We start from the raw sequence: 71,818 nt of genomic DNA on the forward strand, positions 1-71,818 counted from the left end.
CATCTTTCTTCACTATCGCTGGTACTGTCCCCCTCCCTGTTGAGAGCACACTTACTCCCCCTCTCCCTCTGACCCCCATGTACACACAGGAAGTGTGGACAGAACCAATCGGCCTAGAGAGGGTCAGGCCCGTGGGGAGGAAACTCACATTTCTTAGGCCTGAGGACTTTGCCAAGATCTCCAGAAGCAGCCGACTTGGGTACAGGGCGGGTGCTTTCCTGTGGGAAAATTTGAGGCGTTTCCACTAATAGCCGGATAATTGGGCCCAGTGAGGTCCACTGCACATATGATGTCATTCTGTCTCTCTGGCCTTTGGGTCTTAGGGACCCTCTGGGAAAGTGGTGGGGGATGAAGGTCTAGAGGGCAGAGGCTCTGGAAGGGACCATAGTTAAAAACAGAAACAAGTTTCGGGTGGGTGTGGACTGTAGCCAAGGAAGCAATTGAAGCAGGCTAGCCCAGGGAATAGAGTAGACATAGAGTTATGATGGGGGCAGGGGCCAGGGCCAGAGGAGGAGCTAGGCAAGGAGCTTGGAAGGATGAATGGGTGATGGATGGGGAGTGAACAGATTGCATTCAAGATTCCTGGGAGCCACTGAGCCCGTGTGTGTATGTGTGTGTGTGTATGTGTGTGTGTTTGTATATGTGTATGTATGCATGTGTATGTATGTGTGTGTGCATGTGCTTGTGTATGTGTGTGTATGCATGTGTGTGCATGTGTATATATGTGCATGTGTATGCATAGGTGTGTGTGCATGTGTATATATGAGCATGTGTGTATGTCCATGTGTGTGTATGCATATGCATGTGTGTATATGTACGTGTGTGCGTGCATGTGCATTTGTGTGTGTGTGAATGCTTGTATGCGTGCCCATGCTCATGAGCTCTGTGACCCTGGTCAGTTGTCATTCATGATTCATGTCAATTTGGGCTACTATCTTGATCTTTCTAAGACTGCATACACCAGACACTGGTCAACTTCCAGCCCATCCTGGCTAACAAAATCCTGCTTCAATGGGGGTGACAATACAGGCATCTGTGGCGTCTGTGTGCCTAGCTTCTCTCACAGATGAGGGTTGCTTAGCCAACACAGCCGTAGGTCCCTCCTAAGGAAAATGACGATGGTCTCTTTGAGGCCCTGGGGTACCTAGCCTGGGTCTGCTTCATGAACAGTGCCCTGACACAGCTGACTTCTGCCATGTTCTAAGTCTGCCTCTGGCATGGCCACCCGCAGTTTCTCCCACCCCCCACAGGGCTTTCTTTGCTGCCTCAGATTCTATAAACCCTCCACCCACTCCTCAGCCTCCAAGCCGTTCTTCCCAGGACCCTGCAATTAATCATGACTCCCCGTCCCTCACCCCCTACTGTGGGCTCTGGAGCCAGCTGTTTGGACTCAGATCTCAGCCCACCACTTCCAGCCCTGTGTGACTTTTCTCTGCAGTTGTTCCTTAGTATAGGCAGGAGAGGTTTCCAAGCCCCCCACGGATGCTAAAAATCCACCAAGTCTTCTATAAAGCAGCATAGTGTTTGCATGTAGCCTATAGTTTAAGCCATCTCTAGATGGGTCACAGCACCCACGGAGGAGATGTGAATGCGACTATTCTTAGACTGGCATTTGTGCCAGCGGTGACTTTTCAAAAGTCCCTCCATGCCTTGTACAGATGCACATGGACTTAAATATTTTTGATCCAGGTTGGTTGTATCTGCAGAGGCAGGGTTGACATATGTGGAGGGCTGGCAGTGTAGAAGAGTAGGGACAGACACCTCCTGCCATTAATGCCTGAGTGTGTGTGAGGGCATTGGTAAGGCTTAGCGCAGAGCCTGGAGCTATTGAATTACCAGTCCTTCGAGGGCAACAACCTGGTATGGCTCCTTATCTTCGCAAGCAGTCAGTCCTCTCTGGTTCCTGGCCTCTCGCAAGCCTCTGTGGTTTCATGCTTGTCTGTCCTTGGCTTGGGATGCCCTCTGTTTCCTGACACCCATCTTCAGCCACCTGCTTCCTCTTGGTAGTTGGAAAATGATTTATTTTGTCCCCTTTCTAGGAAGCCACCCCTGGCTCAGCCCTCAGCCCTGGGCTCATACAGCCTCTGCGCCTGCCCTGTCACTGTGATCGCCCATTTCTCATAGCCCCTGTCTGAGCTCCTTAGGGCCCCACACAGTATCCTTGCCCTCTCCACCCCTCAGAGACTTGAGGTGTCCCCCGGGCCACAGCTGGCAGACTGATGTAGAATGACCCAGGCATCACGCCCACCGTGTGCTGTGTGGGATCCTAAGCTCCTGCTGTGACTGCTGGGAAGGCTGCTTGAATGTATCACCTTAGCTGAGCCACTGAGCCCAATTTATCCCATAGAGTCTAGATGTCACCATAGGCATATTCTAGAGGCCACTAACTCATAGGAGATGCCATCCTTAATCTCATGGGAGTACACACAGCTGAAACCTTGAAAGCAAAGACTGACGCCTCCCTCCCAAGTTTGGGACACTCCAAAGGACACCAAAGGACAGTAGCTCTCCATTTTATGGTTACTCTCAGATTCAGAATATGAGAAGATTCCTTAAGTGAATTCCTCTTATTTCTCTGTTTCCCTGGAGAAATCGAGAGTCTTCTAAGGGCCAAGGAGATCATGTTTCACTGTCAGGGTTAGGTAGGGCTCAGCAGAAGGGCCAAGGCGACAGTCCAAGTAGCCTCAACTGAATTGACCCCCCTGACCCTGCCGATGCTATGACCCAACACTGAGTACCTCCTCAGACTTCCTGAGCCAAGAGAGATGATCATCGAGGCAACCGCTTCCCAAGGAGCTGGCGAACAGAGACGCACAGAGAAAGGGATGGGGCAGCCCTTACAGAGCAGCAGCTGGAGAGCTCGTCCTCTGTGGTTACATGGTCATTGCCATTTGGAAACTAGAGCATCCGTGATCACCCACACAAGACCCTCACAAAATCCGGTCCTTTGACAGTCCCTCATGGAAGGGAGAAGGACTCACCGGGCTCTCACCCCCACCTCTGGTAAACCAGCTGTAAAGATCTGCTGTGGGCAAAGACTCTTCTTAGAGGCATACGTAGGTGCTGTAGGCTGCCCATATTCTTGTGAGTGACCCCAGTTAAATTCAGCAGCCCATTAAACAAGACTTGGATGGAATTGTTTCTGGATCTCTTGTTGGTATCTATCTGGGATGAGCAGACACTTGTTCATGTGTCCCCAGAAAGGTCACAGAACACAAGCTCTTTTTTCTACTTCCTGGCTGATCACATAGCCTGGTCTTATGACCTCAAATTCCAATAGTAGTGGACTGGTTAGATACATGATAGACAGTGACAAACCAGGACCAAAGTCAAGAGATTTGCTAGTGGGCTGAAGAGATGGCTCAGTGGTTAAGAGCACTGTCTACTCTTCTAGAAGTCCTGAGTTCAATTTCCAGCAACCACATGGTTGCTCACAACCATTTGTAGTGGGATCCGATGCGCTCTTCTGGTGTGTCTGAAGATAGCTACAGTGCACTCACATATAATAAAATAAATAAATCTTTTTTTAAAAAAGAGATCTATTGGTAACTAGATTAGGAAAGTTTCCGAGGCACATGTATAAAGAAGGGCAGGCTGGTACAATGTCTGCTGCTTTTGTATAAGAAAAGAGGGATTTAAGAATACATTCTAGGACTCAGGATATAGTTCAGTGGTAAAGCACATGCTTATGGTCTATCCCCTACACACACACCACACACACACACACACCTTAGTTACTTTTCTATTCTTGTGAGAAGACACCACGATCATGACAACTTTTATAAAAGAAAGCATTTAATTGGGAGCTTGCTTACAGTTTCTGAGGTTCAGTCCATGAACATCATGGGGGTAAAAGCAGACAGGCACAGTGCAGGAGCAGTAGCTGGAAACTTTATATCCTGACCCAAAGGCAGCAGGCAGAGAAAGTGAGTAGTGTGTGTGTGTGTGTGTGTGTGTGTGAGAGAGAGAGAGAGAGAGAGAGAGAGAGAGAGAGTGAGAGAGAGATGAACAGAGATAAAGACATACCCATACACAGAGAGATAGAAGGACAGAGAGACAGAGACATGAGAGACAGAGAGACTGACTGGACCTGCCATGGCCTTTTGAAACCTCAAGCCCCCTCTTAGTGACACACTTCCTCCCACAAGGCTACACCTCCTAATCATTCCCAAGCAGGGCCACTAACTTGTACCTAAGCATTCAGCGTAGATGAGTCTATGAGGGCCATTCTTATTACACACACACACACACACACACACACACACACGCGCGCGCGCGCGCGCGCGCGCGCGCGCGCTCTCTGCATGTCATAGTTTTTGGTTTTTGTTTTATGTTTTTTAATCAGCCTGACACATACCCAGCCATACCTGGGCAGAGGGAATCTGGAGGAATTACCGCCATCACCCTGTACTGCAGGCACATCTGTGGGGCATAGTTTTGGTTGCTGTGAGAGGGTCCATTCAATCCTATGAATTGGGGGTCTATGCTATCCCCAGCTAGGCGGTCCTGGGCTGTCTTTAAAAGGTAGCAAACCAATTCATGAAATTCTTAGGCAAATGGATGGAGCTAGAGAACATCATACTAAGTGAGGTAACCCAGACTCAAAAGGTGAATCATGGTATGCACTCACTAATAAGTGGTTATTAACCTAGAAAACTGGAATACCCAAAACATAATCCACACATCAAATGAGATACAAGAAGAAAGGAGGAGTGGCCCCTGGTTCTGGAAAGACTCAGTGAAACAGTATTCGGCAAAACCAGAACGGGGAAGTGGGAAGGGGTGGGAGGGAGGACAGGGGAAGAGAAGGGGGCTTATGGGACTATCAGGGAGTGGGGGGGCTAGAAAAGGGAAAATCATTTGAAATGTAAATAAATTATATAAAAAAAAAAGGTAGCAAACCAGGGGATGTAAGCAGGTTAGCATTTCCATGCGACCCCTGCTTCAGTTTCTTCTGAATTCAGCCTTGAGCTCCTGCTCTTGCTTCTCCTGATGATGGACTTGTAAGCAGAAAAACCCAACCCAACCCAAACCAAACCCTTCCCATCCCAGCCTGGCCCTGCTCACGATGTTTATCGCAGCGACAGAAGGCAAATGGGACTCCCTGCCCCCTTAGCTGAAAAATTAGAGATTATGGTCAATTTTTACACAGTGAAATAATTCAGAGAGATCCGTGTACCTTGGGGCCATTTCTCCTCAACAGCAACATTTTGCAAAACAAATCTTTTGGCTCTTTGGGTGTGAAGGATGAACACAGTGACAGGCACCAGTGTGTTGAAGGGGAGATGTGGGGAGCTCTGGTGGCCCAAGGCTTCCTCTCTGTTGCCTTCATTCTCTCCAAGAGCCAGTGCCATTACCTAGAACACTCTATCATAGTGGAATAAGTTTGAAGACTCGTGCCCACTCCTTCAGCAGCCATGACTACCGACATGGGTGGTGCTATCCTGAGAGAGCCAGCTGCCCAACAAGGTCTTCATAGCATATGGTGGTGGTGCCCACCATGTGACTAGTTCTCACTAATGTGATGTGGACCCAGAGGCTAAGTAGTGGGTGGCCATTTTCCTTTCTCCCAGTCTGCTATTTGGATGTTGCTACAATGACCCTGAGGCCACACAATGGTGGAGAAAAGCTGAGATCCGTCTCCAAGAGAAAGCACCACTGAGAAGACTTACGAACCAGGTGCAGGAGCATTGGATTTTGCAGGAAGGAGAGAGAAGCACGCAGCACACACAGAAGAGGGAGACAGCATTGTACCACCGTCCTGTTAGTCATCATCACGCTGAATCAAACATCATAGCTCATTTCTCACTGTTTTTCCATGGACTGTTCCACCCCACCTTTGAAATTGCCTGCTGGAATGGTACAAAGTAGTCCCCCGACATCGTGCGCATAAACAAAGAAGGAAGCTTTCGTTTGTGCGGAAGCAAGAAGCCCTGGGTCATTGGTCCAGGCAGGCAGCTGCGCCTGGCTGATGCAGGGGGTGCTTGGAGTGTCTGTAGGCACGGGCTAGAACACACCAGTCTTTCTTCGGGCTATGTGGTGAATAGAGGAAGTGTCAGGGCTCCAAGCTCAAGAGCGCCAAGCCCTCCACCTGCCAAGAGACAGCTCTCTGTTCTCCAGGCCCAGCTGCACCCAGCCGCACCCACCCACCCACCCGGTCTCCATTTTCCCTTTTTCCATTTCCTTAGTAGGGATCAGGAGCAGGGTGTTTAAGGGCCCTGTACTTGGCTTTGGTCAGCCAGGGCTGGGTGTGTCCGAGCAAGGCTAGCAGGAACAGAACAAGCAGGCACAGAGGGATGGATGCTGGATCTCAGGGCCTTCCAGGAAGCTACCAGAGATGCAAACCTCTGTCAGCCCCACCCCCAGAGGTAGGCAAAGTTCTGTGTTAGAACCTCTAAGAGACTGTGTGTGTGTGTGTGTGTGTGTGTGTGAGAGAGAGAGAGAGAGAGAGAGAGAGTCCATTCAGAGAACCATTATTGTGCAGAGGCACTGAGCAGGCTTTCTGCTGTCACTTCCTCTCAGACAGGCTCCCTCACCCTTTGGAGCCTCTACCTTCCTGCCTTGAAGATGATGGAGGATCAGCTTTCCTGGGTCTGGGGTACGCCGACTCTGTAGGGCTAAAGTCTGGAATCCATAGGGCCTTTCTGACTCACAGCTTCAGCACCAGATTTCCTTAGCAACAGTGATGATGCTGGCAGGCCCAGCTGGCTCCCTTCCAGGGAGTGGGCAAGGCCTGAGGGTGCTGGGTACCACCCTCTTTTGGAGAGGAGAGGAGAATTCAGGGAGCCAGGGCTTTCTCTTGGAAGAGCCAGATCTACTTTCCCATGTCAGAGGAGGAGCGTGGGTGGGTGGATCCTGGAACTCCCAGACTCTTTCCTGGAAGGGGCAGGCTTGGCAATCAGGGACTCACTCCTTGGAGACCAGCCTCACAGCTGTCAGGAGAAAACAGCTGTGTGGCTTCCCCTCAGAGGGGAGAGACTTCAGTCCTGTGGGAAGCAGGGCAAGGTGTGAGGGAAAACAGGAACTCCAGACAACTTCTCCAGCCAGGATGAAGTGGGCTCCTCCACGGGGGCTGCAATGCTTGCTGACTGTGGAGCCGTGGGCACTGGCCCATGCCATCTCTCTTGGCCTTACTTATATCATGCTTTACATGTGGACAGTGATGCCCACGCCACAGGGATAGAATGAGAGGAAAAGATAGAGTGTCCCAGGGAAATCTCACGGGACCTCACTCACCCTAATTTCTTCTACAGTATAAACAGTTATTGCGCCGTATTGTTTTTAAAAGACCGTAATTATTTTTTATTGCTACAATAATTTAAAAATACTTGCAGTGGCTCTCTCTGCAGCCACAGCACTCATGTATCCAGAGGGCCTATGTCTAGACTCTCGACCCTCCGTTCCCCCCCCCCCCGAGGATTCCCACTCTATGCCTGTCTCTGCTACAAACCCTGTATGCCCCCCCCCGGAACCCCACCAGGTGCAGACTCCCCTTTATTTTCCAGCCCCAGGAACACCCACAGGAGCAGAGCCACCGCAGCAGAGACACCGGCTCGCCCGCCTTCCTTCTATGGTGGCGGCTGCTCTGTTCCTCATCGCCACACGTCAGTCTGTTGTCCTTCAGTCCCTAATTCATGGGCTCAGCCATCTGTGCATCAGAGGCATCCAGAAAAATAACCACGTCTGTGCCAAACCTGAGCAGGCTGCTTCTTGCTGTTGTTCCTAAAGGGCCCCAGGCCACTGCCTCCTCTGCATTTGCACTGAAGAGATAGGAGTCGGATAAAGGAGGAGCAATCAACAACAGGTACAAACCCCCTCCATGTGCAGAACGATGTAGAGTCAGGTTCTGATTCATGGGGGTCCTGGACGCCTGCAAATGCTGGTGTGTGCCTGCTATAGGATGCCCAAGTAAGGTCCAGCCCTGGGTCTCCTTAACTCTTAGCATCCCAGCAGCCTTTGCTAGGACACACCCATCAAGGACCCGCTGAGAAGAACCTCAGCAGAAGACCTCACTCAAATTCCACCCACAGTTGTAAAAGAAAAGTCTGGTTAGCCTTGTATCAGGTGGTGTATCCACATATCCTCCTTCAGCTTGGGACTGTCCGTCAGCCTGTCCTTACCTGTCCTGACCTCGGCATTTGGGGACACACAGTCTGGTTACCTTGTTCTGTGTCACTCCATTTGGTCTACTATAAAGTTCCTAACTGCCAGCCTATCACTATTATTATCATTATTAATTATTGTCGTTGTTGTTATTTTGCTTGCCTGTGGTATTGGAGATAGAACCCAGAGCCTTTCAGAGGCTAGCTTAGTGCTCTATGACTGAGCTTCACTTGAGCGCCCAAAGCAATAAAGAAGGGAAGGCTGTAAGCATGGTGGCTCTGTAGGAAGAGGTGGATGCTCTCCTGAGCCTGACACCTGAGTTTGATTCCTGGAAGCCATGTGACTGAAGGAGAGAAACGATGCACACCGGCTCCCCCTCCCCCCTGACTTCCACATGCTGGCTGTGGCGTACGTGCCATCTCACCCAGTGTTACAACAAACAGCATTTAATAAATGTTTTTTTGTTGTTTAAAGAAAGCTTACTCCAGGCTGCTCAGACCCTTCCCCATTGGGCCTGACATCCCTGCTATCTCCATCGTAGCCCCCATGCCCTGGCCCCGGCTCTCCTCCCTGGAGCCTACGGGAACTCCGGAGGCCCCCTGTGTTCTTGTTTGCGCTGTCTGTTAGCCCATGTTGCACCCCTTTTGTGAATCTTCCTTAATTCACATGGCATAGAATTTGTTCCAGACCACAATGCATGATGGGAAAGAAAGGCCTGGTGCTCCTTCCTAGCTGTGTGACATCGGACAGGCTACTTGATATCTCTGACTCTTTAAAACATATATGATATGATATGATATGTAACTCTATGTCCTCATCTGAAAGAGGTCAGATGAGGAAGAGCCATAGGGGAGTAGATGCTTTTAGGCCCCCGAGTCTGCAGTCACTGGTTACGGCATCCCCAAGATGGACAGCAGTGGGCCGTGCAGGGAAGGCCTTGGCCGGGTTGGATTTTCCATATGGAACGTTATTCCCATGGCTTGATTCTGTCTCCACCACAGATGGAATCAAAGCTGAGCTGGAATCACCCAATGGCTAGATGAGGCCCTGGGCATCAGGAACAGGTAATGAGTGTTAAGGCTGATGCCTCCTGAGGCAGTGGGGGACTTCCTAGGATGGGTGTCCCCTGAAAAGGCAGTATGGAAAGTGGTCCCATTGGTCCAGAACAGGTTACTTGGCCTTGGGAGTGGACCAGGGTACTAGCTGTTGACAGGCTGCTGGTCAGTCTCTCCACTGTGATGATGCCTGAGAGGAAAGCTCATGGGAGGACTTACCTCTAGCTCATGGTCTTTGAGGCTTCAGTCCACACTCCCCTTTCTACAGACTGTAGCTTCTGATAGGAACAGCCTGGTCACAGGAGCAAGTGGCCAAGTCTGCTTACCTTGTAGAGGACAGTGGGTCAGAGTAAGTGTGGGATAAGAAGTCATCCCAGAGACATACCTCCTGAAGACTCCAGAGTTCCCTGAAGAGTGCCACTAGCTGGGGACAAAGCAATCTGTACAATAGTCTTTGGGGAACACTTCCTATCTAGAACTTGAGGGTCTCTCTGGGTATCTTACTGCTGGTGCTCATGGACCTTGGGGAGGGGCAATAGATGTTACAATCTCCAAATAGATGGGGTGGAGACACCATCACTGGCTATGGGCACCGGATGCCTCTCTCCAGCCCCTTAGAACATTGCCCAAAAACCACAGGTAAGATGTTGGGCTCCTGTGGTGGTTTGAATATGCTTGACCCAGTGAGAGGCACTATTAGGAGGTGTGGCCTTGTTGGAGTAGGTGTGGTCTTGTTGGAGGAAGTGTGTTACTCTGGGGGTGGTCAATAAGACCCTCCTCCAATCACATGGGAGCCAGTCTTCTCCTAGTGGTCCTCAGATAAAGATGTAGAACTCTCAGCTCCTCCTGCACCTGCTTGGATGCTGCCAGTTCCATGTTCATAATGGATTGACCCTCTGAACATGTAAGCCAGCCCCAATTAAATGTTGTCCTTATAAGAATTGCCTTGGTCATGGTGTCTGTTCACAGCAGTAAAACCATAACTAACACAGCTTCTCTTTGGAATGTTCTGAATACTGTATTTGCCTGCCTCTAAATTCACTTTCCATTACTCCATACACTTCCCTAAAGAACTTGGCATCCTTTTTTTTTTTTTAAGATTTATTTATTATATGTAAGTACACTGTAGCTGTCTTCAAACACCCCAGAAGAGGCCATCAGATCTCATTAGAGATGGTTGTGAGCCACCATGTGGTTGCTGGGATTTGATCCTAGGACCTCTGGAAGAGCAGTCAGTGCTCTTAACCACTGAGCCATCTCTCCAGCCCAGAACTTGGCATCCTTAATATTGTAAAAAGATCAAAGTAAATTAATGGGACTCTCCACCAAAATTCCAATGCTATCCTTCACAGAAATAGAAACAAAATAAAACACACACACACTCACAAGCAACTTAAACTACATATGGAAGCACAAAAGACTCCACAACCAAAGCAATCCAGAACAAACAAAATAACAACAAAACAATGCGGGAGATATCACCATACCAGATTTTAAGTTCTATTACACAGTCATAGTAACAAAACCAGAATAATTCTGGCACAGAAATAGACTCATAGATCAGTGGAATAGAATAGAAGGCCCAGATATAACCCAATGCGGTGACAGCCACCTGATTTTCAACAAAGATGCCAAAAATACACATTGGAGAAAAAGCAGCCTCCTCAACAAATGGAACTGGGAAGGCTGGGGAGGGGACGAGAGTATCTAAATGCAGAAGAAGGAAACTAGGTCCCTGCAGGCCCCCTGCACAAGAGTCGGCATCAGAGCTGGGAGGTGGCTCCATGGTTAAGAGCATTTCATGTTCTTCCAGAGACCTGAGTTCGGTTACCAACATCTACGGCTTGCAACTATCTATAACTCCAGCCCAAGAGGATCTGACATCCCCCCTGGCCTTCACAGAATGCACGGCATACATTCACACACACACACACACACACACACACACACACTCACACTCACACTCACACACACTCACACACACTCACACACACTCTCTCACACATAATCTATCTCTTAATTCATATACACACATGCTCATACACATTCTCTCTTTATCTCTCTCATACACACACACATATAAACACACTCACACATACTCATACACAGTCACATGCACACTCAAACACACATTCTCCTTATTCATATACTTACACATCTCACACACACAGAGACACAAGCATATACACACACACTCATGCATACTCATACAGTCACATACACACTCACACATACACACTCTCTCTCACCCCCTCCACAGACACAAGCACACACACATTCACACATACTCATGCATAATCACATATACACACACACATTCTCCTTATTCATATACTCACACATCTCACACATCACATACACACATACACACTCATATACACGTTCTCTCTCACACACACACACACACTCACATACAGAATCACACACAGATACAGACATGCACACACACACACACACACATCAAACTTTAAATGCATCAAAGATCTTGAGGTAGAGTCTAGAGTAGGCAGAGACAGAGGGACTTGCTGGCTGAATAGGACTTAAGTCATTCAAGAAATAAGAAACACTCAACAAATGGGACCTCATGAAATTGAAAAGCTTTTGAACAGCAAAGGAAGCAGTTAACTGAATGAAGAAACAGCCCATGGAATGGGAGACCATCTTTGCACGGTGGCACACAGCTGTCAGCCCCGGCACTGGTGAGGTAGAAGCAGGGGGAATCAGAAGATGAAGGACATTTTCTGCTTCATAGCAAGTTTGAGGCTAGCCTGGGCTATATAAAACCCTGTTTCAAAGACGGAACAATAGAGCAAACACCAACAACAAAAGCCTGAAAATAAAACACCCCACACTGCGATTCATTGTACCCCAGCCAGAATGTCAGTGTCCGAGAAACAAGCAGCAGCAGATACTGGCGGTGCTATGAGCAGGGAGAGCCCGGTTCGGGTGTGGACTAGTCAAGTCACTGCGCAAGTCAGTATGGGGGTGTCCCAAAGCACATCGGCCTTATGGCCCAGCTGGGGATTTACGGGAAGGATTCCGAGTCCACAGGTCACAGAGGCACTGCATGTCGTGTTTACTGAGGTGCTGTTCACAACGGAGCCACCCTAGTCTCTGACTGCAGAGGACAGAATAGGGAAAAGGCAGATATATGCAAAAGGTTGTTTTAGCCTAAAGAGTGAGGTTATGTTGTATGTGGGGAAAGCTGGTTATGTTTTCTTCTTATCATTCTTAGATTTTATACGAGTATGTAAAAACACAGAAAGTAGAATTGAAACTCTCTAGAGGGCAGAAGGACTGGTGGGAAGGGGGCAGAGCAAAAAGAGAGGTCAGGGATGTAGGCTGCCAGGAACTGGAGATGCTCAACAGATAATACATGCTTATAAGACTCAAAGTAATAACAATAAAAAGGGAGTTGGCATCCTTATCCAGAGTCTAGCGTTCAATGACCCAGTCTTTGCTCTGGCCCAGGAATTCCGCAAACCACTCTGAGTCCACTGAAGGCACCATGGACACCAGTTCATGTCCCCAGAGTGACCTGATGCCCAGGCAAAGGTTTATCCCCACCCAAATACATCCTGGGTCTTTGCAGCACCTCCGAGCAAAGGCCACGGGCAGGATGGAGCAGGGGCCAGCCTGACAAGCTTGGCTGCCTGGACTTTCCTCTCTCAGGGAAAAGCTGCACGTGTGAGCCGTGTGAGCCCGGGAGAGAGGGCCAGCACGGGCTCCCTCCCACAGTGTGGCTCCCTCCTGCAATGCCAGCTCAGGGGCTGCTAATGAGTTCTCCAGGGGAGGTCACTTGATAGCAGGGAAAAGAAAGCTGCTCCAGGAACAGACTCTAGAGCCAGGTGGGAGGCAGAAGTGGGGGCTGTCAGGGCAAACCTCACAATGGAAGGGAGCAGTTTCCTCTGAGGGGCTGAAGATGTGACCTACTTCCTGTTACAAGACTGCAGTTTCAGCACTTGGAAGGGAAGCTCAGGTGAGTCTCTGTGTCTCCTAAGACAGTGGGGGAAAGGAAAGCCCAGGCTGTTTTCACTGTGCACAGGGTTCTCCAGGACAAAGCAGTATAGCCCCTCTTCCCTGCAGCCCCCACCGCGTGCCAGGGAACCGCAGGGAGACCACCAAGCACCCTGCCCCCGCTGGAGGCTTATGAATTGGCCACTGGGCTGTTCGGGCTGAGAAAAGGGTCACGTGTGTTCCATGATGACCACGCCACAACCCTAAGGCCGCTCTGCGTACCCAGTGCTCAGAAGTGTTCAGTTTTCCACTGTGGGATGTGGGCATGTGCAATCAACTCTCGGCTCAGAGTCCTCTGACCACAGCGCTAGTATCTGCTAGCTGCCGTTTCTAAGCCCCTCACAGCCGAGTGAAGGAGGCAGGGCACGGATTAGTCTCATCATTCCAAGCTGGAGAACAACGGACCCAGTGTCTCAGAGCTGCTGAGGGGCCAGAAGGACTTCCTACACTACTCTGAAGATCAGATTTAAGTGTGTATGTGTGTTCATAGGTATATATGTGTGTGTATATGTCTGTGTCTCTGTGGATGTGTAACTGTATGTGTATGTATATGTATGTGTCTTGTAAGTGTCTACACATCTGTAGGATATGTATACATGTATGTGTCTGTTTACATATGTATATATTTGTATGTGAATGTCTGTGTATATATGTTTGTGTGTGTATATATATATATATATGTGTGTGAGTGTGTATGTGTGTAGGTATCTGTAGGTATATATATGTGTGTGTGCGTATGTATGTTCTGTATACATATGTATATATGTGTGTCTGTATTTATATATATATGTATATGTATGTGTGTGTCTGTAATCATATGTATTACATGTATATGTGTGTATGTCTATATGTGTTATATGAATATATAACATAATACATGTAATACATATGTATATCTGTATGTGTCTGTATGTATGCATGTGTGTGAAGGCAGGTATGTCACACAGCAATTACTCCATAATTAGGAATGGTTTGTTTTGTTACTGTTGCCTTGCCAACCCTGCTCCCAGCACCCTCAGGCTCTGATTCCACTGCATCATGAAATTCTCATCCAGTTTCTCTCCCAGAGAGAGCTAACCTTTGGACACGGGCCTTTCTAAAAGAGGTGCTAAGAGAGAAGTCAAAGAAAGGTGGTGATTCTGGACAGAGTTCCAGCTCCCCGAACCAAACCACAAACCTCCAGAGCGTCATGAGTCATCCCGTTTCTTGGTTTATGAAAAAGGCCTTCTCAGCCGGGCGTGGTGTTGCACGTCTGTCATCCCAGCACTTGGGAGGCAGAGGCAGGCGGATTTCTGAGTTTGAGGCCAGCCTGGTGGTCTACAGAGTGAGTTCCAGGACAGCCAGGGCTGCACAGAGAAACCCTGACTCAAAAAACCAAAAAAAAAAAAAAAAAAAAAAAAAAAAAAAAAAAAAAAAGAAAAAAAAGAAAGAAAGAAAGAAAGAAAGAAAAAAAGAAAAAAAAGAAAAAAGAAAAAAAGAAAAAGGCCTTCTCTATGTAGCCCAGGCTGGCCCTGAACTTGTGATCCTTCTGTCTCAGCCTTCCAAGTGCTGAGATCACAGGTATACCCTATTGTGCCTGGTCTCTGGGCTCTTAATGTTGCTTTTACAAAACACGGTTGTCACTAGTGAGTAATGCCCACATCGTAGTTATTTCTAGAAATGGGTTCAGACTGTAATTTCTCTGGTGCATCCAGATGTGTAGTGTAGAAGGCCCTGCACCTTTTCTATAGACATCGTTAGATCCTGTAAGGCACAGGGGGCATTACCGAGCAGCCTTGGTTCCCTCACGTGCAGTGCCCGCTCTACCATGTCCTTGTGTGACGTGGGGCAAGCCCCTCTTCACGCCAAGTGCCAACAACCCTGTGCACTGACTGGCTGTGAAGCCAGCCTGAGACTGCACAGGGACATTGTGCCGGGACCAAGCAGCTGTATCAGACGATGGAAAAACACTTTAGAGCATCACAGCACTAACGAGGGTAGAGAACTGCCTGACTACTGAAGCTCAAGAACTCAGGGAGGAACACAGGCAGCTGTCTCCTTGTGCCCAAGGTCTTACTAATCCAGAGACAAAGCTGTGGTTTGGAGTCTCAGGCAAAACACACACACACACACACACACACACACACACACACACACACCTTTAGCTTAGGGCTTGTCAAAAGTGGGAGCCAATCTACACTCCTTCCTAGGGGTCTCTCTTTAAGCAGGGGTCCCACATGGCTGCACTGAAGCTTTGGGGAGCCTTAAGGAAAACAGAGGGGCCAAAACTGACACCAGAGAAGGGCGGGGTGGGGCGGGGCTTACTTATGAAGGCAGAATGGTAAACACACGACTTGGGACCTCCCAGAAGCCTGGCAGGCAAGAAAAGAGTAGGGGGAACATTTAGTGTTAAGAGAATAAATCTCCACCAGTGAAGAACCATATACCCTAAGAAACCACACTCCAAAAGAGAAGGGAAAAAGACGGAAGAAACGCAGACTCATCTTCAGAAAAATGCTAAAAGGGCTTTGGCAGAGTTCAGCAGCTCAGGCCCAAGTAAGAAACGAGCACAGGACAATGAATGAGTGAAAATAAAATTTACAGTGGGGCTGTCCTCATTTGTACTTGATCTATTGTTGAACTATGATCATAATAGGATGACAATAGACAATAATAGGGGTTACACCCTCAGTCACACACATGCATGAACAGTTGCCTTCATCACACACATGCATGAACAGCTGCCTTCATCACACACATGTATGTTCAGGCATCCTCAGTTACAAACACATGAAAATACATTCACCCTCATTCACACACATGCACATGCATGCACCCTCAGCCACACACATGCACATGCATGTACTTTCACACACACACACATGTGTATGCATGCACCCTCAGCCACATACATGCACATGCATGTACTTTCAGACACACACATGCTTATCAAGAGCAGAAGTCCATCCATGACAAGGGCAGAGAGGACCCAGAAACAATGTGTTATTAAGTAACTCACTATCCAGAGACAGTGTGTTGCCAACTGAATGTGGACCTGAATTAGTCATAAGTGCTCATTGAAAACTGCAAGTCAGTCTCTCAGAGAGGGACACAAAGAAAACAAAACAAACAAACAAACTACAACATCATACAAGATGTTTAACTAAGATTGCAAGAAAGGGGCTGAGATGCTCAGGCCCCGCACAGATCCAAGCAGGACAGGGAGCCAGGTAGAGATGGGGAAGAGCTCCCATTCACCAACCAAGAAGCCATCTCTAGTTAACACCCTCTCACGAAGGAAAATTAGTTTCTCCAACGGAATCTCACTGGATATACAAACCACACTTAAGTATAGGTCCCATGCCCAGCAGTAGATGGCCATCACAAAACCAATTTGGAGGTATTTTTGGAGAATTTCTGGTTTCATATTGCTTGGTTTGGGCTTTAAAAAAAAAAACCTTACTGGTCATTTGCTTGTGTATTATAGTTTTATTTTTGTTTTGTTTTGTTTTGTTTTGTTTTTGCGGGTTTTGTTTGCCTGTGACCATGTGAGTATATATACATTTCTCAACGCTCTGTCTTTCTTCTTTTTGTTTGTTAGTGTGCTCATTCTTTTTTTATCCTTGATTGTCTTTTTTACTAACCTGTTTGTTTGGAGAGAGAAGGGGGGAGGGAGGGAGGGAGGAATTGGAAGAATGGGGGAAATGTGGAGGCTCTGGAGGGAGATGAAGGAGGGGATACCATGATCAGAATGTGCTGTATGAAAATAGCTTTGTTCAATACAACATAGAATAAAGGGGCCGGGGAGGTGGTTCTGGAGCACAAGGAGCTGGATTGAGTCACTCCCAGCATCCACTTGGCAAGAGCTGAATATAATGGTTCATGTTGGACTGCCTAGCGCTTTGGCAGGGCGGGAGGCACAGACAGGTGGATCCCAGGGCACACTGGGCAGCCATCTCAGCTTACTCGGGGAGTTCCAGTGAGAGACTCTCAAAACAAACAGACAGACAGACCAACACAAAGGAAGATGGGCAGACAGAGAGGTATTGGCAGCTCCTGAGACACTGGAGGAACTACACCAGAAGGCATGGTCTGGTCTCTACATGCAGGAGCACAGATGGGAACATGTACCAACACACATGACCACAAGTCATGGCTTTATCACAGCACCATAAAATGAAACTAAGACATTTCAGAAGACCCGAATAGACAGTTCACCAAAGACGATGTAGAGACGGCAAGCGAGCGTGGGAAAACCCAGAAGGAAAGAACAAGATGAGATGCCACACCACATCTGTTAGAGAGGCCAAAATCCCAAGCCTGACCTTACCAAATGCTGGCTAAGCCGGACCAGCAAGAACTCTTCACAGCTGCTAGCAATGCAAAATCATAATGCCACATTTAGAAACAGTTTGGGGATTTCATACAGAAGGAAATGTAGCTAACTGTACGACTGAACACTCACACGTCCTAGTATTTATTTGCATGAATTAAAAACTCCCGTGGGCCTCCACAACTGAATACAGATGTTCACGGCAGCTTTATTTATAGTTTCTGAAAGCAGGAGGCTGCCAAGGTATCCTTGAGTAAGTTGGTGGTCATGTAGACCGCTGCACACTCAGACCATTAGAGGTTATTTGGTACTAAAAAAGGATCCGTTGTCTAGTTTGCTTTTCTATGGCTGTGATAAACACCATGGCCAAAACCAGGTTGGTGAAGAAAGGGTTTGTTTCATCTTGCAGCTTATAGTCTGTCACCGAGGAAAGCCAAGGCAGCCTGAAGTAGAGACCATGGAAGGGACACTGCTTATTGGCTTGCTCACGAGTTGGTGCTCTGCTACCTTTCTTAAATGCCCCAGGCCCAGGACTGGTACCACTCACAGTGGGCTGAGCCTTTCTGTATCTGTTAGTAATCAACAAAATGCCCCATAGATATTCCCACAAGCACAGGCAAATTTGATGGAGACAGTTCCTGGGGCGGGGGGTGTTCCCATTCCCCAGGTGTGCCAGGCGACAACTAAGGTTAGCTGTCACAGCAATCGAGCTCAGACAAGACACCAAGGATTCCCAATGTGTGGTGGCAATCGTATGACATCCTGGAAAGTTCAAAGCTACAGAGACAGGAAAAGATGAGTGACATCCAGGGTATGACAGGAGCAGGGGTAGGGTCGGTAAATAGAGCACAGGTTAGTAAGAGAGAGCTTGAACGATTCCATCTGATACCACTGCGTGCACACCGATGCACAGCCGTCTATCTAGAGACATGCTCACCCAGGATAAAGCAAAGTGTTAATCACCTCCTGTAATTGATAATGCTTCCCTAATGTAGCCCATTGCACTCATCACAGGAGTGTGGGCTGCTCACCGGTGGAAGTGGAGCACGTGGGTACCTGTGGGTTTTTGTTTGTTTGTTTGACATTTCTCCATTTTATTCCCACAAGGCAGCTATGGTGCAGCTCGAGTCTGGGGCCATAGGCCTCTGGACCTTTCTCCAACTGGGATGCAGGCCAGGTCCTCAGGATTGCCCCCCCAGAGGGCTGGTTTTCAGGAAAACCGTCATGAGTGCAGGGGTGGAAGGCTACAGGGGTCACAGGGCATGGGGGGGGCTTGTGTAGGGGCACACACTTAGAGGGCTAGAGATAGCATGGCAGGTCCTTCTCTCTCACCTGGGGCTCCTCCACGGGACCATAGTGCTTCACCACCCAGCCGTTCTTATCAATGAGAAACTTGATAAAGTTCCCTTTGGTGGCATTTCCCAGCATGCCCCTGCCCTTGGGCTGGACTTTCATCCTTTTCCACAGTGGGTGGGCATCGTTCCCATTTACACAGAGCTTGCTGTGCATGTCAAAGTTGACATTGTAGCCTGCTGCAAACTCCTTGATTTCTTGATTACTTCCTGGCTCCTGGACTTATCCAGGCAAACCATGTGTCTGTTGATGTCCTTGGCTGAGAACTCGCGCATGGGTGTGCACAGCGCCAATCATCCCGGGGTGCAGTCTGGGTGCCCCCTACCCTAGCTAACCAATCCCAGGACTCCCAATCTCCACCCTGGGTACAGTGACCCAACTGGTACCTGTGTCCTTAATGCTTCTTTTATTGTGACACCAACACTGCTCTATCTGGGGAGTTTACCCTTTTGAAAGAAGGAAAAAGTAAGGACGAATTTTACAGCATGGATGAACCTCAAGCTCATTATGTGACACGAGAACGGCCAATCACAACAGTCTGTGTTGACACAAACCCATTCATTTGGAGGACAAAAAGCTACAGAAAACAGGGGGTGTGGTTTAGTATTGTGATGGGAGCTGGGGGGCGGGGTTCAGGAGAGTGACAGCTACTGAACGCAGTCTCTCCTTGTTGTCCTAACTATGAAATAAAATAAGCTGTGAGTTAAAATCTATCTTGTGTAGAACGCTTGAGTTGCAATTTGGTTGAACTAAAGCTTCGGTACTAGCAAACTGAGAAAGAAGTAAAACAAAGAGTGGCTAAGAAAGTGGGAAATATTAAGTAACAATAGAAATGATATATTAGGTAATGACGAAAGGGGATACCATATGAAATGTAAATAAAGCAAATATCTAAAATAATAATAATAATAATAAAGAAATGATATATTATAGAACCCTAAAACAGGTGTGGTTAAAATATAAAACAATTATCAAAGGCAAAAGAGGGACACTTGGTGTTAAAATTGTCTACAGTCTTTCTATTGCTGGGAGGTCAATGAAGGAACGAATGAAGTACATTTTTACAAGAAGGCCATTTGGGTTCCCATCAAGAAGGCCCCAGGCTGGACATGGTGGAGTGAACCTATGTCCCAGCTGCCCAGGAGGGCAAGGCAGGGAATGAGGTCAAGGCCAGCCTGAAAATTCTGTGAGGTCATTTTTCCCTTTTTATGCAGGACTTTTAAAAAGTCAGCATTTCCAGTCATGTACCTGTAATGCAGTCCTTGGAAGGCATAGGCAGGAGGATTGCTGTAAATTTGAAGCCAGCTTGGTCTTGATAGTGACTTTTAGGCCAGGCAGTTATACATAGTAAGACTGTCTCAAAACAGAAGTAAGAACAAAGAAAGTCAAGGTATTAGAGAAAAAAGAAACAGGTTTGTTAGAGGGGAAAAAATCCCTATAAATCACTATATTAAATTATATTAAAAGCAAATTGATAAAATAATTCTATTTAAAGGTTTTAAAACTGTCAAGTTGGGAATAAAAACAAAACCTAGCCGTATCTATTAATGAAGGTTACTTGGAAAACATAAGAATACAGAGTGGTTGGAAATTATTTTTTAATTGAAAGAGATACCAACGAAAATGCTGACCGAGAGAAAACTGCTGCTGCTCCGTTGATTTCCTGTGAGGCAGAAGAAAAGGATGCAGGAGAGCCTGTGAGATCATCGTGGCAGCCCACCCACACAGGCTTTAAGGGTGCTACATACTCTCTGTAGCATCCCCACAGGATGCGGATGAGTTACTGTAACTGTTCACAGCCCTTTGGATGAGCTCACATATGCTGAATGAAAATGAAATGAAACAAGACACAGAAGGATATACAAAGTATCACTCCATTCACAGAAGCATCCCAAACCAGCAGAATTCATTCTTTAGGCTTGGCGGGGGCTTTATACCATGACGTCATCAATGATCCTGAAACCCAGACTCTGTGATCATCCTCCCCTGGAAGGACCCATTCATCTTCTCTGTTCAGTGTTTTTCAAGCAAAACCTCCAGATGACTTTGAGTGGGCTCTGCTCTAAGTGGGCATAGGCCTGCCCACGTAAGTGGGGCACGGAAAGGAAGAAAAAGAACTGCTGGGCTGGAGAGATGGTTCAGTGGTTAAGAGCACTGGCCACTCTTCCTAAGGTCCTGAGTTCAAGTCCCAGAAACCACATAGTAAATGAGATCTGACACCCTCTTCTGGTGTGTCTAAAGACAGCTACAGTGTACTTACATATAATAATAAATAAATCTTAAAAAAAAAAAAAAAAAAGAACTGCAGAGAGCAAGGGAAAGAAGCCTGAGAGGCCACCGCGGTTCAAGACTTTATTGACCACACTTTGAGAGGGCAGAAGGTTCCAGGTGACAGGAAAATGAAGACAGGGCTAGGAAGGAAGGAACAAAGGCTTCCTTACCTCTTCTGGCCTTTACACTGTGCCCCCAGCATGCCAGTCCTGGTGGCTTTTCTGAGTCATCCTTTGGGCTGTGGTGGCCATATTTTCTGTAGTATCACAGTTACTATACCCCCACGCAAGCTGGCTGGCACGTGGCCAGCATGAAGCTGTGGGGCTGAGACATTGTGGAGGAGGGTTTCCTCAAGTGCCTAGGACAAGGTACAGGCCTTCAGTCTGTTTCTGTGATTGGGATAGTTGGGTGTGGGGGTTTAGCAGAACCAGGGATTCCCCAAGGTGGCTTCAGTTCAGGCCTGTCCCCTGCCCTCCAGTATACTGGCTGCCCATCTCAGACCATTTGTCTAGTGACAGTTACTGCTGCATAACACAGCGAGGGTGGGGCTGCTTTGGATGTGTTGTTTGGCGCTTTGATTCATGCAGAGTAAGGAGTATAGCTGCTGCTCTCCAGATCCCCCACCCTCCCCTCTTCCTTCCCTTCTGCCCTCCCCCAGTATCTTCTTCCCTTGTGCCACATCTACCCATGGTCTCCACTAGGGATCTGAGTTGTAAACAACATGGATAATTCTTGACTTTTTTTTTTCTATACAGGGTTTTTCTGTATAGTCCCGCTTGTCCTGGAACTCTCTTTGTAAACCAGGCTGGTCTTGAACTCACAGATATCCACCTGCCTTTGTCTCCCGATTGCTTGGATTACAGGTGTGTACCACTACACCTGGCTAATTCTTGACTTTCTTACCAGAAAAGAGGGTATCGAAAGGGCACTGGGTTGGCTGCTTATAGTTTGGACTGGAGGATGCTGGTGACCAAGAGCTCAGCCAGGTCATCCCCAGGGCATGGCCTGATTGGAACACTACTGTAGCTGCCACAGCAAACTGGACTCTCAACCCCACATCTCAGCACTCAAGGTCCTCAATGCCTCAGCTCTAGTGATGACATGAATTTGGATGACATGAATTCTCTCTATCTGTTATTCAGCTTGTGTCTCAGGTACAGTCCTATGACAGGCTATGGGATCTAGGGAAACATGTCAGTCGGCATCAGTAGACAGGTGAGGTTTATCACGTGTCACAGCAACCATCTCTCCAAGCCCAGGCAAGGGGCTAAGACACTGTCAGACAGCAGTCACCATGGTACAATCTCCAGTGCTGGCTATTGGGGGCAAGAGAAGAGCTGGGCGCAGCTCTGAGACTAGAAGATGAGATTCACGGTCCACTGCAGGGCAGGGATCACAGTGAGCACAGAGGAGACAGTGAATTTGGCTTTGGGTGCTCCTCTTATAAAACAGGAGGACAGGCTGAGCATCCCTCATCCAAAATGCTTGGGAACAGAACTATTTCAATTTTCATATTCTCACATACTTAATGGAGTATATTGGGGGTGGACCCATGTCCAAACATGTTTCATGTATACTTTATACAAATAGCCCTGGAGATAATGTTATATACTTTTTAAAAAGGTGTGCATGAAATAAAGCTTTATGGTATAGGGCTTCCCCTTGCACTTTATGTTTGGAAGTTGTGGTAGTTTGTATATGCTTGGCCGAGGAGCGGCACTATTAGGAGGTGTGGCCCTGTTGTAGTAGGTTTGTCACTGTGGGTGTGGGCTTAAGACCCTCATCCTAGTTGGGGAAAGCCAGTATTCTGCTAGCAGCCTTCAGATGAAGATGTAGAACTCTCGGCTCCTCCTGTACCATGCCTGTCTGGATGCTGCCATGTTCCCGCCTTGATGATAATGGACTGAACCTCTGAACCTGTAAGACAGATCCAATTAAATGTTGTCCTCATAAGAGTTGCCGTGGTCATGGTGTCTGTTCATAACAGTAAAACCCTAACTAAGACCGAAGTATTTTCAATTCCAAATTTCCAACTAGAACTCAGTCTGCGAGGGGTGGTTGGCTTGCTTTCCTACATGGTATGTATCTTAGGGTTGCCATGGCTGTGATGAAATACCATGTCCAAAGCAACCTGTGGAGGAAAGTGTTTGTCTCTCATATCCTGAGTCACAGTCCACTGAGAGGAGTTAAGGCAGGAACTGGAGGCAGGAGCCGATGCAGAGGCCGTGGAGGGCTGCTGCTCACTGGATTGCTCCTCATGTTTGCTTAGCCTGCTTTCTTATAGAGCTGAGGGCCCCCAGCGCAGGGGTGGCACCGCTTTCGACGGTCTGGGCCCTCCCACATCAATCACTAATTGAGAAAATACCCTACAGGCTTCTCTATAGCTCCATTTTTTTGGAGGCATTTTCTCAGATGAGGTTCTTCTCAGACGACTCTAGGTGGTACCAAATTGATACAAAACTAACCAGCACAGTATGAAGGATAAAATGACTACATGCAAAGTGCTATATGGCGTATGTATGACCCTGGACCAAGTGCAGGCCTTAGCACTGACGAGGCTTTTCTACACAGCTGCCAGAATGCTGTCACTCCCAATCTATACCTTTACAAAGGCAGAACGATTATTTGATGGTTAAAACCTCAGGCTCTGAAGTCGGATTGCTGGGCCCCAAACCTATTTCTGCTACAAAGTTGGGGGCCTGTAAGTAACTTCTTTTAATCTTTTTCATACGTCAGTTTCCCCAACTATGACGAGAATCGTCATAACTTACTTCACACGGTTGCTGAGGAGATACAACAGATTGTTAAAAAGATCTCTGATCCAGGCACTGCATCCATCTTCATAAGTGTTTGTAACTTATTCTCTAGAGGTCCACTGTAGGCTCAACCTCTGGAAAACCACCTCTTATATGATTATAAGAGACCGTGCAACACATAAAGTGGCCTGCGTCTGTCGGCTCACCTGCATCTATAAACCTTAGTGTAACCACACTGAGAGTATGAAGGGGTGACTGGCCTCTCTGAGTAGGGAGATTGGAGGGGAGTTTTTCTCCTTTCTACTCGCCTATGTAACAGACCTAGACTAGTGCAACCATTAGTTGGAACTAATTAGAACTAGTGAGGGTTCTCAGTGGAAGGCTTTCTTTTCTTGGCGCTGTGATAAGATGTCCTGACTAAAGAAGCTTAAGGGAGGAAGGATTTATTCTGGCTCCCAGTCAGAGGAACAGTCCAACCTGGCAGAGGTGAGGCAGGAGGAGCCTGAGGCAGCTGCTCACCTCGCACCCACAGCCAGGACTACATGCACGAGGGGGTGGGGTTGGTTCTCAGTTTGCTACAATCCGGGGCTCCCTGCCTAGGGGATGGCACCGCCCACAGTTGAGTCTTTGCATCAATCAACTTAATCAAGGTAACGCCCATGAGCATGGCAAAAGCCCCTCTCCCAAGTTAGTTTACACTGTGTCAGGTTGACAACCAACCCTAACTATCACAGTGGTTCTAATAACCAGGGTTGTTTCTGGACGCCAGTTCAGAATCCCCCTGCAAAACAAACAAACAACAATAACAACAACAAACAAAACAGGTCAGCTAAGTCACTAGACAAGGGTCTGAAGCAGGGAAGATCAGATGCAGCGAGGGTGGAGAGCTGAGGCCCAAAGTCCATCATTTTCCTGAGGCCAGCCAGGCCCCCTAACGAGGAGCCCTTCAGGGAAGTAGGAAAAGGGGGTACAGAGGATGTTGTGGTAAATCTCCAACCCAATTTACCCAGTTTAAAAAAAAATCACAACTCAATCAATATGAATACAAGCTACACGCCTAGACTGGGCAGGTCTCCCACTGCACTACTCTATTCCTATCTGAGAGATCCCACATGACTTGCGGTTTCTCCAAGCCGCATGCTTCTCTCCATTCCCTTTCCAGGTCTTCTGTCCATCCTCTCTCCTCCTCCTCTCTCTTCTCCCCCCCCCCCAAAAAAAAACCTTTTCAGCCCCACCTTCCCTCCTCCTGCCCAGTCAGCTCAAGCCTTTATTTGAAAAGCATAGTAAGGAGAAGGTTCACCAGGCACCTGTGATTAACTCCTCCTCTGCAGCCCCTCCCAGGAGTGGAATTAGCATCAAAATACAAGACCTGGGCTAAATGCAACACTTCCCCCTTTCTGTCCAATTAAAAGACTCTTATCTCAGCCACAGAGGACATCAAGAAATGAATTTTAATAGCAAGCTGCAGGCGTCACAAGGGTCAGCTATCTTAGGTGGACGCTGTGCAGATCTCCTGAGGTTTCTGTAACTCAAACAGCTGTTAGTGTAACAGGATGACATCTCAGTCACCTAGCAGACCACACACTTCCTGCTGCACTGTTGGCGGTGGGCTCTGTTATCACCTAGGATCAACCAACTTGTCGATATAATATGGAGCTGCTGCAGCAGCTGCAGGAGCAAGATGGCAGCTGTGTGGCCAACATGAGAGTAGCAGGCGCAGATCGGATAATGCCAGACAAAGAAACGGCTCCGTGTTCAGGTGGGAGGCCGGGAGATTTTGCTGCCTGAATTGCATGACCTTGCGGTTTAAAACATTATTTTCTATTTCTGAATTTTCCGTTAGATATTTGGGGATCGTGGTTGGCTGTGGGTGACTGGACCCTGAACAACAGAACAGCAGGCAATGGGAAGGTGATGGTGGTGGTTCCCACGGACAGATGGGTTGAAGCGGAGAGCACACAGCTTTCTTTCAGGCCCATGACGCCTCCTAACGCCCACACGGACCGGTTACTATTCGCTTCCCCAAGCTCACGCACTGGGAACCTTCATCCTTAAGTTCAAAACTGTGGATGGTAGGGAGTTGGAGGTGGGGCCTTTGGAGATGTGATTGATGTTAGAACAGACCATGAAGCAGGGCACGTGTGATGGCTTTAGCGGCTTTATGGGCAGAGGAAGTGTTATGTAATGCCTGTTTTTCTTGATGAAGCTCAGAGAGTCGACATGGTGAGCCTCAGTCCCCACTGTAGATCACTAAGGAAGCCTGGATTTGATGCATTTGTTTTAAAACACAATTGGGTTGGAGGTAAAGATGGCTCAGTGGGTAAAGGCTCTTGATACCAAACGTGATGACCTGAATTTGATCTCTGAGATCCACATGGTGGAAGGAGGGAACTGATTCATGCAAACTACCTGCCATATGTGTGTTCATACACACACACACATACGTGTACATACACACACACTCACACATACTCACACACATGTACTCACATCTACTCACACTCACACATAAACTCACACACTTAGATACACACACATACAAACTCACATACACATACACATATACAAATTCATTCACAAACTCATACACACACACTCATACACTCAGTTATACACTCACACTTGCACACACTCACATGAACACACTTATACACACTCTCATACTCACACACACTACACACACACGTGTATACACACACACGTGTACATACACACACTCACACATAAGCTCACACACTCACATACACACACTCACACACAAACTCACATACACACTCACATATACACACACCCACACATACACATTCATTCACAAACTCATACACACACTCACACACTCAGTTATATACTCACTTGCACACACTCACAGGAACACACTCATACACACGCTCATACTTACACACACACACACACACACACACACACACACACGCTAATGTAATAAACCCATTTAAGAACTGCATTTGGTACTTGTTTTACTGGACTTGATAAGCAATGTCTCACTGGCTCTGAGCTTTCAAAGACTCGTGTGTCTTGTCTTTCTGTCTTCAACTTACAGAAAACGATGTGAGCTCTCAGCTGTTCCTGCTGCCACGCCTTTGCTCCAGCATCTCGGACCCTGACCCTCTGAAACCGTAACACTCAGGTTAAATGCTTTCTCTTGTAAGTTACCTTGACCATGGTGTTTTGTTTTCGTTTTTGTTTTTTTTAAGATTTATTTATTTGCACATCTAAGTACACTGTAGCCGTCTTCAGACACCGCAGAAGAGGGCGTCAAATCTCATTATGGATGGTTGTGAGCCACCATGTGGTTGCTGAGATTTGAACTCAGGGCCTTCGGAAGAGCAGTCCGTGCTCTTAAGCACTGAACCATCTCTCCAGCCCCGGTCATGGTGTTTTACTCCAGCAATAGAAAAGTAACTAAGAAAACTTGTTTCCTTTCCTCTCCTTCTCTTCTTTTTGATTTTTTTCTTTCTTTTTTCATTTTGAGAAAGGGCGTCACTACATTGCCCAGATTCATATTGGAATCCTGATCCTCCTCCCTCTTACCTCCCGGGTCCTGGGACTTTTGTAGGCACCCACAGCCCCCCTCAGATACCTACTTCTTTCTCTTTTTGTCTTCTTTTCTGGTCTAGGTTCTGTGGGCTCACATTTTCCCACCTTCATAGCCCAAGGCAAGAAGGCAAGGGCAGGAAGTTCTCTAGCAACCCTGTCAGAGTGTGCGAAGAACTCTGGCCTGTGCTGGCTCACATGCTACTTGGCAGGGAAGTCAGCGACTAAGCACCTGTAGTACTGTGATTGGTCAAAACCGATCCATGTACCTATCCCTAGAGGGCGTAGGGGCCAGGTCTGTCACTTAAAGAGATTCCTGGGAGAATGTTTGTGACAGTTGAGAATGATAGCTTCATACTGTGGTGCTGAGTGATGCGTGTCCCCTTCACTAGGGACTTCTGGGGACAGATTGCCCTAATGCAATTGCAGAGACAAATGGTGGGAATTTTAGGCATGATTTAAAAAAAAAAAAAAAAGCTCGATAGAAATACTTTGGGTTTAGGAAAAACACATTTTCTAGGCTTAAAAATGAGTGCATCTTTTTTATTTTTATTTTATTTTATTTTTTTTTGCCGTGGGGCCTCACCAGCGAATTCCCAGAGTGAAAAGCATTAGTGTTTATATACATATTTCAGGATGGTGTGGGAGTGGTGGTTCTGGAATTAGAATGCATCCTAGCATCCAACTGCATGCTTAATGTGTTACCAGGCAAGAGGCCGCATTCCGTGGGAAGGGGAGCTTGTTCATTGGACGACTTCAGTTCAAATCTTGGTTCTATCCATTTCTGGCTGTGTGACCATGTGACTTAGCTTTGCTATGGTCTCCGTTTGCCACGTGCAGAGCAGTGGTACTGATTCCATCTACCTGAGGCGGGAGGGAGTGTGGGAGCGGGAGAAGAAGAGGGAGAGGAGGAAAATGGACAGTGATGGAACACAGCGCACAGCAAAGTCCCTCCCTTCCTACTGTTATTTTTATTTGCAATTCCCCAAACAGAAATCAAATTAGCAGCTGGGGAGTTGGGAGGCAACATGGGAGCGTGGAGGTGAGAAATCAAGGGTCCCTCCTGGTTCGGGTCCTTTTCAGGATCAGTGTGGTGTGGACACAGGCAGGGGTGAGGACAGGTCACATGCCAATTTTCTCTCTCAGGGGTCAGAAATCTTCCAGGAGAAGAGAGTGAAAAGTTGCTCAGGCTGACTCCGTGGTGCATTCTTGCCCCCTCTGCTGCTTTGCCCTGCAGAGGAGGCGGCTGGAACAAGTTGACAATGTGAGAATGGAACTAGAGAGAAGGGACCATGAGAGGCTGGAAAACAAGGAATCAGCAGGACCTCGCACATCCTCTGGTCAGCAGCTGTGCGTCGTGCGTCATGACTGTGCACCGCTACAAGCTTTTAGGTTGTTTGGTATACTCTGTGTCCCCGCCTGCCAGGAATCTTTAGCCACATTCCGTAAAGACATGATGGGCGCTGGGACAGGACCTGGTTCTCACTCGGGGAACAGTCCTCCCAACTTGATCCTGCTGGCAGAGTTCAAGAGAGGAATCCAAGTGTGTGTGTGTGTGTGTGTGTGTGTGTGTGTGTGTGTGCTGATAGGGCTAGACTGGCTGTTCAGAAGGGATCTGAACTCAGGTACTCGTTTTATGTGACAAGCACTTCACCGACAGAGCCATCTCCCCAGAGTCCATTTATTAACGGAAGAAGAGTCAGGAACTTTTCGAAACCTTCACTGCAGACTCACCAACATGTCCCAGGTGGGTCATTGTGCAGCTGCACCTCCTGCCCCAGTAATAACTAGCAGCTGGGGGTTATGGCACAAAGCCTTCTGGGCTTTCCCATGGGCTGCCCAGTGCCCGGGAAAGGGAGCTTCTCTCAGGACCTCGGGTAAGTTGGCTCAGTCCTGACTCAAAAGGAGGCCCACTCAGTGTTTGTCTGACATGATTCTCTTCTGTCTCCTTACCTGGCCACCACATCATTCAGCTCTAGGGCCACTTTTCCTCAAGGTCGGGCCTCAGGGTGCCTGGATTTCCTACTGCTCAGCAGACGCCAGCGCCTGGAAAGCAGGTTACCCCCAGTACCCACCCACACTTGCCATTTAACAGAGAGCAGGAGCTGTACTTGACTTGTCCAGGGGTGAGCATCGTGCAGGGCTTCCTCACAAGTGCGTGACCGGTGCTCTCACATGGGGACCCTGTGTCTGTCACCATGAGCATGACTACCTCGTCCTGCAAGTCCAAATGAGTCTGTCTGTGAGCCTTGTGTTTGCAGTGACATCTGCAGGCCCAGGCTCACACCTGCATTGCCCCATGACCTCTACCCAGCTGCATACAGAGAGTGAGGCGTTATGTCCTCCTCCACTGGCATCTGGAAGCCCATTTCAGGGCTAAGGACTGCTGCACCCATTGTTGTGGCCCAAGAGATCCCTATAAGATCTAGGCGCAGGCATGCCCCATCCATGTTCTTCTTATTGACCAACACCAAGCGAAGGCAGCAGGCAGGGGTGAGGGGACAACACGGCCTAGCTTTCCAAGATGGCACCCTGGCCATGGATAATATTGACTTAAGGGTTGGCAGGAGTGGTCCCCAGCATCCCTCAGTCCTGTATAAGTATCAATACCCCAGGTCACAGGGTAAGGCGCCAGCTCCTACAAACCTCTGCAATATCCTGCTCCAGCGGCTGGCACTGTGCCCATGCAGGCGCCCCTCTCTTCCGTCTGGGTTACTTGAGCCTGCTTTGTCTCTTGAGGCCGTTTGAGATCCCTGAGTTGAGTCACCATGACATTTTTGTGACTGTTTATGTGTTAAATGCTTGGTGTATACATTTAAAACCAGAACAGTGCAACATACGGGAAAGCATTGCATTTGGGCTAGTGAATGGAAATGTGCCTTCGCGTAGAAAAGTGTGTCGGAAAGGGGTGAGTCCTGAGACCCCAAAAGCACTGGGTAAGATACTTTCTGAACAGGAAGCTCAAGATTTTACTCTTACAGCTCTCTGGCTAGCCCAGCTCAGGTTTCCTGAACGAACGAACGTTCTGTGGCACCACATTAATGTGGACAAGCTTTGAAAGTTCATGGTCAGGTAATGTGGGAGCACCATGGAAACATTCAGCGTGAACTCCAGCCCAGGTGGTCCAGTTACTTACCCCACAGGGGCTCTAAGAGCCAGAGCAAATGGCAGAACTACTCAAGGGAGGAAGGGCTTCTGCTCACACTTCTCCACCATGCTCCTCTGCTGTACTCCTCCACCGTGCTCCTCTGCTGTGCTCTTCTGCTGTCTTTTCACCAGGCTACCTCATTACCCAGCTCTCAGCCTAGGACCACTCTCCCACAAGGCCTCACCTGCAGTTGGCTAGCAGCCTGTCACAGCAGGGAAGGGAGGTGACAGGAGCAACTCTGTCCACATTCATGGTGGCTAGCATGAGGAGACAGCTGTTTACACACAGAGACAGGAAGTGGAGCCAGCAGGCTGGAGGCAGGGCCGCAGGCTTGAGTCTCACCTTCAGAAGCCCTACTTCCTAGTGACCTACTTCTGTCAGTCAGGACCCACCTCCTAAACACTGCATCCCTCAAAATCGTACTACAGGTCAAAACCTGAGCGTGGCAGGAAATGGTTCGAAGCAAAACTGACAACGCTGCCAGCATGGCGACCAACTCACAGGGAATTAATTTTGTAACCAGAAGACACTGGTACTCAATAACAGTAGAGTACCAGTGCAGTGTAGTGTGGTAAAGAGTGCAGTGTAGTAAAGAATAAATTAGAGACAGGGCGGTTCATCATGGTCGTCAATCCTGTGCGCCATCTTGACCATGTGAGCTGGTCATTACTGATGGAGCTCCTGTGGGTGACACTTCCACAAGCACTCGAGAAGCGTGCTGTGTCTCGGGAGTTGTTAGTTCAGCTCTGCTGTGATCTGATGGGGTCACTGTCACCTTGAGGTGCATGGTTAATGGGTAACACACCATGACTGTGTATACTTCCTCTTGGCCTTGGTGTTGTCTAACGAAGCTCAGATCTCGCGTTGCAGGAGGAGATTGTGTCGGGCTAACCCTGCACCAGGCAGCGGTGACAGCTATGGGTGAAGCAACTGCCTACAGATGTCAGGGAGCTAGGGAGAGCAAGAGAGCCAGAGGCGTGCCCTGTGCAATGGTTAGTGTGTTTGCTCAGGCGCGTACACACACATGCACATACACACACACATGCATGTAATTACACTCAAGCACATGGAGAAAGTTTTGTCTGCTGATTGCCCCTGGTAAGTACCAAGAATACTTTTGCTGCCAAATGAATGTTCTTTTTGGCAGGCTGAAGCCCCCACCCCACCTTTTTGCCTTTTAAAAAATATTTTTAATCCTTTTTAAAAAATGATGTGCATGTCTTGTCTGCATGTGTGTCATGTACTTGCAGGTGCCTGTAGAGTCCAGCGGATCCCCTGAGCTGGAGTCATAGGTAGTCGGGAGCTGACATGTGTGGATTTGGGAGTGGAATCCAGATCCTCTGTAAGAAGAGTGCATGCTTTTAACCTCTGAGCCATTCCCCCAGCCCCTCTTTTTGTGTGTATAAATATGTAAATGTTATAGTGAGATCCGTTATTCTGAATGCAATTATAATGCATGCAATTAGCATATATTAATATCTTTTTTAAAAATCCCAAAAGAACCTCCCCTCCCCCCTGAGAGCTGCCTCCTCTCTCCTACCACAGGAAGACAGAAGACAGCCAAGAGAGGAGCCCTCAGCAAGGCCTGAACTGACCAGCGCCTTGATTTAGGTTTTCTCCGCACCAGAACCAAGAGGCGTGGGTGTCTGTATTCTGTATGTACTCAGGCTATGTCATACATGGCCTGGAGAGAGCCAGCTCTGGTGCCACATGCGGGTCATACCCCCAGGCTGGAGCAGGAGAATCACTATCTCAGAGTAAGAAGTGGTAAGGGGCCTGAGGGCACGGCAAGGTGGTAGGGAGCGTGCTTGATGATCGAGGTCCCTGGTTTGTTCCCCAGCACGGGGAGGAGAGAGCGACTGAGAGAGCAACGCATGCACACATAAATTATAAATATGTGCAGTTTTTATCTGTCGACTAAAACTTAGAGGGAGGGAGGGAGGGAGGGGAGAGAGGGAGATGGGGAGAGAGAGAGGGAGAGAGAAGGAAAGAGAGGGGAGAGGGAGAGAGAGGGGAGGGGGAGAAAGAGAGGGAGAGAGATGGGAGGGGGAGGGGAGGGGAGAGAGGGAGATTGGGAGAGAGAGAGGGGGAGAGAGGGGAGGGGGAGAGGGAGAGAGAGGGAGAGGGAGGGGAGGGGAGAAAGAGAGGGAGAGAGAGGGGAGGGGCGAGGGGAGAGAGGGAGATGGGGAGAGAGAGGGAGAGAGAGGGGAAGAGGAGAAGGGGGAGAAGGAGGGGGAGGGGAGAGGAAGGGAGAGGAAGAGAGGGAGGGAGGGAGGAAAGGAGAGAGACAGAGACAGAGACAGCAAGAGAGCTAAGGCAGCCAGGACCATTCCAAGGCACTCTCAGCCCCTTGTTCACGGCTGTCACCCATGTGGATGCTCCTGTTTCCTGACATTGTTTCCTCCCACCGCCCACCCCGTGGCCTCCACTGTTTACTTATACACTACATTCATTCAACTTCGTTTTTTCTTTTTGCTTTTCAAACCGTAAACTTCATAACCACAAAAGGACCACTCACCAGCCTCGACTAAGGTTTCCCCTGTGCTAAGCACTGCGCCCCGTGGCCCTGTGAAGTCTCTCTTTGGCACTTAAGAAGCCTGAGATGTTGAGTCAGACAGCACAGAGGCCCAGGTCTGGAAAGGCAGAGCGGATGCCGGCCAGGTCAGGCCGGACACTCTCCCCCAACCCCGCACGGTCTAAGTAAGGAAACTGGCCAAAGGCTCTGAGCCCCCATTAGCTCAGCTGTAAAGTGGGTTAAACGGTCATGGCTCCCTGCCTGGTGGGAGGATGGGGTAAGATGCTGGGACCACAGAGGCCCAATGGCGGCTCCTTGACCTTGTCTGTGTCTGGCTTGTCCCCCCACTACCACCCCCACAACCCCTCCCTCTCTGTTCCCAGACAGTATACCATACCAGCTGTATTCCTTCCATTCCCTGCTGGGAAGAGAGGAGGAGGAAGGGCTTCTTGTCCTGGGCCAGGAGAGAGGGGAGCTGAAGGTATGGAGAACTGAGTTCTTCTCCCGAGAGGCCTCCAAACCCTCTTGACCTTTCCCACACGGTGGCCTGCCTCTACTGTCCTCTGCTGCAGGGTGGGGATGTTCTCTGGACTGTGGGCTAGGGAGAGAGAATTGGATAGGACTCTGCTAAGCACTCACTAGAACTCTGAAGCTGCCTACATTTTGGCCCAGAGCTCTCTGCAGGGCTCCAAGCAATGCAGAAAGAGTGGACTGACGGCGAGCTGGCTTGGCGCCAACCTGTTGGACCCTGGCTGGGTAATTAAAATTGGTAAGTAATTAACATTGTGTGCATGTGCTCCTTCCTACTGCAGCACAGTCTTGCTTATCCTTACAGATCCACATTTCTCCTCTCTAGGTAACGGTTGAGAGGGTTCTGTTCTCCTAGGGAGTCAGTAAGTGTTCATTGAATGATACTGTTATTGCTATGAAAGCATGTGTGTTAGCTTTCCTGTACTGTAACAAAATGCCAGAGAAAATCAACTTACAGAGAGGAAAGGTTTTTTGTTTTTGTTTTTTTGGGGGGTTTTCTTAGGGGGGGATCCACAGTTTCAGAAGACTCAGACTGTTTTCAGATGACAGCAAAATACATCCAGCTCACCTCTGACAGCCAGAAAGCAAAAAGAAAGAGGGGGACCGGAGCCCCAATATCCCTTTCAGAGGTAGACCTTAACCCTTTCCACTAGGCCACATATCTAAAGGTCCCACCACCTCCTGACAGCAGGCTAGTAACCAAGCCTTCAACATGGTGGCCTTCAGGGACACTTATCAAAATGTATCAGTGAGAAAGCACAAGAAGCAGTGGTTTCAAATGTCAGTGGCCGTGACCAGGCAACAGCTCTCTGGATGTGGGAGACACAGAGGCTCTCCCCGGACCGTGAGGAGCCCAGGAGGGCAGAGGTGGCACTGCACTGTGGTGTGAACCCCAGTCACACAGCCTGGCCTTGGGCATCTGCCCTAGGGCCTTCATCATTGTACTGCTGTCCCCCTCCCCCATCTGTCAGCAATGATAGGAGCACCCATAGAAAGGGCTACTGGGAAAATGAACTGCTTAAAAGCCTGTCTGGCTTACAGCAGGTGCAGCGTTCCAATGGTCCTTACTGTTGCCCACTGGGAAACCGGAAACAGTGTCTGGGAGCCTGATGTGGCACGCAGCCGTGCACTTCAGGCAGCCCTGTGACCCTGGGACTGTCAGAAGTGTTCAGAGTCTCTTTCCTCATTCACTAAATAACAAGTATCCTAATACCCATGCATAGGCTCTATGTGAGGATTAAGTGGGCCAGAGCGAGGCACTGACGATGTCTACAGAGCCAGCCATAGGTCTAGGCCTTCAGCAAGCGTGTGGTTCATGCCAGCTGGCACGATCGTGACAACAATCGGCTCGCACAGACTAGGAGTTTGTTTTACTCCCTCTTCATCGCTGTAACGCAATCCCTGTCATTGGGAAGTGGCCCTGCGGAGGGCCTGTGGCTCCTATACAACAGGCTGATCTCAGGGCACAGCTCACTCTAGAGAGCCTACCTCGCCCATGGAACCGGCATCTCGTCATTCATGATGGGACATGCCCGATCCCTAACCCATCTTCCAGCAGGCCCCTTCTTAAAGTCTCCCCACTTCAGCCTCCCCTTACTGGGGAACGAAGCCTTCAGTGCACACACCTTTGGGTCATGCTCAAACACAACCATCCCATGAGAGTGCTCCATCCATCGGTGTCTCCTCCACCATGCTGCATCCTGAATGGTCCTCCCTGCACCCTCCTCCCTGAAGCCATTCCATCACCATGACTACCCTCAGCCCCAGGACTAATGTGAAGCAAGGGAGGGCATCAATAAGATGCCACAGGCGAGGCCTTGTCCTATGCTAGTGTGCCCAGTGGCTGCTGGGTGGTCCTGTCACCCACTACAGCCACAGAGGCAAGCCTGCTGGTGTCCCACAGGTCCCCTACACACACCTGTGCTCTTTAGTGGGACATAAACAGCAGCTGAGCTCCACGGGCCAGGTGGCAGCAGGCACTTCTCCCCTGGGCATTGCAGCCACTCTGATTACCCCTCTTGAACGGCCCCTCCCTGGCTGCACGCTAGGTGGCTATTCAAAGGCTACTAGCTTCTCTCAACCTTCACTTCGGCTTGCTGCTCCCGACTTCAGGGGTGCTGCTGGAGTCGGTTTGGACCAGAACAAGCATGCAGAGAGACTATCCCCAGAGAAGCTGTTCCCAGATGCCCCAATGGGGTTGCGAGACCCTGTCTTTGAGGAGAGAGCTGAGGTCTGGGAGCTGTCTGCAGCTGCCAGGTAGGAAAGCCCAGTGGTCTGGTGAGCATCCTCCACTCGGGGGCCTCTGCCAGGACCTGTGAGGTGGGATGCTGGCTTCTGTGTCTCTCCCCAAGCATGCTGAAGTCTGAGATCAGTGCAGCACAGAGCTTCAAACTCAGCCCCAAGCCAGGGCTAAGAAGGAAAATGTGCAGGTGCTAAGGGGTGGGAGTTGGGCCATTGAAATCCTCTCTGTAAAGCAGTGCCCACAGAAATGGACCTGTGCTCTACAACACAGATGTACCAAGTTTGCCTTAGGGGTGGATACAAGTGACATCCATCAGTCTGGGAGCTTCCAACACAGGCTAGAACTTGCCAGAAGAGATCCATATGGCTGGTTCGGCCTCTTCTGTGTGCCAGCAGGAGAGAATAGACTCCGCTGGCTCTCTGTGTGTGGATGAGACCTCCTCCGATGGTTTTCTAGACTCTCATTTCTTCCACGTGTCTCCAGACACAGCCACGTTGAGGCACATGAAGGACAAATGCTTGCTTATGAACAGGTGCTCGTTAGATTCATGAGCCGACATCGAGGCTCACAAAGCCCTTGCCTGCAGGAGCATTCCTTCCTGGCTGTGACTGTGCATAGCACACTGAGTCGGTAAATAGTAAGCACAGGGCTTGTGGGCTACCTGGAGCCGGCTCTCTGTTTCTTATGCCCTAGCAGCGTGGTTAAGGGAGCAAGCCATGGGGTCTGCAGAGAACCTGGGCTCCTTTCCAGAGTTTGCCTCGTCTGAACTGTATGTCATTAGGGCCTGTGTTGGGGTGGAGGATGCACCCATGTATTATGGGGGGTCAGCGAGGGTGTGCTCATAGAGGAGCTAGAGGAAGATGTTGGTGTCCTGCTCTAGCACGCTCTGTCTCACTCCTTTGAGATAGGGTCTCTCTGAACCTGTAGCTAGACAGAAGGCCAGTAAGACCCAGTGTTTCTCCTGTCTCCATGCTGCACAGTGCTGGGCTGTGGGCAGGGGGCACAACCACATCTGGCGTTTTGCCTGCATCCTGAGACCCAAATGCTCTTTGGCGTGGCACCGTCTCTCTAGCCCTGATTTTACCTCTCCTTCTGTAGCATCCTTGTGTGGAAAGCAGAACAATCATGCCACAGATAGCAGCTGATGTGGCAGGAATCGCAGGCTAGGAGGTGTTTGGTGTAGGGTCTGGAAGGCCGGGGTGTGTAAACTGAGAGGGTTGTCATCTCTGCTTGAAAGCAAGGGCATACTGCTAGTCAAGACAGAAAGAATCCAGGCTGTAAGTTCGGCCTTTGGGAGGGCTTAGCCACAGAAGAGCCAGCTATGGAGTGGGGAGGGCCAGGGAAAAACTTACCCCAGCACTGTAGCAACACATGGACCTGACCCTCAGTAACACCGCCACTCACTGCCCAGGGGTGAAGCCATGCCTCACAGTGACAGAGGTTCAGCCCGGCCAGGAGCTGTGGGAAGGCAGAGCACTGGCCTAGTCTAACCCCAGCATGGGGTGTGTTTTCACAGTGGGGTTTGGACAGCGGCAGCCAAGATGGCAGAGGGGTTGAGGGATCCACACAGCTTACAACAGCGAGGTTCAATCATTTCTGAGTGAACTGTGGGTTGGCAGGATAGCTCACAGTCTCTCCAGTGTCCAGGCCATCACTGTGCCCAGCACTCATCTCACTGAGGTGGGGTTGGGGCGGGGATAAAGCGGTGATGGAGATTCCTGCTCCTGGCAACTGAGTCTGGCAGGAAAGCAGATGGCAAAGGAGGAAGGATAGCAGGGGTGGGGGAGGGGAGAAACAGCACAGAAGCAGAGTGGAGGTGGGGTGGGCTGGGGGCGGGCTCTTAAGGAGTCTTCTATGGTGATGTCACCTGAGCATGGGCTGAGGCGGTGCCAGGGGCTGAGCTAGGCTGAGTGTTCTGATAAGAGGTGATGGCCATGCAAACACCCTGAGGCACACACAGGACCTGCAAAGAGAGGAGGGGGGAGGAAGAAAGATAGAAAGGAAAGAAAGAAGAAAGAAAGAAAGAAAGAAAGAAAGAAAGAAAGAAAGAAAGAAAGAAAGAAAGAAAGAAAGAAAGAAAGAAAGAAAGAAAGAAAGAAGAAAGATAGAAAGGAAAGAAAGAAAGAAAGAAAGAAAGAAAGAAAGAAAGAAAGAAGAAAGAAGAAAGGAAAGAAAGAAAGAAAGAAAGAAAGAAAGAAAGAAAGAAAGGAAGGAAAGAAAGAAAGAAAGAAGAAAGAAAGAAAGAAAAGAAGAAAGAAAGAAAGGAAGAAAAGAAAGAAAGAAAGAAGAAAGAAAGAAGAAAGAAAGAAAGAAAGAAAGAAAGAAGAAAGAAGAAAGAAGAAAGAAGAAAGAAAGATAGAAAGGAAAGAAAGAAAGAAGAAAGAAGGAAGGAAAGAAAGAAAGAAAGAAGAAGGAAGGAAGGAAAGAAAGAAAGAAAGAAAGAAAGAAAGAAGGAAGGAAGGAAGGAAGGAAGGAAGGAAGGAAGGAAAGAAGGAAAGAGGCACAGTAAGGAGCAGGCAGGCCCAGAAGGGAGATGTGTGGACTCGAAATGCAGGAGCATTGGGGGCTCACATGAGGACATGGCTTTTATTTTCTAGACAGGCAGTTTTAGAGCTGGGCCAGCACAGGAAAGGCAAGTTCCAACTTACCTTTTTATGGATCCTGCAGTAGATTAAAAATAGACACCCCCTCCCCGGTATCCATCTCTGATCTCTGTACTCTGTGAAAATGGAGCATTATTATAGGGAAAAGTTCATAGATGCCGGGCTGAGAGGGAGAGAGTGCTCAGGATATCCCAGTGTGTCCGCAGCTGGACCCGCAGCTATCATTCCATGGACAGCAAAGGCAAGCGACATCAGAATGGAGAGGTTCAGAGCAGGGCTTCCTGAAGCCGGAGAGTGCCGGAGCCGGGGCCTCTCTGCAGCTCTGGAAAGACCCAGGCCTTCCTATACCTTCACGTTAGCTCAGCAAACTGAGTCAGGGTGTCTGGCCTCCAGGCCTGTAGGAGAATTAATATATATTGTTCTAGGCAACCAGTGGGGAAAAGTTGTTGCTGCAGCAATAGCGTAACTACACCCCACCATGCCGGCTCGTCAGGGGAGGACTCAGAAGGAAATAGAAGGGTCATTTGAAAATCAGTCTCGGGGTGGACAAAGGGTCCTGGGCCTATGATGACAGTGAGAAGCAACTGGAGTCTGGATACAGTTTGAAGATAGGGCAGAAGGGCAGGAGAGGCCAAGGATGCTCCCAAGACTCAGAGCAGCTGGGGGCAGCGGTGGTGGTGGTGGTGGTGGTGGTGGTGGTGGTGGTGGTGTGTGTGTGTGTGTGTGTGTGTGTGTGTGTGTGTGTGATTCCTGAGTGGTGACTGCAGGAGTGAGTTGGAGAGGGGACAAAGCTCAGCCTCAACTATGCATGTGTCAAGCGGAAGCTGACTGCGAACCTGCCCCCCCACCACGCCGACCACCCAGCAACACCACAGGCAGGCCCATGCCAGCTGATGATAAAACGTGTGGGGTCACCAACTCAAGTCCTCCTCGTATGTCAGGGATCTCCCTACTGTAGGCCGGTCGTGCATGACGTCTATTGTCTCCAAGCCTCTGAGGCTTGATTGTCTCCACACAACAGATGGTATCAAGGAGAAAGTAAGACCCGGCCACCAGCAGTGAGGAGCTGAGCAGGATTGGAACCCAAGGCTTCAGGACACTGGGGACTTTCAAGGGCTTAAGCTGGAGACTGGCCTGTTAGACATCCTTCCACCACACCCCCAACCTCTGCATCCTTGGAAGGGGTCACCTCTTCCAGGCTGTTCTTCCAAGGAGAGCTGGGGCTGCATTTACCAGGAGCCAACAAGTGGGAGACAGAAGTCAGTGGTCATGAATTTACTCATGAGACCCGTTGCGTCTCTCCGTCCTCCCAGCCCTTACTACACCGTCCCTCACTCGCAGGAGATGAGGGCACTGCACGGTTGCTGACAGGTATCCAGCCTCGGTCCTCTGGGCTCCTCCTGGTCCTTCCCTTTCCAGGACTTGCCAACAGGCCCTCTGACAACCTCTCATCTAAGCGGCAAGCGAGTAGAGTGTGACCCCCACGAGGAGGACACCAGGGCCAGGGCACTGAGAACTCTATCTGATCTTGTCTAGAACAGATGTCCAAGCAGCCGCTGTCTGTCAGGGCTGCCTGTCTCCTCCTAAGAGCAGAGTGCTGCCCAGCCTCTGGCAGCAAGCTAAAGGGCCTTTTGTTTCCTCTGTGGCCAGGGGAAGCCCTGCCGTTGTCTGTCTGTTCAGCTAATGGGCTCTGGCTGACGGCAGATCATTAACGAATGTATCTATTTGCACTTCACTAGTCTATTTGATTTCTCATCTTCCTTAGCGTACTAGGACACAGGCATTGTCAGGTAGCCGCTAGCCGGACCTGTGCAGGCTTAAACCCCATACTGCCAACCTGAGTGCATAGGGCTAGTGCCTGGTGTGCAGTGAGGATCTACTGTGGGTTGGGTGAGGTGGGCAGAGGCCCGCTGTGGCCTAAGACAAGAGTTCTATGTTGCCGAGCAGCTATGCGACTTTGGCCTCTTTGGCCTCAGTTTCCCTCAGTGCAGAGTGACGCAGGCTATGTCCCTGGCCAGTGTCCAGACATTATCATTTCATTTAGTCCTTGCTCTGGGGGACGGGTGGGAGCTACCTCCACTTTGAGGAGGCTCAGAGAGGAAGTCAACTGTCTACGCTGTCCATAGGCCCTGGGTAGGGAGATTCTATAGGGCTCCCAACTCACTGCCTGGGCGACGCTGGTGTCTCCAAGGAGACTGGAGCTAGAGGGCCTGGCCTGGGCCTCCCTGCTGATGAGGCTTGCTTGTGAGATGCTGAGCTGGGGTAGGGAATGTATGGTCTTCCCTGGGAACTTCAGGCCTCTCCCACGGACAGGCTGCGGCCTGATGACGGCCGCTCACCTTCCTTCACTGGCTTCTCTGGCTGGCTCGGTTCCTCAGAATCAAGTCTGGTTTTTTTTTTTTTTTTTGGTTTCAGCAGCCAAGACCTCCTCCACATCCCCCACCCCACCCCACCCACCCCATCCCCGCACCTCCCTGCCCTGAATCCCTGTGAATGTGAATTTCCTTGTAAGGACTCAAAGCCGCGAATCCCAGACCCTGGTTGACTTCTTTTGCAAGTGGATGTCTTTGTTTCCCCTCTCCTCTGCCTCCTGGAAGATAGCCCGTTTGATTTTTATAGGCCTGTCATTGCGATTGTCCTCTGTGCAGTTCTGTGTGGGGCCGGCTCCTGGCGGCAGGGAGGGAGCAGCGAAGCCATGTTCCGGCTCTCCCTCTCACAGAAAAGCAGAGCACAGCTCTGTCGAGCGGCTCACACTCCCTCAGCCTCAGGGTCCCTTGTGTGTCAAGGGTTGCTCACACTTGAGAGCCTGGTAAGGCGGTGTTACCTTGTCCTTTCCTGGAAGATAGAGGAGATGGCACTTGCAGCCTGTGGTGCTGTGGCCATGTCCTCAGGAGCATGTGGCAAGGCCAGGCGGTTCCTGCTGGGATCGCGAGCCGGTCTGGTCTCTAGGGTTCCCATTTAGAGCCACGCATCCAGGAAGTCAGGAGATGCCTCTGAGGCAGGAAGCCTTTCATTAAGCCACACAGTCAGGTAGCAGCGTTGTTCAGGATCACGAGCATCTCATCCACCATCATGCTCCCAGGGAGCGGAGACAGATATGCATCGTCAGGACTTGGGGATCACGAAGAACTGGGGTCCTATTTGAGGACCGTGGCTTGTCATGGCTGGGATGCCTGGGGAGGACTCTCAGCCTGAACCTTGCTTGGTTCCTGTGTCTGTGGAGGGGTAGGTGATGTTTGTGGGCTTAGGACAGTTCAAAAGCTGGTCATGCACTTAGTAAGGGAGACTCCTCCCCCTCAAAGGACCTCACCTCTAGGCCAGCTCTGCCTGGGGCCTGCAGTGTGATCTATGAGGTCTGTTCGCCAGGGCATGTGACTGCTTTCCAAGGAGCACGCGGTGCAGAGAGCCTGACCCTATGGTCACAGGCTCGGGCTTGACCCTCCATGCCCCTTCTTTCTCTTGCTCTCCTCTGACAAAGAATATGATAAGAGCTTGCATTAGGTGCTTGTCTGTGACAAAGGAAGTCAACTTAAGTCAACTGGTTGTCGCTAACTGCAGGCCCATGGCTACCTGAAGAGAACCTATCCCAACAAGACAGTGCTCCTTTACACTGTCAGTATGGCCTGGGACAGGGGCATGAGGGTCAGGGTGGTTGTGTAGGGTCAGGCTTGCTCTGCCTTCCCAGAATCCCGCAGGCTCTGCCAAGCCAGAGGTAAGATGACAGACAGAAGTCTTGGGGTAAGAGCCAGGGCCTCCGGGCCCCATGAACCCTGTTCAGAGGTTGCTTCTTCCTCCCAGTAGACCTCCCGTGTGACAGGAACATGGAAGCCGGAAGGGCTGACTGGAGACTGCCCAAAACCAGTGCCTTCAGGAGCATTGAGAGGCTTTATTTGATGCTTAAGGGAGACAGTGAATGTCAGCTCAGAGTGACACCTGTCCACATACAACACAGCTTGGGAGGTATGCTCCTATGGCCGGGGTTGAGTTGATGGCCATCTGGAGAAGAAAGCCCTTGCCTAAGCCTTGGAGGAGTCAAAAGCATGTAGATGCTCCCACACAATGTCACCATCCTGGGTCCCATTAGGGTGTAGATTTTCAGAAACCAGAGACGCTGAGCAAGCTTCTCAAGGACACACAGCCCCACTATCTACACTGCCCACATCTCACAGGGCTCAGAAAGCTGGCTCAGAAGCTACACTGACTTGCAGGTGAGTGGTCAAGTAGACGGCAGGCCAGCAACCTCTGTAGGTTGAGAACACCCAGAAATCTTCAGTCCTCGACACAAAGCCACCGCCGCCGCTGCCTTCTTTTTTTTAAAAAAATCACAGATCCACATGCTACAGGCTCATTTCCAGACCCCACAGCCTAGGAGACAGGATGTGCCACCTTCCCCTCTGTGGCCAAATGTCCCCACAATGTTTCTGCCCCCTCGGGGCCCCTAGGGCCAATGATGGCATGAGAATAGAGCACTACCCTGTCAGCAGCTTAGACTGGGGCTCCCAGCTACTAGCACTCCTCAAAGAAAGAGAGCAGAGAGAAGCTTGGAGAATCCACTTGGGGGGAGGGGACAGATGGGGGGAGAGCACACTCCAGAGTCCTGCTACTTACCCCAGGCCTACAATGTAGGGATAATAATGTCCTTCGGTGTGGACAGAGGCACTGCTGCTTATGTGACAGAGACTCCAGGGACTTTCTGAAGTTGAGACTGGAGACCATGGGGACGTAGCCCTGATTTGATGGCCCTGGCTGGACTGTTTCTCTTTTTGGGGAGGTGGGGGCAGGAGGCAGAGCCCAGCGCCTAACTGGAGACAGCTCAGCATCTGGGCTCATCCAGCTGTTGACTTTGGCACCATATCCAAGACTCCTGCGCCCTAATTACTCACTGTCTTGGGAGCCTGGCGGGGAGCCAGAGAAGGGAGAAACTGGGTGGGTCGGTTCACATCTGATAAGGAGACTGAGGGTGCGAGGGGACCCAGAGGGAGGCCTGGCTGAAAAGGGCTGAGTCTTCTGCCGCTGTTGGTTTGACTGAGATAGAATCTGCATACAATAAAATTCACAGTTTGGATAAAACCACCCATAAACCCACAACCCATAAAACCACACCACAATCAAGATGCAAAACATTTCCAGTAAAGTTTGCCCCAGCCTGGAGCTGCTGGCACCCACCTGGCCGCCAGTAAGCAGCCCTTCCCACACACCCCTCCCTGCCTGGAACTTTAGTGAATGGGCTGGGTAGATGGGACAGGCCTCTGTGCCAGATGATTGTCACGAGACCTAGGAGAAATATCTGCGTTGTTTATGAATCTGAAGTCCGTTCCTTTCCATTGTTGAGTTGTATTCCATTAGTATGGATTTTATACCACACATTAATCCTGTTCATTTATCAATAACATTTTAGGTTGTTTAGGTAAACATGGTTTTTCCCCCTTCTCTCTGGTAGAGAGCAGGTAATAGAGTCACTGGGGTTCGTGATAAGCATGTGTTTAGTCGGATAAACCAGGGCAGGCACACCAGTTTTCTCTCTCCTTGTCAATGCTGAGTGTAGTGGTATTTAGCACATCCTCAGGGGCCCTGAGTTATACATGACAGTATCTCACTCACTGCGGGTTCCATGCATGTGTCTCTGGTAATTAAAATCGATGAACATCTTTTAATAGGTTGGTGCCTTTTATGTGATTTTGAACTTAAGATTCGTGAGTCCTGAATGAGGTATTCAACCTTTCCTAGAGGAGATTGTGGACACCCCTGTAGACAGCTCAGGGCGTGGCTCCTGGATGACATGGGTGAAAGTACATTGGACATTAGGAACACAGAAACATCCTGAAGAAGATTCTAGAAGTCCATGTCTGCACAGCAGGCCCCTCAAGGCCTTTCTTCAGAGCATTTCAGACAGGTCCCCGTGGAAAATGTGTCTCACACACTGGTCTGACTCTTGGTCATTCTCCAGCATGCCTCTCCAGGCACCAGACTCCCAAGGACTTTCCGTGCAACCCTGTGTGGATTAACCTTGTGCCTGTCATGGCTTAGAGTCTCACTGCGAGGACAGCTATCTCTAGTGAGTCAGCTTCCCTGATGCTACGTATTAAGGGTGATGTGCCACATTTGCCGGCAGTGTAGCCCAGTGAAGATGCTTGACATGGTCTCTCGTCTGATCTGTGCTTCCACTCCTTGGAACCACCAAGCATTTGTATCAATCATCCATTGCCACAGTGATGCTGTGTAACAAGCACTCGAGTCTTAAAAGCCTAAAACACCAATTTCTTACTTGTCACCAGGCAACTGACCTTGGGGTGGTCCACTAATGTGGTCCAGCACAACTGTTGACGACTTGGTTAATTATGGGGTTGAGGTTGGCATTGGCTCAGCTAGATCTGGCTGGTCATGGGCTCATTTCTGTTTTGTCTCCCTTGTTCCGTCAAGTGGGTTCAGCTAGTTCTGATGTAGAGGGGGCTCAAGGAGAGGAAAGTCATGGGGGCCTTGAAGCCTGGGGTCAGAACTGCACATTCTCAGTCACGTTCCACTCAAGAGACCCAGAGAGCACCCAAACCCAGCAGACAGGTGTCTTCACAATATATCAAGTCCCTTTGCAAAGGGTGTGGTCACAGGGAGGAAGGACTGGGACATTTATATTTTATAGCCCAGGACAGTTTTAGAGTCTTCACGTTTTTCTCTGTTGTGGGATGTTGTCAAATTGTCTTTCTACAGATGGTTCAGGGATGTGTATGGTGGTACCTGGAAGCCCACGGTCTCCAGCTTAACCTGTGACACCTGGGCCAGATCTGAAATTCCCCAACACCATGCAACAACAGAAATGAAGTACAGCTCCCCAGAGCATTGGTTTTAATCACTTTCGTGAGAGGCAAACCCCAGTCCTTAAGACTGAAAGCGCTCACAGTCAGAAAGGGTGAATGACATCATTTCATTTAAGAAAGCGTGAGACTTAGTGAAATGGCTGGCTAGCAAGGCAGACTCCTCCAGACTCCATCCTCCCAAGTGTGGGCATCTGCTGCTAGCATGCCCCACTGTGACTGAAGATCCTCTGTGTGCTGGGCAGAGCTCCCAGTGTGAGGACAGGATGGCGGAGGCAGAGTCCTTGCCTCTCAGAGACAAATGTGAAGGGAAGGAAGGGACCTTTGACGTAAACAATGCCACTTCAGAGACAATATATGTCAGGAAGGAAACGGCACAGGGTAATGCCACAGAGACACTGTGACCCTGGACTGGTGATTCCATGGTGACAGGAAGTAGCAGAGAAGGAAGCAGCAGGCCAGTCTGGCAGCTGATGCCAACGTCCTAGGGCAGAGGTGACATCTGCTGCTTGCCTACTGGGTGCTCTCTACCCCCTACCCTCTTCTGACACCAAAACAGAAAAAGGTCTGGGCTCCCCCTGCTGGTCTACTGTGAGCTGTGGCTTTGGCTGGGAGGGTCAGTGGGCTGGGCATGTCTAGTGTCATGCTGGGGGAGTTGGGGATGCCAGAGGCTCTGTGTGCACAGTGGGAGAGGGGCAGCCTCAGGTCATGGTTTGGTTTAAGAAGCTGAAAGGAAAGAAAATGGGTTCAAAGTCAAGCAGGAGCAGGCAATGCTGGGAGCCTAGTTACACACCCAGTGTGTGTGTGTGTGTGGGGGGGGGACTCACCAACGACTCAACTCGTGGTCCAAGCACGACTTCAAGGAAAACCAGAAAGAAATGGCCTGCCATGACATCCTGCAAGGCAGCACCTCTCAGGAGGCTCCCAGGAACTGCTGCTAAGGGGAACCTCTGGGAACCAGGCAAGTTGCCCCAGTTCCTAGCCCTGGGTTCTTTCCCTCCCAGGCTCAGAGAGGAACCAGAATGTCCAACCACAAAGGCATTGAGTCCAGCTCCCCCGGAGGTCTCTGCTCAAATCTTGCCTAGGGTCATCCAGTGGGCCCTGCTCTCTCTCCAGCCTCTTGTGGTGAGTTTAATGATTACTTCAGCAAATACTGGGTACCTTCCGGGGTTCCAGGAGCCTTGTATGCATGGGGGATGTATGCATGGACAGGACCAAGACCTCTAACTCTGTAGCTGACATCCGTGGGGCAGGATGGCAGGCACAGGTGACACTGCAAAGAATATGTGTGCTCTTGGGTACCAGCTGCTGAGTGCTGAGAAAGGAAAAGAGGCAACTGGCAGGGGACAAGCTCAAGAGCAGAGCACCAGCTGCTAGATAGACAGGTGGGCCTCAGAGGTCCCTCGACCAGGCTGGCACAGGAGGCCAGTCACACCCAGGAGCAGCTGTGGCAAAGACCTTGCGGCAGGCTAGTGTTTAGTGGAGACAGCAGTCAAAAAGAAGCCAAGCCCTGTGGGAGCAGGGTGTGGCCACCCTAGCAGGAGGAAGACAATCTAGAGATGTTCACACCCCTCCCTTGGCTATCAGAATCCTGAAATTATGGCCTTCGGAATTTCCCAAGTCTCTGGCTGGGAGAAGGAAAAGGCAGAGACCTGTGCGAGCTGGAGCGAGTGGGGAAGGGTGCTATCTTCTAGAAAGACACTCCACACAGCTCTGACACCGTGCCAGACCACCTGGTAGGCAGGAGAGACAGGAGCCGAGACCATGATGGGTCGATCAGTGGTCAGTGGTCAGTGGTCAGTGACAGATGAGAGTTTACCTTGACCAGGGATGCTTAGCTGCGCATGCCTTTCGCCTCCTATTTAAGCAAAAGCCTGGTGTCAGGACCCTAAAGATGGACTTGGGGGTCCCCAGAAGTCTTCATTTGGTCTTCACCATGTGGACACACTGAAAAGACCTCGGCTTCTCACCATGACTTGTCTTGTTTCGTTGGCCTCCGGGTGAACACAGCTAGCTTGTTTGGGCTTCCAGGGGCCTAGATTCTCTCAGAACAACTCTGGTAATAGGGGGAGAGATAGATGGATAGTCAGGGTAGGGAGGGAACTTCTAGGCCATTCCAGAGCCTGCATCTGTGGGGCCGCTGCAGGCTTTAGAGCCGGAGGGCACAGGCTCTGGCTTCTGCTTACTGAGGGTCCCTGTGGTGCTGCATAGAGAGCAGATTGGAGACCAGGGGCATCACAGGGAGGCCAGTGAAAGGACTCTGCCGTGGCCCATACAATAGTTAACGGTGGTCCACGTCGAGTTGCTGGTCATGGAGGTGTGAGAAGAGACTAGTACCTGAGTCTTCCTGTATTCACTCACTTGCTGTTACTATAGCAAAATCACAGAGACTAGGTAACTTACAAAGAAAAGAGAGCCTTTTAAGTTTACAGTCTTGAAACGACTAGGCAACCTTATCGATTTGGCGATCAGCTAGGATCTCATGTTAGTGACATTACGACAAGAGGGAAAGGTAACACAACCAGATAGGAGATCAGGACGTTTCTACGGTCAGGCTCACGGGTCACACACAGCTCACTCTCAAAGGACTGAGATCACCACACAAAGCCAGCACCACACCCCTTAGGGGGTACATGACACCTATGAGGCCCCAGCTCTTAAGAGTCCTCTTAGTACTCACATAGGGAACCAATCTCCCAGTGTGTGTACAAATAACACTCAAACTGTCCGCCGACCTGACTGAAGTCTGTTGCGGTCCCTCAGTCCTGGGAACCGGGAGCATTTTCACACCATTTTTTTTTTTTTAATCTGGCCCAACCCTGCCATGGTATCCAAAGCAAGAATTCGGGATCCCAGGGCTGAGACAACACCTTGGGATGGAAGGCTAATCAAGTTTCCTGAGGGTGGGGGTGACTAACCAGGAGGGAGGAGGGGGCAGTGCATTTTCCCACCAAGGGCTAGTTCTCTTCCTAGCTGGATGCTGGAGAGATCCCAGGCAGCACAAGGGAAGGGGCCAGGAAAGAACCCATAAACAAGCATCCTTTGAGGCCACAAACCAAACAAACAAACCGGCCATACCTGCTTTGCACACAGCAAAACAAGCTGGTCTCCCCTGAGATTTTTCGGGCTGCCACTGGGGTGTGTGCTACAAGGCACTGCAAGACAGGGCCTGAGAGGACCCACATGCACCCCTCAAGGAAGCTGGACCCCTTCCTAACCTCTCGCCTGAACACAAGTTCTGGGCAGCTCCGGTAAGGGAAAGACAGGAGCTGCACTCAGGATGGTGACACACAGGGACACGCAAAACTCAGATCCACGGTGTCAGACAGGGGATGCTTGGCTTGTTCAGGGTCAAGCACTGCTCGGCACCTGCCACACGCCAGGGGGCTTCAGGTGCAGCCTGTCATTCGCCACACTGCACAGAAGCCAGGAGCAGCCTGGCACGGCAGCCAGTGTCAGTTTGCTGTACGCACCAGCCTGCAACCTGGCAGTGTCAAACCTTCCCCCTTCAGTTCATGAAGTGACCCTTTAAGTGAACTAATGCTGTTCAGCCCCACCATGGTGTAGATGAGGACACGGAAGCTCAGAGAGGTGAGGTAACTCTTCCAGAGTCACACAGCCAGTGAGAGGCAGAGCTGCGATCTTCCCCTTTTAGTCAGTCTGGGGCACCTGGGTGGTGCACAGCCATATTGATTGATTGATTGATTGATTGATTGTGGTGATGGCAGTGAGGGGCGTTATAGTCAAGTCTTGTGTGCCGGGCCAAGTGTAGGGTTTAGTCTGGTCCTGATTCATAATTACCCCAAGTCTTTTTGTCTCACAAACTCTACAGGGAGCGTTCAGGAATATTGTTCAGAAAACTGGACAGCTGGCAAAGACCTAGCCCTCATGGAGAAAGCAGCTGGTTCTTCCTGAGTTTTCAGAGATCACGATCACTGAGGTGACTGTGGCAAGTTTGTCTCGTCCCTCAGGGGTCCATGGGGACCGGTTCCAGACCCACTTTCCTAGCTTTCAGAGGACAGCTGCAGGTGGCAGTCCTTGAGAAAACCCCTTGTTTGAGACAGAGTGTCTTGCTGCCCACTGGGCAGCCCACTCTCATGACTTCATTTTAAGATGATAACATCTCTCTGTCTTGTTCAGAGAAGAGAAGCAGGAGGGAGGCACCAAGAGGCCAGGAAAGCTGCTGCTTCTCACCAGGGATGAGGTGAGGTCCATGGCTTCTCTGTCCACCAGCGCTGTGGCCTGGCCCTCCATCTTCGGAAGCTTGTGGAAAGCGCTGGCCAGGCCCAGGCTTCCTGGAGTTGGCGTCTGACACTGGGATGCCTCAGTCCCTGGACGCTGACAGAGAGTAGGCCAGCACGGGGACTACACCAGGCAAAGAGCCCTGCCTGCCAAGTCCCGGCCCTGCTGTTGTAGTAAATATTTAATATTCATTGGAGGTATCTACCTTGGATCATTTAGTTACAGATAATAGATATACAATGTTTGTATTTTTATAAGCCTTTAAAGCACAGGACAGGGCAGATATCTACCCTTTAAGTCATTAGAATCTACTTCCCTATCCATAACCTTGAGTTATAATTTGCCGTGCTCCGCCTGGGCCACTCTTGCTCCAACTGACCCACCCTCATGACCATGTTTTCGCGATTCATCTACCCTATGGTATCTTCTCTCTCCACCTTCTTTTCTTCTCCTGGTGGTCTCTGCCTTAGACCTCAAACCCAGGAATAGAAGCCCCACCTACCTCTCTTCTGATCAGCTATAGGCTGTTGGCATCTTTATTTAACCAATAGTTTTAAACTAAGGAGCATGGTTATATAGCATCACTTGATGTACATGAGGATCTCCTCATTCCTGGGGGCAACCAGACCTTAGGGCCCAGTATTGAGCATTACAATACACAGCAGAAGACCAAACCTCAACAGTCCTTCTTTTTCCTTGCTATGTGTTTAGGTACAGATTGCTTACTTTCTTGTGACATGACTTTCATACTCACTTTTGAGTGTCGTTACAAACACTTGCCAAGAGGATGTCTAAGAGTCAGCACAGGGGGAGGTTCAGGGCTGGATGAAAGGGAAGGATTTCAACGCATGCTTTCCTGGACCCTTGTTCATTTAAGAATCATCATTTAGATCATGTCAGCATCAGACCCAGATTCCAAGTCCATCGTTTGTTGGATGCGATCAACAATGCCTGCGGGTACTCACTACAGTTAGGAGACCTGAGATATGTGTTGGACTCAGCCTCACGGGCAGGGTGGCTGTAGTGGCTATTCCTGATTGTCAACTTGACTATATCTGAAATGAACTACAGTCTAGAATTGGAAGGCTCACCTAGCACAGGAAACTCAATAAGAAGGAGCACTTAAGTGAGGGTGCTTTGGTTCCTCTAAGAAAGGAAACAGAATACTCATAGGAGCAATAAGGGAGACAGAGTGTGGAGTAGAGACTAAAGTAAAGGCCACCCAGAGACTGCCCTACCTGGGGATTCATCCTATAAACAGTCACCAAACCCCAACACATTTATGGATGACAAGAAGTACATACCAAAAGGAGTATGCCATGGTTGTCTCCGGAGGGACCCTGGCAGAGCCTTACAAATACAGAGGCAGATGCTAGCAATGGAAGGACTCATGTCTCCAGCTGCATATGTAGCAGGGGATGACCTTGTTGGACATCAAAGGGAGGAGAGGTTCTTAGTCCCTGAGAGCTCTGGGGGTACTAGGTGGTTCATACTCTTGTTCCTTTTATGGGGCTTAATATGGAAGCTCGCACAGTTAAAAAAGGTGTCAAAAGTTTGTTTGACTGGTTGGTTGCTACAACCACAGGGGTGGAGGGGGAAAGCCTCTGTGAGCTGACTCATGCTCTCTGAAGTGCTTCCAGAGGGGTCTGGGTGCGTCTGTAGTAGCCATGTTAATACTTAGGGAAGTGGCCTTCCCTAAGGCACGTCTTTAACAAGGCCTGGAGGGAGGCACTCTGAGCTGATTTCTGGTTGAGCTGTGGAGATGTGTCCCCTATGGGTCCATGGTCAAGAGGCCTCCTCCCCCTCCCTCACTTCCATCCTACTCTTTGTCCCATATCTGAGCCAAAGAGGTGGCTTCCACAGGCCCAGCCCCTTGTCCATGGTTACTACCTGGGTGTACCCTGGGGAGTCTGGCAGGGCCAGGGCATGGCTTCTGTGGGATTGATTTGTCCCCTACCCTATCCTAGGGAATGATGTCTTCTTTAAAGATGTCTCTGTGGTCACCTATGTCAGGTCTGTTTCTCTAATCCCCCCCCACCACCACTGCTTGTGGTGACTCTCCTTCACTTTCCCGGCTTGAACATGCCTCCCTCCCTTCCTCTGCCTGAGCTCTCCCTCTTTCCTCGGGTAGAGAGTGGAGGCCTCTAGGGAACTGGTTCGTGGAAGTGACAGTCCTTACGTGGGACAGCAGGGAGGTTCATGGACTCTATACATGCCCCAGTCCTTACATGGGACACCAGGGCCTTAGGAAGCTGCTGTCTCCTGCACCTCATACGCTGATGGAACACAGGCTAGAAACCTAATAACAAGTGAACCCAATTCACTAGAGAGTGAGTGCTAGGAAGAGAAGCCCAGAGTGAAGTGTGACAGACAGGACTGGGGAGGGGGAGTCAGGGAAGGCCTCTTGGAAGGGAAGATGCAAAATGGATCTTCAGAAAGTTCCATACACAGCAAGAACTGGAGGAAAGGTTGTCCAAGACAGTGGAGCAGCAGGTGCAGGGGGTCTGGGGGGTTGGGGGAAGGCTTGGGCTCAGCTTGTCTGAAGAACAATGTAAAGATCTGAGTGGCTTCATGAGGAGCCATGCCACTTTGTCCTGAGTCTCAGCCAGAGCTGCTCCTCTGCTGTTCCTCTTCCAAGCAACTGGATATCGAGGAGTCTCTCAGGGTCCAGCTCAAACACCACCTTTCAAGGCAGTCTCCTGCTCACCAACCTTGTACCCCCAGTGACCCTCTGTGGACTCCTGTCTTCCTCCGCAGGAGAAGACAGGCGTTCCTTCTAGATCAGCCTCTGACTGGCCACCTTCTACCCCTTGAGACTCACTCGGGGCCTGGCTGGGGGTAGATGACAGTTAGGTGATGGTGCAGAGAGCAAGTGTCCAGGGGTTAAGAGGACGGCACAGGCATGAAGCAACCAGGAGGAATTCTGGGAGAAGATGAGTAGGACCTGGTCCCAAGGGGAGAAGCAGACATAAAGGGCTTCCTTCTGGCCAGGACTCAGAGAGAGGATGCCAGGATGGGCCAGTGACACACTGACAGCTCTTCTGGACCCTGGGCACCAGGAGATAACATTAGGAGAAAGTTACGGGCCTTTCTTCTAATCTGTTTCCCTGTCTGGATATTAATGCCACCTACATAAATCAAGTACATTCACGGATACTTGGTGTTGCATGGGCCTGGCCCAGGTCCCTCAGCATGAGAAGGACCCACCCAGCTACTGAGTTCAACTCTGACAACCTGTTCTCAGAATCTCAAACTGCATTGTCTCTAAGACTGAGTGGAGCGAAAACCTGCAGGCTCCAACGGGATGGCCTTAGCCTCACGCACAGGCCTCAGACCCCAGCTCCAAGGCAACCTGCTTCCCTGCTGGGGAAATGCTGGCACCCACACGTTCCCCCAAAAGTGGCTTGCTGAAGGTTCCCAGACTGGCCTGAAGTTTTCAAGATTGTGTTAGAAGCATCAAGAGGTCTGGGCTGAGGAGCCCTCAAGGTAATGTGGTTTAATGCCAAGGCCCACCCCAGACTGTGAGGATCTATTAGATTTTCCTATACCTCAGGAAATCACAAAGAAATATCATAATATAGGCTGGCAAATCTACTTCTATTCCCATACTCCAAATATGTATATAATCTCAATACGTCTTTATGGAGTAAGGACCATAGAGGTCCTAGGCCCCACCCAAGTCCTAATGTTGCTTTGTTCACTGGAGAGGTGGAAATGGAAGCACAGGCCTAGGGAGCCCAAGGTTACACAATCCTGGAGTACATTAGTGGGGTTCGAATCCAGAACTAGCGGCTTCTAAGGTTTAGCTCGATGCTTGGAAGGTTTTCATAGGCTAACCTATGATGCTTCGATTTGAGGTCATCCTCTTTGGGACCTCAGAGTTCTGAGTTCCAGTGGTCTAGGGCATGAGCTGCTCCTCTTACACCCAGAACAAGGTTGCCCCTTCCTGTACCAGCACCGCACGAATGCGGAGCCAGGAGCAAGCCTCTCCTGCCTGGGGAGCCCAGCTTATGACCCCAAGGGTGGGGTGAGGTATAGACTGGCCACCATTCGGGGCTCCCCACACTGCAACCTACTCTGAGCTTGACCCATATCAAGAAAGATGCTAACTGGACAGAAAGCCACCCAGTTCTAGCCTTTGGTGCCTTGCTGGGGAGCTGTGGGAGGCAGGCACACCCGGGTTCGAATCTCAGCTTTCTCTCTTGCTTCCCCGATGCCCCATCTCTCTGCCAAAGCAGCCTGAGTGAGCCCAGAGATCAGGGAGGGCCCTCTCCCTCAGAGAGCTTTCAGTGCCCTGACAGGAGACAGCCCCCTCTTGAGTGGCTGAATCCCACCATCTGGGCTCCATCCGGAGCTGAAGGCTGTCTCTGGGGATTTCCTTTAAAGGCAAAGACATTTCTGCCTTGGGTGCCGGTAGAGCAGTTAGAAATGAGGTAGTGCCAGAACAAGTGTCCCGGTGGAAGTTTTGGGGATACCACAAAGTGACAGGGATGAAGGCTAGTGGGTGGCCCTTGGTACCCATAGACAGTGCACCCACAGATTTAACACCCTTGCACAGAAACTACTTGGAAGCAATAAAAAAAAAAAAAACATGATAAAAGCCATGGAAATAAAATTAAAGTTAACCAACTATTCATACAGCGCTTACACCGCCCAGGATACTATAATTATCTAGAGATATAACAAAAGGTTGCCAGAGAGAACCAGCCAGCACTAAGGCAGCTTACAGCTCAGACCATGCAGTGGCCTGGCCACCAGGCTTTTACCCTCCTGCAAAGTTCCTGCAAGTGAGGTCAGATGTAGCAAGCAGGCCAGTAATGCCAACATATAGCAGGCTGCCCTGTAAGAACTGTTTCAAAAACCAGAGCACAAACAACTGAGTGTGATAAGGCTTTCCTCTTAAAGACTGGGGCTGGAGAGATGGTTCAGAGCACTGGCTACTTTTCCTAGAGGACCTGGGTTCAATTCCTAGCACCCACTTGGCAGCTCAAAACTGTAATAAACTATTAAAAAGAAAAGCAGGCATGGCGTTAAGAATGGGGTGGGGAGGTCACAAGTGGGGCAGTCATGTGGGGCGCCCACTGCCTGTCTGTTTGGGGGCTTGCCTCCCTGTGGCTCCAGTCTGGAGGCAAGATGAGAAGCCTGGGTGTAGAAGGAGGCTACGAGGACCAGGGCAGGATGGGGCCAGACACCTGAAGCTGTGGCCTTCAGAGGGCAGTTACCGGTGGGGGTGGGGGTGGGGGTAGGAGTTACAGGGTCAAGAGGAGCTCTAAGAGGGCTGGCCAGGAGCTGGTTTTCAGCTGCCCAAACACATGCATCCCAGGAGGGCTGTCCGAGGTATGAACGTGGGATTCTTGGGCACTCTAGCCTGGTATCTTGGAAGGGTGTGTGTGTGTGTGTGTGTGTGTGTGTGTGTGTGTGTGTGTGTGTGTGGTCAGTGTGGCCTCTGAGCGCCCTGACTGCCTGTGTCTCTCTGTGGCCAGCCCCACATCTAAGACGGTTGTGACCATGTCTCTGAAAAGTTTAGTCGTCTGGTCAGGTGTGGTGGCAGTTCATAGCAGCAGCAGAAAGCAGAACTCACTTCTATCTCCGTTTAAAAGGTACTACGTCCCCGCATATTAGCTAAACCACAGATACTGACGGAATTAGCCAAGTTGGCTCAACTGTCAGGGACGGATGCTAAATCAAAGTAACTCCAGTGAAAAATCAAAGAGGCTTTGCCCAGCTATGCCAGAGTAGGGTGGGTGACTCTGTAGGAAACCCCCACCTCCCCCCCCACCCCCACCCCCCCCACCCCCGCCCTGGCCCTGGAAGGCACACTCGGTAAGGGCTCTGATTGGTTGTTCTTGGGTCATGTGTCAATTCCTTAACCCAATCGCATTGGCTGGGGAGCGAGTATATAAATCAGCCCTAGCAAGATGGAGAAGCCCAACCAGTCCAACAGATGCCTTGGGGAGCCTGCCCTTTCCTGAACAGCCTGGGAGCTCCCGTCCTCCTCCACCCCTCCCCCCCAACCTCAGCTTTGCTTCAACACCACCCCGCTCTGTGTCCACCCCTAACTGAGAGCTCCCCTGGGGTAGCAACTCCACACTTCTGCATCTTGGCTGGCATTAAGGCAGCCAGCCTGGGGCACAGTACAAGGCTGTGTCCGCATCTGCCTCTGCTCCAAGGATCCCCATTGCTTTTCCTTCCTCTCCCTCCTCCTACCTTCCTTCCCTCCTCCCTCCATCTGCCCTCCTCACTTCTTTCTCTCCTTCCTCCCTTTCCCTCTCTCCCCTCCCCCTGACTCATTAGTCCTCCATCAGAGATCCAGTGACACTTTACAAAGTGCCTGGGCTGTTTTAGGTCTCCCCTACCCCCACACCACCCCCACCTCCTGCCACTCTCCCACCCACCTGGGGGCCCGAGGCTCTGAGTTTCCTAGACCCTCTTTCCGCCATAGTCCTGGAATGGAGGAAGGACATCCTAGAGCCTGGCTGATCAGGGGCGCCACTGACACCAGGCCCTTGCAGACACCTCCCTTCCCTGCCCAGGAGTTGCCGAGAACCATGTTCCTTTCCTCCCTCCCCCTTTTTCTCGTGCTGTTAAAAGAGTAATGTAACTCTCAGATCCCCTCTCATCATGTTAATGTTAAAGTGTGACTAAAAATAAACCACAGGTTGCCATGGGAACCCCGACCGTTGCTAGGCTCAGTCTGTGGGGATTGGGAGTCCTGCTTTTTCTGGCCCTGCTGGAAGGTGGCCTCTGTGGTCTGCAAAGCACCTGGGAGGGGTCCCCCGGGACTGCTCCCCCCTCTGAAGGTGGGAGTCACCTCTGGCTGAGGACTTCAGCATATTCCTGGGAGGGAGAACTGGGTCTCTGTAGAGCCTCAAAATGAAGTTCCCAAGACTCAGGGCAGAGAAGGGAAGGAAACAGAATACAAAGTCAGTGAAGAAGATAGGCTCAGGGAGAGAAGAGGGGATAGGAAGGAGGGGGGACCCCATCCATGCATTGGGTTGCAGAGCTGGTCCTGAGTCAGGAAGTGTAGCAGCCTACAGAACCCAGCTCTCAGGCCTGGCTTGAGCTAGGGGTGCGATCTGAGGTCTGGGGTTAGGGGGGACTCCGTGACTACCCTCTACACTTGAGTCTGCCCTGTACACTTCAGTACAGGATCTCCCCAGACCTACAGTCAGCAGGGCCAAGCCCGTGTCCCCCACTGAATTTTCCAACTCTCTATGTGATTAGGAACCAGCTTGCACAGGGTCTACCAAGCCCAACCATGTCCTTATGCACTGTGGGAAGTGCCAGGTGATTTCCTCTCCAGTGTGTGCTAAGCAGGATGATCAGGCTCCAGCTGGGTCCCGGCCCCACTCCTGTGCGGCTCTGTGACTTTCAGCAGTAGTCTCCCTCCTGGCTTCTGTCTCTTCCCTTCTCAGCATGGTGGAGATGCAGGCATCACCCCGAGGGGGTCACCGTGAGAATGAGGTGAAGGCTGGCAGCCTTGCATGGCAGAAGGCCCATGGTGAGCAGGTACTGCTGCTGTGAGTTCCTCTCAGGCCACAGCACCTGCTGTCTGCTGTGGTCGTACAGCTGCTCCAACTTCTGTCCCATGGGGACAGTCCCCAGCCAGGCGACGCAGTGATGCAAGAGAAACTTGTGCTTTGTGCCCATCTGTGTAAGGGTAGGAGATACTACAGCGTCACCTCTCTAAACAGGAACCCCAGCCCCGGGTCTTTGTTTTTGTTTTTGTTTTTTGAGACAGGGTTTCTCTGTATAGCCCTGACTGTCCTAGAACTCACTCTGTAGACCAGGCTGGCCTCGAACGCAGAAATCAGCCTGCTTCTGTCTCCCAAGTGCTGTGATTACAGGCGTGCACCACCACTGCCCAGCCCCAGGTCTTAACCCCTATATGCATTCTCAAACTCAAAACAGTTATGGTGTGCCCTGTGTAGAGAGAGCCCACCTCCGCTGGCAGCCAAAAAGCCGGACATCATGCCAAGTCAGTGCTACAAGGCTCTCCTCCCCCCTTAGCCCTTCCTTACAGAACCTGAGCGCAAGCCCAGGGCCAGCTCAGTAACCGTCCAGGACCAGCCCGGGGCCAGCACTCAAACTATGAGCATCTATCTGGCTCTGCTCTCTCACCAGTGACAGCCACACAGGACACTGGCAGGGGGATTCCAGAGACTTGTGTCCTTGGAACACTCATCCCCAGGGACATCCCGGGAACAGAGGGAAGTGGCAGTTGTCACCAGTGCTGAGATGCAGACGTAGTGTTTTGTGTCCCAGGCTGGAGCCCAGGGCTTTCCAGGCTCAGTGGCTGTAGGATTGCTGTGGGTCTTTGGTAAGCACAGTCGGAGGGGAGTTCCCAAAATGCAGTAGGGCAGGGCATGGAAAGCGTTTCTGTCTTCTGCAGAATCCTCTAGAAGAGACCATGGTGGCAAGGATTCAGAGATATTGTCTGGCTTCCCCAAGGTCACATAGCTTACTACAAAGTCCCTAAGCCTGTGCTAAATTCTCTTATGCCTAGCACTGGTATCCTCCCCTGACAGGCAGGGAAGGCAAAAGCTAAGAGATACGAAGGCACTAGAGCCAAGGGGCAGAGATGGCTCCTTCAGCTCCATCTCTAGCACCCACTTCAGCCTGAAGTGTATTCGAGGTGGCTAATGTGTGTTTTCTGAACTGTCTGCTTCCTGGTCCTAGTCAGCACTGGAGCCTTCCTGGGAGGAAGGAGAAGGTTAAGAGGTGAGATGCTGCGAGCAGGTGGTGCAGGGTCTCGTAGCTTTGTTGGTACAAGCTCTAGAAGGCACAGGGGCACCTCCCAAAGCCACTGCCCAGAGCCCCATGATCGAGAAGACAGGGCAGCAAAGGCTAGTCCCCACTTCGCTCCTCCTGCCAGGGGCTGCCCTCAGGACCAGCCAGTGGGAAAGGATGTGGTGGGTGAGAGGGACAAGAGGCGTGGGGAGACAAAGCCAGGCCCCTCATCATTGGCCAAGGAGAAAGAGGTGGGACGATCAGGCCTTTGTTTTGCTTGACATAAATGGTAAAGGACAAACCAGCAGAACATTCTCAATAATACTAAATTTATCCTTTATAGTAATGAATGCCCTTCATAAATAAACAAAGGATGGCCAAGTCCAACAGCATGCCCAGAAGTTAAGGAAGAGAGTCCCGGGTGCCAAGGCAGCTGGGAGAAGCCCAGACACTGCTCAGAGCAGGCCCAAGCCACTTCCCTGTCATTCAAGAAGCTCATTTGCCCAGGAGCTGCTGCCTAATTTTGAGTCATTTGCACATCTTATACCACAGTCTTGACCCTCAGTGTCACAGAACAAGGTGAAAATACTTAATACAATCTCCTACCCATGTTTTCAATATTTGCTTTCTTCCCAGAACCTGTGCAAAGATCAGGGGTTGTATTTTAAACCACACGGAAAAGGAAAACAACTTGGAGGAAAAGCATTTCCATCCTGGACCAAGCCAGGACAGGAGGCCCAAGAAAAGGGCGTCTGGGGGGGATTTTGACCCAGTGAGTTCCACAGAAGCAGATGTGTAGAAGAACCCGGGCCTTTGAGGGACTCTGTCTCCTTAGGGAGCCCCTCTAAGTCTTTTAACAGGCACTCGGAGAACTGGAGTGTAGTGGCTATGCATTGCAGAGACTGTTCGCCCAGCCAGTGAGGGCAAAGAAACTGGGTTGAAGTCTTTGGTCCACGTGTAGTTCATCCTGCAAGTCTTGAAAGATGCTTTCAGGGATGTCAGTTTCATGGCCAGGTACCTTGGAAGGATGGTGGGCAACTCAGGGTTAATAGGCAGCTGAGCTACTGTGGTTGGACATCATGGCTTCCTACCACCAAGGTTCAACCCTCACCACCTAGCCATCCTGATGGGCACTTCCTGTGCAGGAGCCCTGAACAGAAGCTCTATGTTGGCATGTGCCCTGCTGGAGTATTATGGGATATAACATCCAGCTCTTCCTTCTTCCCATTGCTGAGTGGGCTAGAAAGGCATATCGGACCCAGAAAGAGCCAATCCAGGACTGTATCAGGCAGAGCAGATCAGCGTGCAGGCCTTGGATACAAGTCCCTTCCTGCTTATAAGCCAGGTGTCCAAGAATTGTCTTTCCTTGGCTGTTTTTATCCTAAGTAAAGATAATGAGAAAGCCTGCTTTGCAAATTTCTCTGAGAATGAGATAAGAAAGCCTACATGGACACCTCAAACCTGTTCTCAGCCTGTGGGAGTGTCGATCAACTCTTTCACATGGGGTCCCCTAAGACCATAGGAAAACACAGCTATTTACATTAGGATTCATAACAGTAATAAGATTACAGTTGTGAAGTAACAATGAAAATATTTTTAAAAAAATATATATATATATTGTATTGGGGGAAGGTGTAGAAAAGAAAGCAGCCCCTACACTGGGCACTGTACAGTGGCAGCTTCTTGCTCCATAGGGTTAAGGAAGATTTTGAGGGAATAAAAGCTGTTTGGAAAAATCCAGGTGTAGTTGCGTTGTATGCTGTGATGGGTAGGAGATATGAAGGCCCCTCACACCCTCCATCTTGCCTCAGACTATTTCCTGAAACCCTGGGGCAGAGAGAAAGCACCACTTTCATTCCTGCTCCTTGGGGTTGTTTACTGCCACGTAGTGATACAGGACAGGACCGTAAGCAAGAAAAGCGGCACGCCCAGCATGGCGGTGAAGATGGAGAGCTGCGTGCGCGTCCTTGATCATCCTGACCAGCTCCACCCGACTCCGACAGTACTGCCGCACAAACTCCCCGATGAAAATAACTTTATGGTTGGAAGTCACCACCACACAACGCTGAATCAAAGGTCAGAGCATTAGGAAGGTTGAGAATATTGCTTTGGATGAAGGAATTAATCCTCGGGCTCCCGAAAGCTTGCTGTGTGTTTTATTAGCTGTGAAGACATTGGATTAATCAGGGAGACCTGGAGGATTAAGAAGGGTCAGTGTATTGGCTGGTTTTGTCTCAACTTGACATAAGCTGGAGGTATCACAGAGAGAGAGAAAGAAGCTTCAGGTGAGAAAATACCTCCATGAGATCCAGCTGTAAGGCATTTTCTCAATTAGTGATCAAGCAGGGAGGGCCCATTGTGGGTGGTGCCATCCCTGGGCTGGTAGTCCTGGGTTCTGTAAGAAAGCAAGCTGAGCAAGCCAGGGGAAGCAAGCCAGTAAGGAATATCCCTCCATGGCCTCTGCATCAGCTCCTGCTTCCTGACCTGCTTGAGTTCTAGTCCTGACTTCCTTTGGTGATGAACAGCAGTGTGGAAGTATAAACTTGTTTCTGGGTCATGATGTTTGTGTAGGAATAGAAACCCTGACTAAAACAGTCAGTAACAAAAGCTGCCATTTGGGAGTGGCCATTTGGAGACCCTGATAGGAGATGATATGCCCTAGAGAACCAGAGAAATGTTCAGAATGGTGGACAAGGGCTGGGGAGATAGAGAGACATCAACTGGCCTTGCTTGGATCTGCTGGCTGTAATCCTGAGCCCGAGAAGTCCCCTCCCTTCCACCATGCTACAGACTTCCCACATTTCACACATCTCCACTGAACTTAGGAATGAGTAAGCCCTGACCAAACCAAGGTGCCCTGAAAACCTTGCTCTACCACATGACCGCTTAACCAGGAAAAACAAAAGCTGTTGACGGAAACCCAACTTGAGCAGGACAAACGGGGAAGCTTGGCTTCCCCTCACTGACTGGGCCCAGTCACGGCATCTCATGGTTCTTGGAGAAGGAAAAGGAAAGAGGCGTGGTGGAGAACAGAGACGGGCCAAAGCAGCTAAGGAGGAGCCTCCGACTCCTCATTGCTCTGCCAGGGCTGAGGGGAAATGTCCAGCACTCATTAGCAGGTCCCAAGGCGCTTCCTGCCATTCTTCAAGGCTGAGAAGGTCACCAGAGGAACAGAAGACACCTGCTGCTTCTTCCCCTGCTGGAGAGAGTTCTCATCAGCTAAGAAGCTTGGAGACATTCCAGCCCATCCCCCTCCACTCATGACCAAGAACTCTGAGCTGCTTGGCAGTGTAGGGAAGGTGGACAGACCTGAGGTGCTGGGGCATTGTGGGGAACCTGACATGTTGTGGGATAGAAATGGCTCCCAATGTTGTCGGGACTGAGGAGCCCATGGAGACATTGAAAGGGTGCTGTGTGGACTGACCTGTGTTGTCAGCTGATTGTGCTAGAAGCAGCCTGAAGGTCTTACCAATGACAGGGCGTAGTTTGGTCACAAGGACAAGAAGTTGGGTTTGTGTCAAGGCCATGTCGATTCTGGTGTGATGGAGAGGTTGGCTCCAGGGACTGATAAGTCTGTGCCCACCTTCCTGGCCACAGCTTCAGAGCTGAGTAGTTTGTGGTTGTGAGCCAGCCACACTGGCTGAGAGGCTCAATGGGGGGACAGGCCAGAGGCAAAGATGGCAGACGATTGTGCAGGAGATAGAACTTTCTATTCTGAACCTTATTACAGTAGCCGTCTCAAGCCCTCTCTGGCTGGGTCTGGGGGTGTCTCTCCTCCCAGGTTCCTGACAGATGGCCCCTCCTTCCTTTCCTGGACCATTATCAAATTTAAGCTTGGGTCCTTTCTGGTATTCAAGTAAGATTCACTGCCTGAATTATCTACCTGTGGTACCGTGATCTTCAGAGGCTGGGTCTCTTCATTCTTGGTGTGCGTGTATGTGTGTGTGCCTCTGTGTCTCTCTGTGTGTGTGTGTGTGTGTGTGTGTGTGTGTATCTCATTAGGCAACCTAATGAGAGCCCAGGATTAGGATTCCAGCCTAGCTTTTGGGTTGATCAGCATGCATTTGGGGTGGGGGGAACATGAAAAATAATAGTGAGGGGGTGAGGAAGAGTCCTTAATAATATTTTTAAAACCACTAAAAGCTTGCATCGGCCAGAGGTGACCACTCCAACACGCTGGGTGTTTTCTGTGCAAACCCTGTTCTCTTTGCCACACTCACTGTTCATGTTCAGCCTGGGTACCTGCTGACCTCACCGGCTCATGTACGGTCCATCTCCTGGGCTCCACCCTGGCTGAGGCCTTCCCTGGCACACCCAGGAGCCCACCTACCAACTCTTCTGGATGTGGGAAAATGAGGCTGATCGGATGCCGAAGAGGTGGCTCAGTAGGTGAAGCACTTGCTGTCAAGCCTGATAACCTGAGTTTGACCCTGGGACCCATACGCTAAAAAGAACCAACTCCTGCAAGTTGTCCTTTGATGTCTATGCGCATGTCATACATAGTACATAAACACGTGTGTGTGTGTGTGTGTGTGTGTGCGCGCGCGCGCGCGCAAAAGAAAATACAAAACTTAACATATAGTATCCTAAGTCCAGCAGCCGTCTCAAGTCCTCCCTGGCTGGGTCTGGGGTGTCTCTCCTTCCAGGCTCCTGACAGATGGCTCCTCCTCCCTCTCCTTCCTTCCTTCCTCTCTCTCCTGGATCTTTCTGAAAATATGGTAATGGGTTATAGCTTGGGGCCATGGTCCCCGACCGGGCAAGTCCCAGAATACATCACCTCATGTCAGTGTTACACCACACTGGGACAAAGCAGCACCTTCAGCTCCATTTTGCGGTCAAGGACACAGATTCAGGGGGGTTAAGTGCCTTGCTCCAGGGTCACACTGGGACACTTGAGGATCTGTACCCAAGTCCGTCTATGAGCACGGTGCCTCTGTGTGGACGCTTGCCTCCTCTCACGGAGCTGCCGAGGGAAGATTGGCCTTCTCGGTCCTGATAGGCATAGGAGAGAACTTCCGTGGTGAAGCAAGGGAAGGGCTTCCAGGTGCAGGGGGCAGATGGGGCACAGACGGTGTGCCCGGGATGCTGCAGTGTGAACGTGAGGCTGGCTGTGTGGGAAGAGGCAAGGAAGGTCTGCAGGATCCTTCAAGAGCCCAGACATTTCCCAGAGAGCAGCAGGGAGCCTCCAGAACATGCCAGCAAGAGGAGGGCTTGCATTCTAGAGCGTTTGTTTGGGCAGTGAGTGGAGGGTGGCAGGTGGGTGAGGCTGCCTGGAGAGACAGCCAGGGCGGGAAGTAACTGGTTTCTGAGGAAGTTCAAGTATGAACCTGCCTTGGCCGGAAGAGAAAGGGGGTATGGTGGAAATTACTACCATGTTCCCACTTTCTCAGAAATGGCCCCCATAGGTGGCATCCAGCTGCATGTAAGCCTGGCTCCACATCAGGGCCAGCTTAGGTAGAAGTGACATGAAAATCCAGGGACCTACTGAGAGACTGACAAGAGAGAGGCTCTGCTGAGGGCGGGCCTAATGCAGGAAGGCCAGCCCAGGGAGAGGGCAATGCCCTCCATGCCTTCTGTCTTTCCTCTATGTACCCCAGATCTGCCTCCCCCAAACCAGGGACCTGCCTTGCAATTCTACTGAGTCTCCTGCCAGTGCTGTGTGTGTCCACAGGGCAGAGACTGGAGTCTTGCACATCTGTCTGAGTGTCTCTGGTTTAGACCAGGCTGAGTGCATGGAACTGTGGCCCCAAGGAAAAATGAGCGTTCATTCTGGTGGGCTAACCTAGCCTAACCCACAGCACTGCAGAGTGGGAAGTTGGAAAGGGGCGTGATCGAGCTGACTCCGTGAGCTGCGACTGGAGAAGGCACCAGCTCATGGCTCACTGTAGACTCGGAGTGGGTTCCAGTGTTCGCATCACCACCCCAGAAAGACAAGGGATGCCTTTTAGAGTATCTGGGCTGGGTGGGTCCTCTGACCCAGGCTGCCAAATGTCATTAAGAGCTGGAAATATCAGAGGACGGTCAGCTCTGTCTCTCTGGTCCCTCCCCTGGCCGACTCTGCCCTGCGCGTGGTCTCTGGGGGACCCAGTCTTCCAAGAAGAGGAAAAAACAAGCCTTATTAGTCAGGTTCAGGGTCAGCTAGAGGAGTGCCTGCAAGAGGAAAGGAGGCAGAGTCTGCGGGTTAAACCTGGACAGTGCCGTGCAGAAGGATCGCTGGCAGCCAGCAGGAAGCACTGTGTGGCTAGGTGCAAGGACTGTCAAGTACACACTACGCAAACCGACCTGGTAGCCATTTGAGAGTGTGGAGTTCAGTGATGTTAAATATATGTTTGATCCTCACTGTTGGGCTCTAGAACTTTCTATCAGTTCTGATGGAACCGAATAAGCTGTCACCAATGGAGGACCTGCTGGGTGCCTGATGTTATGCTGGATTCTTTACCCTCATGGCCTGCTGAGCCCTCCCCAGTGCTGTGAAAGATCCCCACTTCACACACGAATGAGTGCAGTTGTGGTTGGGTCTGGATTTGTCCAACTCCAATACGCTGTGATGGGCAGCTGGAGAGAGTCGGCGTGGCAAGTACCTGATGTAATCAACTCCATAGTGTTTATGGTCTTACAGGTGCCAGTCCGTGAGTAACTGGCTGGCCCCACTGTGATGGGCTGTGTAAGGTTGTGTCCTGCTGAGACTCTCTGGCAAAGGAGATTTATTCCCATGCTGGCCAAAACAAAAACCACGAGAGGGGTGTGGCTGAGACCTCGACAGCCCTGTTGAGAGCAAACCCCAACCATGTAACCTCCTTCCACCGAGTCCAACCTCCTCTGGGTGCTTTTATCTCCCAGGCTTGTCATTCCAATGTCATGGGACCTTGGGAAACTCTCTTCCAAACTGTGGTTTTGAGGATGTGGAGGATGGCCACATAGGCTCTGATCCTAGTGATTCACTGTAGAGGCGTCTGAAGTGATTTACACACAGTCACAGACACAGGTGGGTGACATGAGGACCTCTGATATTCCGGGGAGCCACCTGGCAGACCGAAGGGATCTAGATGGAGACAGGACTCTCCTGATAAAGCCAAGGAAGGACGGCGTGGTGCCAGGGCCTTTGACTGACTAAGGATATCCCTGATGAGGTGCTGGTGATTGTCTTGTCCTTAGGGGACTGTCGGGTTGTAGTTCAGCAAACAGGAATCCGGAAAACCTGCTAGCCAAGGGTGTGTGGTGGAAAGCTGGGGTCAGGAGGTCCTATGTGGTCAGCCAAGGGACCACTGAGGTCTGCCAGGAGCACGAGAAGACTGCCAGGCACGACTCTGCTGCCAGTCCCATTCTAGTAGGGGCATTCAGGGCCATGACTCAATGACACCAGTAAGCTGACCCAGGACAGTTGGGATGGCACCGGCAAGCTTGCCCAACAGGAAGACTGGGAAGTGTTTCCCTTCCCACTGTGCGCATCTGTGCAGTCCACGCTCGTGTGAAACAAGACTCCTGATGCATCTGTCTCTGTCAGCTCTCTTCTTCCTCATCCACTCAGAAACATCAATAAAAGCTCTCAAATTATTCCACACCTCATCCTTCCCAGAGGGGACATGGTGCTACCTTGTGTGACTGTGTCTCTGTGGATGTGACCCAGTGCATCTCACTGCAGAATCTAGTGATATTTTGATGATCTTAATCCAGGGCAGTAGAAGTTAGAGGTGCTGGAGGTAAGTTTTCAAATCCCTTTCTGTCTTAGGGTTTCATTGCTGTGAAGTGACACCATGACCACAGCAACTCTTATAAAGGACATTTCATTCAGGCTGGCTTACAAGTTCAGAGGTTCAGCCCATTATCTTTATGACAGGAAGCATGGCAGAGTCCAGGCAGGCATGGTGCTAAAGAAACTGAGAATTCTACCTCTTGTACCGAAGACAGCTAGGAGAAGCCTGGCTTCCAGGCAGCTAGGTTGAGGGTCTTAAAGCCCACCCCATAGCGACCCACTTCCTCCAATAAGGCCACACATACTCCAACAAAGCCATATCTCCTAATAGTGCCACTCCTTGGGCAAGGTATGTTCAAACCACCACACTTATTATGTGTAACATTTAGGCCATATCTAGCGACAAACCCTTTGTTATCATAAGGTTTCCACTATGTGATAATTAGTGTTAACTGTCCACCTGACAGAATCTAGAGTCACCTAGAAGATAGACTTTTGGGCTTGCCTGTGGGGATGTCTTAGTTAGGGTTTCATTGCTGTACACAATGACCAAGGCAACTCATAAAGGAAAACATTTCATTGGGTTGGCTTACAGTTTCAGAGGTTCAGTCCATTATCATCGTGGCAGGAGCATGGCAGCGTGCAGGCAGACATGGTACTGGAGGAGCCCAGAGGTCTACATCTTGGTCCACAGGAAGCAGAAGAAGACTGTGTGCCACACTGGGCAGGGTTTGAGCATAGGAGACCTTAAAGCCCGCCCGACAGTGACACACTTCCTCCAGCAAGGCCACACAACTCCAACAGCACTACACCTGCTAATAGCTCCATTCCCTATGGTCCAAACATTCAAACACATGAGTCTGTGGGGGTCATACCTATTCAATCACCACAGGGGGATGATCTTGATTAACTGGTGTGAGAAGACTGTGGGTAGGACTCTTCCCTGGGCTGCGATCCTGCATTGAAAAGCATGGAGAAAGCAGCTGAGCCCAAGCAGGCGTGTGTCTGCCTTGTGTGTCTGCCTTGTTCTTCTTGACTGTGGATGCAGTACAGCCAACTCGCTCCCCAGGCAAGCGGCTGGGGTCCTCACGACGATTTGTTCTGATCTATAGGTATCCGTGTGTATGTGTGTGTGTGTGTGTGTGTGTGTGTGTGTGTGTGTGTGTGTGTTTAAAGAGCTTATTCTGAGTCATTCAGATGGCTCGGTGGATAAAGGCACTAGTCACACATGTCTTATGACCTGAGTTCAATCCCCAGAACCCATGGTGGAAGGAACAAACTGATTCCCAAAAAATGTCCTCTGATTTCTATATGAGCATTGTGACGTGTCTGTAGCTAATCACACACACACACTCATCATCATCAATGTGAGAGATTATTTGATATAAGTGCTGGCTCCCCCCTCTTTCCCTCTCTCCCTTCCTTCCTGCCCCCTTTCTTCCTTTTCCACTTCCTTTTCCTCCCCTCCTCCCCTTCCCTCCCTACATAAGACCCCACTATCCATTCCAGGAAGCCTGCTGTAGCCTCCTGTGCTGGAACCCCAGGTATTTGCTCCCCTACCCAACCACCTCAAGGCTTTCTTTTTAGATGGCTGAGCTGCAAACCCAGGTGGAGGCAGATGCCTGGGGTCCCTGCCTCTTGACTCTCAGAGCATCTGTCACATATGCGTCATGGGGACTTAGATCTAATAGGCAGAATGAAGGTTCCTATTACTGTCCCTTCAAAATGAATGAACTCTTCATGGCTGTGATCATTCCCTCAGAGGATACTCTCTGCTCTGCACGGCCTGAGAGAAGTATATTTTGCTTGCATTTATTCTGATTGTTTTACCTGCCCAGGGCTCTAATCTTTACTACTCTGTATGTACAACTACAAAATCACAATGGTCTCATATTTTGTAACTGTTGTTTGGTGTGTGTGTGTGTGTGTGTGTGTGTGTGTGTGTGTGTGAGTGCATCTGGCTAAATGTCGAAGCATTTGGCTCCTGACTCTGCACAGCGTCTTTGCTGCCCAGCAGTTCCATGGTGCTGACACTAGCCCAGTGGCACCAGACTTGTCGGTTCCTGGCTCTTGTGGCTTGCCGTCCAGTTTCTTATTCTTTCTGTGTGCTAGCTGGAGCTCTGTCCATGCGTAACTGTGTGCTGAGCTGACTACTTCTGTGAGGGAGAACTTAATAGGTCTACGGTTGAGGCAGAAGCCAGCAATAGGTAGAGTTCTCACAGAAGCTCGATTTCAAGTTTTGATCGACGAGTAAGCAGTCTAGCAGTCCTGCCCTGTTTCTACAGGATCATGACAGGTCTGTCCCTCTAGAAGCTGTCTCCTCGGTAAACTCTCTTGCTCTCCCCCTGACCCCATTTACCATATTAGCCTTGGTCGAGTTTGAATTTGCTTTTGCTCCAGTTGCATGCCTGGAGCTAGGGTTGTTTTGCTTGTGTGCTGAGGTGCTTACCACGTGTCCCGAGGGATTGGCACCACTGGGTATGGCTTTGCATTGTCACCGTCCCTCCCCATGCCTGCTGTGGCCGGCCTGTGCACGTTCTCTCCTCCGTCCCCCATAGCATTTGCTATTCCTTTAAAGCTAGGAGGAGAGAGGGACCACTTTCCTGCTCAGAATCAGCCTGTGTGCACGGAAGGCAAGTAGCTCCCATCTCTTGCATCCCAGGAGGCTTCTGAAGTTGCATGAGCCCAGATTCGAGGGGCAGGAGTAGCGGGTGGGCAGCCTTTAGCCATACTTGCATGGGCTTGGGCCAGAACAGAGCCACAGACAAAGCAGAATCCCGGGGAAAGTGCTATTTTCAGCCAGTCTCCCAGTCTTTGATGTGAGCACCACTTTACAGCCAATGGAGACTTCTTCAGGCACAGAGAGCTGCATGCGGACAAACGGATTTAGGTCTCTACCCTAGCTCTGTTACCGCCTTGCTGTGTGGTGCTGGCTCGACCACTTCACCTCTCTGAGCTTTGCCCCACCTCCATACTGCTTCAGGATCTTCCCAACGCTAGCAGGACTATGCACATTCATGCCTTCAAAAATGAAAGAGGACCTAACTGTAGAGAAGGCCAGAATGCTTACCTCGCATTCTCGAAGCTTCGGGTTAGAGTCCCAGCAGACAGAGGGAGGGGAAAGGGATTGGCATAAATGGAGAAGATCCAGAGAAATGAGTCCTGTGATCTAACCCCAACTCTGACACTCAGTGCCTCTGGTCCTCAGTTTCCCCCTTCGGAATGAAAGACCGGGATAGACTCGTTTTTGGATGGGTCAGATTAAAAATACCTACTACTTTCTCTCCATTGTGGTTAGCCACTCATACTCCAAAACAAGTTTGGAGGGACTTAACCACACCTGAGCCAAGGCCACGGTGTCCTCGGGTTGCAAAGACACAAGTGTTGACGCATCGGAAGCTCTTGGCTAAGACAACTGGTCCTGGCCTCCGCACGGCAGCTCACCAGCTTGCAGCCAGCAGGGAGCTTGCTATCTTGGCACAACTTCCTTGTCTACAGAATGAGAATGGTGGTGTCTGCGCTCCTGGCCTGCAGAGTCCTTCAAGTGAGGTGTGGAGTGGTGGCTCACCTACTGTCCGTGTCCTCTGTGTGGCCTGAGTATCCATATTGACCAGGCTTGAAGCATTTGGTGTGGGTGGGGGGTCACATGCGTGTCACCTGTCCAAGCACTGCTTCTTCCCCAGAGCAGACCCCTTCCCCTGGTCATTTTTTTCTTCCAGTGGCGAAGACGAGGGGGTCTGAGCCTTGATCCCCGCTGGGCTGAAGCCTCTTCCCTGAGACCCTCATGCAAAGGCAGAGGCAGAGCACAACAGGCACACAGGCTTGGAGGGAAGCACACGGGGCTGGTCCTCAAACGACATTTGTTCATCCTGCTTCTTGGGCTCTGACTGTGCCCTGACTTGCTTGTTGGAAGCTAAATCCTCAGTGTGGTGGCATGTGGGGCTGTCAGGGTTAGCGGATCAACCCATTATGGAAGGACTGTGGACAAACAGAAAATACGCCACTGTGTGTCTGTGGATGGCTGCTGGGTGTCTGTGTATGTCTCTGTGTACTGTGTGTCTGTTTCTGTGTGTGTGTTTATCTATTTTTCTCTTTCTCTGTATGTTTGTGTGTCGGTTGTTTGTGTGTGTATGTGTGTGTTCTCTGTGTATGTCTTTCTGTGTTTGTGTATCTGTGTTTGTATGTATTCTGTGTCTTTGTATATGTGCATATATTTCTGAATGTGTCTATTTCTCTCTTCTCTTTCTCTTTCTCTCTGTTTGGGTGTGTCCTCTCTGTGTATGTGTGTGCTTGTCTGTTGTCTGTGTCCCTGTGTGTATCTTTCTATGTATGTCTGTGATTGCGTGTGTTCTCCGTGTGTATGTTATCTGTGTGTTGTGTGTGTGTGTCTCTGTGTGTCTCACTGTGTGTGTTCTCTCTGTGTGTCTTTCTGCTGTGTTTGTGTGTGTGTTTATCTGTGTGTGTTCTCTATGTGTCTCTGTGTGTGTTTATCTGTGTGTGTGTCTCTGTGTGTTTATCTCTCTCTCTCTCTCTCTCTCTCTCTGTGTGTGTGTGTGTGTGTGTGTGTGTGTGTGTGTGTTTTATACATACTGCTCTTGGCCATGTGGTGATCCAGCAGAAGGGTCTTGGCAGACATGGCCTGTGGTTCTTCTCAGCCTCTAGAACAAGGATAAGAAATCCTCTTTTCTGATTCCTGCATCACCAGCTCCATTGTTACAGCATTTCATTGTGAACCGAGGCCCTGGGCTGGTGAAGCAGCCAGGCAAGGCAGGGTGCTGAAGACACTGAAACAAGACACAAGTCCAGGCCTTGTGCTTATGCATAAATGAGGGAGAGCAGTCAGGAAGAGGACTCAGTCAACGAGAGAACAAGCTAAGGAAACACTGCTAGGGAGCAGAGGGAGCAGAGACACCTGCTCCTCCCTCCTCCCTCTCATCTCTTCAGGCACCGTGGACTCCTCCTCACCCTGTGGATCAACTTTCCCCTGGTCAGAGGGTTCAAGGGTGATGCCTGGTGGCCACACCCTCAGGGTTCAGAGTGAGAGGAAGGAGAGGGAGGGAGAGGGTCTGAAGGGCAAGCGGGGGCTCCAGCAGTTACCTGCCTGTCCTTAGGAGGGGACACTGAGGCTGGAAGAGCAAAGCCTGACACTCAAGGTCAATAATGGAACCACTGACCCCAGGATGGACGCCTTGGGCTGCAGGCATTGGCCTACCTGCTACCAGTCCATGGCTGGTTGCTTATCTTCTCTGAGTGTCTGGTCTTAAGATTTCTGAAGCAGAAGGGAGATCTAAGGGCCAGAGCAGGGGCTTGTAGGAAGGTTGCAAGAGAGATATTTTAATGCAGATGCTGAGGGCAGGTGGAGGAGAACCCAAGTAGTGAGGTGGTGGGAAGAAAAGCAGAGGGCTTGGAAAGAGCCCAGAGAAGGTCTCTGGTTGCCCTAAGGTCACACAGCAAATCTGGACAGAATCTGGTTAAGCCCTATTGGGCGCAGAAGTCTCCCCAACCCCCACCATGGTGTGTGTGTGTGTGTGTGTGTGTGTGTGTGTGTGTGTGTATGTGTGTGGTGTTGCAGCCCACGACAGGATTAATGTAAGTTTCTATCATCAGGGGAGTAAGGGGACAGGCGCATGTCTTAGTAGATTATAAGCCAATTGTTTAAAATGGGCCTATGACAGAGAGAAGCCCCCAAGGTGGTAAGTGCAGAGCCAGCCTGCCAGTGATAAAGTGAGACCCCACTCCTCTTCACCTGGGATGATCATGACCCAAAGGACAGAGGACAGATGTGGGGGAGGAGCTAGCAACAGGACGCTGAGCCCTAAAGGTGAGAAAGCAGCAGGGCAGTCCCCCAGAAGCCACACAGGGCAGCCAGTCCGTTCCCAGGGAAAA

At 50.3% G+C, this 71,818-nt stretch overlaps 1 pseudogene; it reads right to left on the reverse strand.

Annotated features, from left to right (window-relative positions):
- Positions 1-18,786: 18,786 nt before the first annotated feature.
- Positions 18,787-49,521, reverse strand: LOC127694472 (phospholipid hydroperoxide glutathione peroxidase-like; annotated as a pseudogene).
- Between the last annotated feature and the right edge of the window lie 22,297 nt (positions 49,522-71,818).

Source organism: Apodemus sylvaticus, chromosome 10 (assembly GCF_947179515.1).
Source record: "Apodemus sylvaticus chromosome 10, mApoSyl1.1, whole genome shotgun sequence".
NCBI lineage: Eukaryota > Metazoa > Chordata > Mammalia > Rodentia > Muridae > Apodemus > Apodemus sylvaticus.